Source organism: Rhododendron vialii, chromosome 11a, assembly GCF_030253575.1.
Source record: "Rhododendron vialii isolate Sample 1 chromosome 11a, ASM3025357v1".
NCBI lineage: Eukaryota > Viridiplantae > Streptophyta > Magnoliopsida > Ericales > Ericaceae > Rhododendron > Rhododendron vialii.
Window position 1 is genome coordinate 5,850,439 of NC_080567.1, and position 72,089 is coordinate 5,922,527.

Sequence of the window (72,089 nt, forward strand, 5' to 3'; positions counted from 1 at the left end):
CCAAGTACCCCAATTAAATAAAAAGGCTAGGATTCTCCCCATTAGTTTATAAAAGAGTACAAGTACAAGAAAATCTAGGGTTTAGATATACCCCAAAAGTTTAATGCATAAAAGTACATGGGAATCCAAATCTTGATTATTGAAATGAAACTTTGTACTTGATAGGAAGATTTGGGCTATTACCCAATGGATAATAATTTCCCTAGCGGTTAATAACCAATGGGTAAAAGAAGTACAAGTAGATTTGAAAAGACTACATGTACTTTAACCAGAATATAATAGTGAAAAGGCTTATTGTCCCATAGATAAAGATTACCCTAACCATTATGGACCAATGGGTAAAGGCAAAAGGTTCAAAAGTTTCAAAAGGTCCAAAAGGTTCATCTAGTAACTAGGTGAGTTGGTTGCTCGGTTCCTCCAAGTAGTCGGTTGGAAACTAACTAAATTGGTCACGTAGGGTTTCTAGTCGAGACCAAAATCTAACTACAACGAAATTTACAAGAAAACATATAGCCACTCAAAAGAAAATAAGTAAATTAAATAAAATTCAAATATTTAACGAAATTTTTATTGACCAAAATTCAGGGGCGTTACAATCTATCCCCCTTAAAACAATTTCGTCCCCGAAATTGGCGCGCGACTACAGATTAGACTAGGTTGCTAAACCGATCTCGGAATCATCGGCTATCCCCCTTAAAAATTTGGAGTAGGTCACCATCAATCGAATTAAGCCTCATCACTTGCTTAACGAGATGGGGTTGAAGTTGCTCCTGCCGTCGAACAGCTTGCCTCGTCATACACCTTTGGTAAGGTCTCCACCGACGCCAAATGCAAAACTTCTACCAAATCATCATGCGGACTTGTATCCTACAAGCATTCTTAGTACATCCTTGTTGAACCCTCATGCTTCTCGATATTAAATCTATTTCCAAACGTAGGAAACAATGGGTCCATCCTTTATAATCGTAAGGCATAAGCTCTCCATTGGACATCAGTAAGCAAGCCCGACGATACTCTTCAGTATTCGCAAAGGCATTGAAAGAACCTTTGCAGTCCCGAGAAAATAAGACCTTGCAAGCGTCGACTTCTAGCGGCTGCTTCCAATCCAGTACTGCTTTGACCTCGATTCCATCCTTGGATACGACGTGCCCCAAGAACTTAACCACTTCTAGCCAGAACTTGTCTTGGCATAAAGTTGGCTATCTCAGAGTACTCGTAGTACCATCCGAAAGTGTCCTTCGTGCTTCTCCTGATAAGTCATCGAGCCTTGGCAATGGATACCGGTTCTTGATGGTGACTTGATTTAGCTCCCTATATAGTCGAAGCGTCCCTCCTTCTTTCTTCTTCTCAAACAATGCTGGTGCTTCCCATGGTGACGTACTTGGCCTAGTAAATCCTTTGTACATCAGTTCCTTCGATTGAGTCTTGAGCTCCTTGAGTTCAGCAGGGCCATTTGGTACAACGCCATAGAGATTGGTTCGATTCCCGGTTAAAGTTCTACAGAGAAGTCTATTTCTCCTTAAGGCGATAAGCCAGGAAGTTCTTCAGGGAAAACATCGGCATACTCGTACACGATGTGTGGAAATCCCACTTCCATTCTATTGGCTTCTTCCATCTGATACCAAGTTGTGGATTCTGCCACCTCGATCTTTTCATCACCGAACCCGCTGTCCGTCTATCCCCCTTAAAAGGAATCGAGTCCCTTCTAGGGTATAAGCTGTCATTATCCTTTGATGGCAGTCTATGACCGCTTGACGTGCCGATCGCCGGTCCATCCTTAGGATTACGTCGAAATCCGCCATATTGATCATTCGAAGGTCGCAAGTTAGGCGCAGGTCGGCTACTCCTAATTCGCACTCTCAACGCACTAGACTAATAGCTATACTCTCTTCAACTGGTACGTGGCCAAGGCCACACGATCTCCGTCCTGGTTAACTCCGAAGGTGCTGAGGATCATCTTGACCTCATTCAGCCACGTCTCGACTACATCAGGGTTGGTGTCCTCATGAAAGGTCCGAGGTCGGCGTTTGCAGAATTCGTTCATCGCTCGGGTTCGGGTCATGGATCCATCGTCATGGTTTTGGTTTTGGTGGTTGGCGTTCAAGGCCGTTATGAACGTTTGCATGGTCTGGGCTAGGTCGGGGTTCGCGTTAGAGGGTTCTCCGTGCTCGTATCCTAATCCGCGGTGCGTATTAACAATCTACGAGGAAAAATCGAAAGGGGGTTTTTGTTTACTAAAACAAATTTTCTTTTTGCAAATGGTCTATCTTTCAAAAGTCAAAAGTAGTTTAACAAATAGTATGCAACGACACTCCTTAAAAATAAAACAGGTTTTTCATAGATAAGAACATCATACAACATAAACATAGAATTTACAAACATAAACATAGAGTTCTACTACAAAACAAATAGATTAGAACAAGAATTCCTACTACAAGCTGAGACGGTCCTAATCCTTAACATCCTACATCCCGAAGGACTACAACGGTTACTAGGTTTATTCTATGCACGCCTAAGCAATCTCCTTGGCTTTCACGGATCTTCTAGGGCCTCGTCCTCTTCGAGATCCTCTTCCTCCGTATGGGTTTCCTCTTTGGTCACCTCATTGGCGTCCTCATCACCAATGACTTCTTCCTCCTTAACTCCAACCTCAAAGTTCTCCATCGGGGGTAAAACACCAAAATATTCATAGAAGGCAGACAGGATAGGAAACATCACATGGAACCAAGGGTCCTCCTCTACGGGAATAAGGGTATTCTGCTGCACTCTTTGGAAATCTCTCTTTTCTTTAAGTACGGCGGCAATAAAGGCAGGATCCTCCATCTTTTGGGCTGTCAGGATTTCTATGGTATTTCTGGGTTGGTAGGCTTCGGCTAAAAGATCAACTAGATGTTTCATCTACAAGAAAAAGTTTCAACCTCAATTAGGAACATCCTACGACAGGTAATCACTTAAGAAGATTTGAATCTCTGGTTCACTTTCGATTCTTGATTTAAGTCATCATCCAATTGTTCGGGAATTCCCAGCTCGGCCGTACTGTCAATTTCCGTGCCTTGCTTCAATCCGAAGATTGTTTTGACAGAATTCCACCCAATTTGGGACGGTAAACTTAAGTTCAATTCACGTTTGTGCAACGGTCAGACTATCTCGTGGTTCTACCCATTCTACCCATGGCCGAGGTTTTGAACCTAAAGCTCTGATACCAAGTTGTAACGCCCCGAATTTTGGGTATGTTAAAGAAACATTTTATTGATAAAATCAAATGGAGTCTGGCTCGTTATTACAATAAAACTCCAACAAGAGTTCAACATTTACACAAATGGAGGGGTTCTAGGGTTCCTAACTACAGCTCCACCTGCTCCTCCATCCTAGCCAGCTCCTCAGCTCCAAAAGCCTCCAAGTTGTACTGTTCATCTTGATAATCTATAAGGTCTGACACATTATACCGGCGTCGCCACCAATATAATATGTCAGGGTCACCAAAAAGGCAACACCGTGAGCTACAAAAGCTCAGCAGAACAATCCCATACCCACCAACCTTAACTTACAAACAAGGCTATAATAACATCAATTTCCACATGATACGGATATACACAGTTAACAATCCACATTCGTTAATCATCTATCGTTGGTGTCCAAGATTTTCGGGTTTCTCCTACGTGACTCATCGTAGACCGTGTCAACATTTCAACCTTTCAAAATCATTTGCATTGGCTCCGTACCGCGGATAACCAAGCTACACACCCAACCTTTTCAAAATCATTTGCATTGGCTCCGTACCGCGGATAACCAAGCTACACACCCAACCTCGGTTCCGCCGCGCCGGGTTCCCGAGTATCCTCACAATGGTTCCGCCGCACCGGGTTCCCATTGGCACACAAAACTTGCATTGGCTCCTCTCCGCGGATAACCAAGCCATATTACCAATGAGGCTACCACGTCCGGCCACATTGGCAATCTTCACAATGGGCTACCAAGTCCGGCCACATTGTGGTTTTCACAATCCACGCAATGGGCTACCAAGTCCGGCCACATTTCGAGTTTTCATACACACAACGGGCTACCAAGTCCGGCCACGTTGCGGTTTTCACAATCCACACGATGGGCTACCACGTCTGGCCACATCGCGGGTTTCCATACACACAATGGGCTACCAAGTCCGGCCACATTGCGGTTTCAAAAACACATCTCATCATTATCCACACCCTAGGTGTCATGTTTTTACTTTCTCGATTCTCGTGTCTTGTTTACATGCGAAGACTCCGCGGTAGGACAAAAATAAGCATGAATCATTCTAACAAGATCATCCAATTCTATATTACTTATCACGCTCAATCACCACTTATAGCATAACGCCACATGTACGGACGCCCTTGGAGTGTATCACTTATGCTTTATTCAAAGCACAGCGCCACATGTACGGACGTCTTTGGAGTGAAATCACCTATGCTTAATCACACCACAAGTAATACAAGCAACTCATATATGCATACTCATAACCATCTTAAATATCAAAATACAAATACTTAAAGTAAATAGGTAAAGATACTCTTCATATAATTGAGAATCTACCATTCTTTCTTAGTGGTTCAAAATAACAACGTTTATACTTGAGTAAGTAAATAGGAAGTAAGTAAGGATTTCCTTACCGTTCTTCCAGGCGGTAGTAACGGCTTACGGACGGTAATCGGCGGTCGGACGGAGTAACTTCCTACGGTGGTCTCCGATAGCTTCGAAAGAGAAAGGTTTCTCTCGAAACCTAATCTTGACTAAACTACTTAAGTTTTATGGATCGAAGGGTGGTCGGGTGGCGGTTTAGTGGCGGCCTAGGTTGAGTTTCTTGAAGAACTCAAGAACAAAGGAAGAAGTAACAAGAACAAAGAAAGAACAAAGGATTTCTAGAGAGAAGGAAGAGCAAAGCTTGGAGGTGTGAGTTCAATGCTTGGAATGGGGTCCTATTTATAGGAAAAATCTTGGCTCCCTCTCCTCTCACAAGGCCAGTCCCCCTCTCTCTCACCATATCTCAAATTTTGACACTTGTCAAGCACTTATGGAAGGTCAAAGTCTAACCCTAGGCTTGCATGGCTAAATGGTAGGCTTGCATGGCTAGGATTTGTCCTTGGATGGGATTATGGAAGATTTGTTGGAAAGGAAGGAGACAATGGTACAAGATTTGGGTACTAAACAATCCTAGAAGTACAATGGGAGGTAGATTTTGGCTAGGAAGGATATTCGTGGCCAAGGATTTGAAGTACAAAGAAGATCAAAGATCAAGACATCAAATCTCATCTCTCTCTCTCCCTCTCTCTCCTCTCTCGGCTCACTCTCTCCTCTCCCTCTCTCTCGGCCTCTCTCTCCCTCTCTCTCTCGGCAATCTCTCTCTCTCTCTCTCTCACATGTACACTACACACACACACACACACACACACACACACACACACACACACATATATATATATATATATATCTAAATGCAAGAAAGAATAAGAAAGGTACAAAGTACAAGATTCTCTAAATCCAAAATCCCATTAAAGAAATCCAATTAGGCACATGTCCCATTAAATAAATAAACTAGTGTACTAATGTACTCTAGGAAGATCAACTCCCCAATAAATTAATCCAATTGGGTACAAAAGAATCTTAGGCTTTAAAGGCTATTAAGGCTACCAAGTACTTTTAATAATAAAATAATGTGTACTTTATCACATGGGGAAAAACAAAAGACAAATTTAATGAACCCATATACTTGTTTGAAAGACTAACCCTTTTACCCAATGGACAATAATTTCCCTAACTTTTATTGTCCAATGGAGAAAGGTTAAAAGGAAACTTTTATTTAAAATAATTAAAGAAGTACTTTAAAGCATATGACAAAAGCCCTATATTAAATATAGGTGTGGTACCAAGTACCCCAATTAAATAAAAAGGCTAGGATTCTCCCCATTAGTTTATAAAAGAGTACAAGTACAAAAAAATCTAGGGTTTAGATATACCCCAAAAGTTTAATGCATAAAAGTACATGGGAATCCAAATCTTGATTATTGAAATGAAACTTTGTACTTGGTAGGAAGATTTGGGCTATTACCCAATGGATAATAATTTCCCTAGCGGTTAATAACCAATGGGTAAAAGAAGTACAAGTAGATTTGAAAAGACTACATGTACTTTAACCAGAATATAATAGTGAAAAGGCTTATTGTCCCATAGACAAAGATTACCCTAACCATTATGGACCAATGGGTAAAGGCAAAAGGTTCAAAAGTTTCAAAAGGTCCAAAAGGTTCATCTAGTAACTAGGTGAGTTGGTTGCTCGGTTCCTCCAAGTAGTCGGTTGGAAACTAACTAAATTGGTCACGTAGGGTTTCTAGTCGAGACCAAAATCTAACTACAACGAAATTTACAAGAAAACATATAGCCACTCAAAAGAAAATAAGTAAATTAAATAAAATTCAAATATTTAACGAAATTTTTATTGACCAAAATTCAAGGGCGTTACATGGTTCTTCAGATTGGCTTCCAATCTAGTATGAATGACTCTACTCTCTTTCTTCCTCGTACTTCTCATGGCCTGGTTCTACTTCTGCTATACGTTGATGATATGATCATCGTTGGTTCTAATTCTCCTGTTATTGATGAAGTGAAACGTCATCTCTTCCACGAATTTGAGATGAAAGACTTGGGCCCTCTTCGATATTTTCTTGGTATTGAGGTTGCTTCCTCTTCTCAGGGGTATCTTTTGGGACAGTCCAAGTATGGTACTGATATTATCCACCATGCTTGTCTTACTGATACCAAAACTGTTGATACTCCCCTTGAGCTTCATGCCAAGTTCTCGGCTTCTAATGGTGTTCCCCTTGAAGATCCAATAGAATATCGTGAGTTGGTGGGTTGCTTGGTATATCTTACTGTCACTCGGCCGGATATTGCCTATGTTTTTTTTGGGTAAATTAGCTTGAAATTAATAGAGGTTAACCGAATGTACAGCCTACAAGGGGCATACCTCAGGTGGAAAAGAAAAAGAAAAAAAAGATTGAAAAAAGTGCGATAACCCAAGCACAACCCGAATGGAGAGTAGGGTAGAGTGATTAACATAACAAAAATACCATGTGTGATGAGATCATATCCCCGTTGCACTATCCATCTAAGCGGAAGGATAGTACAACGGGGTATGATATTATAACGCCCCGAATTTTGGGTACGTTAAAAGGACATTTTATTGATAACATCAAATGGAGTCTGGCTCTTATTACAACAAAACTCCTACAAGAGTTCAATATTTACAAAAAATGAAGGGGGTTCTACGGTTCCTAACTACAGCTCCTCAGCTCCTCCATTCTTGCCAGCTCCTCAGCTCCAAAAGCCTCCACGGTGAACTGCTTACCCTGATCATCTACAAAATCTGACACATTATACCAGCGTCGCCACCGATATAATATGTCAGAGTCACCAAAAAGGCAACACCGTGAGCTACAAAGCTCAGCAGAGTAATCCCATACCCGCTAACCCATAACTTAAAACAACAGGAAATAATAACACATCGATTTCCACATGATACATATATACGCAGCTTAACAATGACACATCCACATTCGTTAATCAACTATCGTTGGTGTCCAAGATTTCAGAGTTTCTCTTACGCGACTCATCGTAGACCGTGTCAACATTTTCACTTACAAAACAATCTTTCAAAAATCATTTGTTTAACTCAAACAATATTGCATTGGCTCCGTACCGCGGATAACCAAGCTACACACCCAACCTCGCAATGGTTCCGTTTTTCCCGGATCCCATTGGAACACACACAAAACACACTCCACACAATGGGCTGCCACGTCCGGCCACATTGCGGTTTCCAAAACGTTTCCTTTCAAACCAAAATTTGTTTTTAACACACCCAACCTCGGTTCCGCCGCGCCGGTCTCCCGAGTATCCTCACAATGGTTCCGCCGCGCCGGGTTCCCATTGGCACACAATTGCATTGGCTCCTCTCCGCGGATAACCAAGCCATACCTCACCATGGTTCCGCCGGTCCGGGTTCCCATGGGAACGCACACAACCTCACAATGGTTCCGCTATTCCCGGATTTCCATTGGAACACACACAACCTCACAATGGTTCCGCTATTCCGGATCTCCATTGGAACACACACAACCTCACAATGGTTCTGCTTTTCCCGGATTCCCATTGGAACACACAGAACCTCACAATGGTTCCGCTATTCCGGATCTCCATTGGAACACACACACACCCAACCTCGCAATGGTTCCGCTTTTCCCGGATTCCCATTGAAACACACACACACCTCACACAATGGGCAAGTCCGGCCACATTGCGGATGCCAAAACTTTTCACTCTTTTCAAATATTTCTTTTATACACGCACATACACAACTCACATAATGCCACTCAAAACCCGTCATTATGTTGTTTCAAAATATTTTCTCCTCGAAAAACATTTCCTTTTATTAACCACACCCTAGGTGTCATGTTTTTACTTTCTCGGTTCTTGTGTCTCGTTTACATACAAAGACTCCACGGTAGGACAAACGTAAGCAAGAATCATCCTAACAAGATCATCCAATTCCATACTACTCATCACGCTCAATTACTACTTATAGCATAACGCCACATGTACGGACGCCTTTGGAGTGTATCACTTATGCTTTATTCAAAGCACAACGCCACATGTCGGACGTCTTTGGAGTGAAATCACTTATGCTTTATCACATACCACAAGTAATACAAGCAACTCATATACGCATACTCATAACTATCTTAAAGATTAAAATACGAATACTTCTAATCAAACGATAAGTACGTAAATAAAGATAACCTACTTTATACTTAGGGAAGTGAGTAAAGGTATTCTACCTTACTTCTTGGCGGTAGGTCGGCTACGGAAAGTACGTCGGTGGTCGGGCGGAGTAACTTCCTACGGTGGTCTCCGGTAGCTTCGAAAGAGAAAGGTTTCTCTCGAAACTTCTACTTGACTATTACTACTACTACTTTCGGATCGAGAGGGTGGTCGAGTGGCGGTCTAGTGGCGGCTTAGGTTAAGTTTCTTGAAGAACTCAAGAACAACTCAAGAACAAAGAAAGAACTAACAAGAACAAAGAAAGAACAAGATTTTTTTCTAGAGAGAGAAGTTGCTAGGTGAAGGTGTGTGTTGAATGGCAAACATGGGGTGCTATTTATAGGCAAAATTCTTGGCTCTCTCCCCTCTCACAAGGCCGGCCCTCTCTCTCTCTAAATCCTCCATGGATTTGCTCCATAACTCAATCTTTCACTTGTCAAACTTTGATTGAAAGCTTGATGGGCTAGGATATTAGGCTTGCATGGCTAGGATTTGTACCAAGGATGGGATTATGGAAGATTTGTTGCAAGGAAAGGAGACAAGAGTACAAGATTTTGTGCTAAACAAATATAGAAGTACAATGGAGGTTAATGGAGGGCTAGTTTCTTAGCTAGGAAGGAAGATTCACCAAGGATTTGAAAGATGTAGGAAAGTCAAGTCAAGGTACAACCCATCTTCCTCTCTCCTTCCTCTCTCTCTCTCTCTCTCTCTCTCTCTCTCTCTCTCTCTCCCTAGTACATACACACACACACACACACACACATATATATATATATATATATATAACAAGAAAGAATAAGAAAGTACAAAGTACAAAGATTCACAAAATCAAATACCCAATAAGGAAATACAATTAGGCACATGTTTGAAAATAAATAAATTAGGGTACTTTGTAATCTAGCTAGATCACACCTCCCATTAAACAAATCCAATTGGGTACAAAACCCCATTACAAAATAATAAAAAGGTACTTAGGAAAATATTAGGCTTTAGAGGCTACATAATAAAATATGGGTACTTTCAATATTGGTACATCATCACATGGGGTTTAAGAAAATATTAGTTTTAATGAACCCATGTACTTGTTGAAAGAATAAACCCTTTACCCAATGGATAGTAAAATCCCTAACGGTTAATAACCAAAGGATAATAAGGTAAGAGTACTTTAAATATTAAACTAAGTCTTTGAAAAAGACTACATGTCCTTTTTATTATTACACATGCTTATATATAAATGTACTTACCAAATAAAATAAAGGAAAGGCTTTTGTCCAATGGGTAAAGATTACCCTAACGGTTATTGTCCAATGGTCCAAGGTTACTTGGGTACTTTTATTAGAAAAAATAATCAAAAGTACTTTTCAAAATAATTATAAAAGTCTATTCAAGTACTTTGCTCAAATCTTTCATTAAACCCTTTTAATATAAAGAATTGGGTTTCGATTATCCAATGGATAGTAGTTCTCCTAACTTTTATTGTCCAATGGACAAAGAATAAAACCAAATTAATAAAAAGAAATAAATAAGTAATTTCTAGGGTTGAAAAAGGTTGACTAGTCAAATCAACTTTATTGGAAGGTTCCCTAGTCACATCGGTACTTTATTTGGTCAAAAGACTCTATTATCCAAGGGTCACTAACTTCCCTAACGGTTATTACCCAATGGATAATAGTTTCTTTTGCGGTTAATAACCAAAGGATAAAAGGAGTACAAGTACCTTTTATTTTAAAATATGATTTTTGAAAGACTACATGTACTTTCATAATAAAAAATTTATTATCCAATGGACAAAAAATTACCCTAACCATTATGGACCAATGGGTAAAGGCAAAGGTTCAAAAGTTTCAAAAGGTCCAAAAGGTTCATCTAGTAACTAGGTAAGTCGGTTGCTTGGTTCCTCCAAGTAGTCGGTTGGAAATTAACTAAATTGGTCACGTAGGGTTTCTAATCGAGACCAAAATCTAACTACAACGAATTTTACAAGATAACATATAGCCACTCAAAAGAAAATAAGTAAATTAAATAAAATTCAAATATTTAACGAAATTTTTATTGACCAAAATTCAGGGTCGTTACAATCTATCCCCCTTAAAACAATTTCGTCCCCGAAATTGGCGCGCGACTACAGATTAGACTAAGTCACTAAACCGATCTTGGAATCTTCGTCTATCCCCCTTAAAAGGAATCGAGTCCCTTTTAGGGTATAAGCTGTCACCATCCTTTGATGGCAGTCTATGACTGTTCGACGTGCAGATCGCCAGTCCATCCCTAGGATTACGTCGATATCGGCCATGTCGATCACTCTTGGATTGCAGAGGAATCCTGCTCTCGTTCCTCAGTCCGCAGTGCAAAGATACGCCCTCCAGTGCCTTGCTGGATTCCCATGGGCTGATTCTCCTTGTTTTGCCCATTCTGCTGCTGCGACGGGCCCTCAGAGTTTTGCTTCACAAAACCGGCTTGTCCAACTTGCTGAGCTTTCTGATTTCCAAGGTTCCCATTCCTCCTCTTTTGGGGCTGCGGGCAATTGCGCCTAATATGGCCCATAGCATGACAGTTGTAACACTGAACTACTGCTATGTCTTGACCACCTCTCTGTGATTCATCATGCCTTGGCGTAGCAGCCTTCCAGGGTTGGGTGTTTTAAGACGGGTTAGAGGATTCGGTGGAGTAGGGTCCACGGTTGCCATTGGATGGTTGGGTTCGGATTGGCCCGCCAGTGTTGCCCGTTGCCTTCCTCCATCGAGTTTTGAAGTCAGCCTCCTCACTTTCCAGGCGGAGAGCACACTGGACCACACCATTATAGGTGGTAAAGGCCTGTGCCACTATGGCTCTTCGAGCAGTAGTCAGCCCCCACTCGAATCTTCTTGCCTTACTGCCTTCGGTTGCCACAGCGGTTGGGGCGTAACGGGATAGCTCTTCAAATTTGGCCGCGTACTGGGTCACGGTCATCGTCCCTTGTTTCAGGTTCATAAATTCCTGCTCCTTGGCTAGGCGAAGGGGTGTAAGGAAGTATTTGTCGAGAAACAGAGTCTCGAACTCAGCAAAGGTCATGGTGGCGATGGCATGGGTGGCCTCCATCAACTCCCACTAGTAACGGGCTTCTCCTTTCAGCTGGTAAGTGGCTAAGGCCACACGGTCTCCGTTTCGGGTAATCTCCAAGGTGTCCAGGATCACCTTGGTTTCTTTCAGCCAGGCTTCAGCCACGATGGGGTTAGTGTCTCCATTGAAAGTCGGGGGTCGACGTTTGTAGAATTCGTTCATTGCTCGGGTTCGGTTCATGGGTCCATCGTCGTGGTTTTGGTTTTGGCGGTTGGCGTTCAAAGCAGCTACGAATGCTTGCATGATTTGTGCTAGGTCGGGGTTGGGATTAGGGTTAGAGGAGTCACCGGTCTCATATCCTATTCAGCTGCGCCGGTTCACCATCTACGAGAAATAATCAGAAGGGGAAGGTTTAGTCTACCGAATCGATTTCCTTTTAATAAAAGGCGCTCCCTACTAAGGGTCAAAAGTAGTTTTAACAAATAGTGTGCAACGGTACTCTTTTTAAAAATAAAGCAGGTTTTTCATAGATAAGAACATCATTCAACATAAGCATAAATATAAACATAGAGTTCTACTATAAAACAAATAGATTAGAACAAGATTTCCTACTACAAGCTAAGACGGTCCTAATCCTTATCATCCTATATCCTGAAGGATTACAACGATTACTAGTTTTATTCTATGCACGCCTAAGCAATCTCCTTGGCTTTCACGGATCTTCTAGGGCCTCGTCCTCCTCGAGATCCTCTTCCTCTGTATGGTTTTTCCTCTTCGGTTACCTCATTGGCGTCCTTATCGCCATCGATTTCTTCCTCCTTAACTTCAACCTCAAAGTTCTCCATCGGGGGTAAGACACCGAAATACTCATGGAAAACAGACAGGATCGGAAACATTCTCGAAAACCAGGGGTCCTCCTCCACGGGAATAGGGGTATATTGCTGCACCCTCATGAAATCTCGTTTTTCAGCGAGTACAGCGGCAATAAAGTCGGGATTCTCCCCTAGTTGAGTTGTCATAGTTTCTATGGCGTCCTTGAGTTGGCAAGCTCCAACCAATAGGTTAACTAGGTGGTTCATCTACAAGGAAGGGTTTCAACCTCAATTAGGAATATCCTACGACAGGGTAATCACTTAAGAAGATTTGAATCTATGTTCCACTTTTGATTCTTGATTTAAGTCATCATCCAATTGTTCGGGAATTCCCAGCTCAGCCGTACTGCCAATTTCCGTGCCTTGCTTCAATCCGAAGATTGTTTTGACAGAATTCCACCCAATTTGGGACGGTAAACTTAAACTCAAGTTACGTTTGTGCAACGGTCAAACTTATCTCGTGGTTCTACCCATTCTACCCATGGCCGAGGTTTTGAACCTAAAGCTCTGATACCAAGTTGTAACGCCCCGAATTTTGGGTACGTTAAAAGGACATTTTATTGATAACATCAAATGGAGTCTGGCTCTTATTACAACAAAACTCCTACAAGAGTTCAATATTTACAAAAAATGAAGGGGGTTCTACGGTTCCTAACTACAGCTCCTCAGCTCCTCCATTCTTGCCAGCTCCTCAGCTCCAAAAGCCTCCACGGTGAACTGCTTACCCTGATCATCTACAAAATCTGACACATTATACCAGCGTCGCCACCGATATAATATGTCAGGGCAACCAAAAAGGCAACACCGTGAGCTACAAAGCTCAGCAGAGTAATCCCATACCCGCTAACCCATAACTTAAAACAACAGGAAATAATAACACATCGATTTCCACATGATACATATATACGCAGCTTAACAATGACACATCCACATTCGTTAATCAACTATCGTTGGTGTCCAAGATTTCAGAGTTTCTCCTACGCGACTCATCGTAAACCGTGTCAACATTTTCACTTACAAAACAATCTTTCAAAAATCATTTGTTTAACTCACACAATATTGCATTGGCTCCGTACCGCGGATAACCAAGCTACACACCCAACCTCACAATGGTTCCGTTTTTCCCGGATCCCATTGGAACACACACAAAACACACTCCACACAATGGGCTACCACGTTCGGCCACATTGCGGTTTCCAAAACATTTCCTTTCAAACCAAAATTTGTTTTTAACACACCCAACCTCGGTTCCGCCGCGCCGGTCTCCCGAGTATCCTCACAATGGTTCCGCCGCGCCGGGTTCCCATTGGCACACAATTGCATTGGCTCCTCTCCGCGGATAACCAAGCCATACCTCACCATGGTTCCGCCGGTCCGGGTTCCCATGGGAACGCACACAACCTCACAATGGTTCCGCTATTCCCGGATTCCCATTGGAACACACACAACCTCACAATGGTTCCGCTATTCCGGATCTCCATTGGAACACACACAATCTCACAATGGTTCCGCTTTTCCCGGATTCCCATTGGAACACACACAACCCCACAATGGTTCCGCTTTTCCCGGATTCCCATTGGAACACACACAACCTCACAATGGTTCCGTTATTCCGGATCTCCATTGGAACACACACACACCCAACCTCGCAATGGTTCCGCTTTTCCCGGATTCCCATTGGAACACACACACACCTCACACAATGGGCAAGTCCGGCCACATTGCGGATTCCAAAACTTTTCACTCTTTTCAAATATTTCTTTTATACACGCACATACACAACTCACATAATGCCACTCAAAACCCGTCATTATGTTGTTTCAAAATATTTTCTCCTCGAAAAACATTTCCTTTCATTAACCACACCCTAGGTGTCATGTTTTTACTTTCTCGGTTCTTGTGTCTCGTTTACATACAAAGACTCCACGGTAGGACAAACGTAAGCAAGAATCATCCTAACAAGATCATCCAATTCCATATTACTCATCACGCTCAATTACTACTTATAGCATAACGCCACATGTACGGACGCCTTTGGAGTGTATCACTTATGCTTTATTCAAAGCACAACGCCACATGTACGGACGTCTTTGGAGTGAAATCACTTATGCTTTATCACATACCACAAGTAATACAAGCAACTCATATACGCATACTCATAACTATCTTAAAGATTAAAATACGAATACTTCTAATCAAACGATAAGTACGTAAATAAAGATAACCTACTTTATACTTAGGAAAGTGAGTAGAGGTATTCTACCTTACTTCTTGGCGGTAGGTCGGCTACGGAAAGTACGTCGGTGGTTGGGCGGAGTAACTTCCTACGGTGGTCTCCGGTAGCTTCGAAAGAGAAAGGTTTCTCTCGAAACTTCTACTTGACTATTACTACTACTACTTTCGGATCGAGAGGGTGGTCGAGTGGCGGTCTAGTGGCGGCTTAGGTTGAGTTTCTTGAAGAAATCAAGAACAACTCAAGAACAAAGAAAGAACAAGATTTTTTTCTAGAGAGAGAAGTTGCTAGGTGAAGGTGTGTGTTGAATGGCAAACATGGGGTGCTATTTATAGGCAAAATTCTTGGCTCTCTCCCCTCTCACAAGGCCGACCCTCTCTCTCTCTAAATCCTCCATGGATTTGCTCCATAACTCAATCTTTCACTTGTCAAACTTTGATTGAAAGCTTGATGGGCTAGGATATTAGGCTTGCATGGCTCGGATTTGTACCAAGGATGGGATTATGGAAGATTTGTTGCAAGGAAAGGAGACAAGAGTACAAGATTTTGTGCTAAACAAATATAGAAGTACAATGGAGGTTAATGGAGGGCTAGTTTCTTAGCTAGGAAGGAAGATTCACCAAGGATTTGAAAGATGTAGGAAAGTCAAGTCAAGGTACAACCCATCTTCCTCTCTCCTTCCTCTCTCTCTCTCTCTCTCTCTCTCTCTCTCTCTCTCTCGGGTCTCTCTCCCTCTCTCTCTCTCTCTCTCTCTCTCTCTCTCTCTCTCTCTCCCTAGTACATACACACACACACACACACACACACATATATATATATATATATAACAAGAAAGAATAAGAAAGTACAAAGTACAAAGATTCACAAAATCAAATACCCAATAAGGAAATCCAATTAGGCACATGTTTGAAAATAAATAAACTAGGGTACTTTGTAATCTAGGTAGATCACACCTCCCATGAAACAAATCCAATTGGGTACAAAACCCCAATACAAAATAATAAAAAGGTACTTAGGAAAATCTTAGGCTTTAAATGCTACATAATAAAATATGGGTACTTTCAATATTGGTACATCATCACATGGGGTTTAAGAAAATATTAGTTTTAATGAACCCATGTACTTGTTGAAAGAATAAACCCTTTACCCAATGGATAGTAAAATCCCTAACGGTTAATAACCAAAGGATAATAAGGTAAGAGTACTTTAAATATTAAACTAAGTCTTTGAAAAAGACTACATGTCCTTTTTATTATTACACATGCTTATATATAAATGTACTTACCAAATAAAATAAAGGAAAGGCTTTTGTCCAATGGGTAAAGATTACCCTAACGGTTATTGTCCAATGGTCCAAGGTTACTTGGGTACTTTTATTAGAAAAAATAATCAAAAGTACTTTTCAAAATAATTATAAAAGTCTATTCAAGTACTTTGCTCAAATCTTTCATTAAACCCTTTTAATATAAAGAATTGGGTTTCGATTATCCAATGGATAGTAGTTCTCCTAACTTTTATTGTCCAATGGACAAAGAATAAAACCAAATTAATAAAAAGAAATAAATAAGTAATTTCTAGGGTTGAAAAAGGTTGACTAGTCAAATCAACTTTATTGGAAGGTTCCCTAGTCACATCGGTACTTTATTTGGTCAAAAGACTCTATTATCCAAGGGTCACTAACTTCCCTAACGGTTATTACCCAATGGATAATAGTTTCTTTTGCGGTTAATAACCAAAGGATAAAAGGAGTACAAGTACCTTTTATTTTAAAATATGATTTTTGAAAGACTACATGTACTTTCATAATAAAAAATTTATTATCCAATGGACAAAAAATTACCCTAACCATTATGGACCAATGGGTAAAGGCAAAGGTTCAAAAGTTTCAAAAGGTCCAAAAGGTTCATCTAGTAACTAGGTAAGTCGGTTGCTTGGTTCCTCCAAGTAGTCGGTTGGAAATTAACTAAATTGGTCACGTAGGGTTTCTAATCGAGACCAAAATCTAACTACAACGAATTTTACAAGATAACATATAGCCACTCAAAAGAAAATAAGTAAATTAAATAAAATTCAAATATTTAACGAAATTTTTATTGACCAAAATTCAGGGTCGTTACAGATATGTAGTGATACTATTAGTAATAACATGAAATTGAAATTGAACTACTACTACCTGGCACATCCCGCCAGGCTAGGAAATCAAATAAATAGAAACGGCCAGAGATGACCAAATGATAACCAACACTGAGGACTAGCGGCAACATAGCAATATGACATCAAGGGAAGTTGAACATCTATTACAAAGGAACATGGCATCAAGAGAGGCTCGAACCAGAGATGTTGGCATTCGACAGGGGCCCCCACCCTGCACACCACGCCCATTCCATCCGGCCTAAAACTCCCTCATCCAAGCCTAAGGCTCGCCAGAAAACAACCAACTCTCAGCCCACTACCAATCACCACAGACTCCAGAGATGGGATAAGCAAACCAAGCTACTAATACTCCGACCAACCCAGAGAATAAGCATAATACCCACTTCTTAAAGAACAACTACTACAGAGGGACTAGGAACCGAGAAGAGGCTCGAACTAGAGATGTCGACATTCGACAAGGCTACCCTCCCAAGTACCCTGCACACCACGCCCATTCCATCCAGACTGCTACACCCTCAACCTAATCCCCTAGGCTCGCTAAAATCTAAAAGAGGGACAGAAAGAGGAGCCACAAAATGTAGCCACTCGAACCACAGGTGAACCAAGCTGCCCATTTCAATCAGTGCACTACCACCAATCTAATCAATGACAGCCAATGAAGCTACCCCTTTCAATCAGTGCACGACCACCAATCTAATCAATGACAGCCTCGGAAGCTACCTTTTTCAATCAGAACCCAACCACCGATCTAGATAATGGCAGCTGCGAAGCTACCCCTTTCAATCAGCGCAAGACCCTAATCTAATCAATGATAGCCCCGGTCATAACCATACTACGCATTACCACCGGGCTAATGAAGCAAAGAAACTAGGGATTTAAGGAAGCTCAACAAAGAGCTTAAAGAGTCTAGAAACCAAACTGGATGAATCAAATCGATGAGCAAACTCAATCTTGCACATTCAGGGATCGTCGGCATGGTGGAGAGACATCATTTGTTGGTAATGGATTAGATGAGCGACCGCGTCCCCAGTCTTTGGATCATATTGGTTGAACTTTGGGGCGGTGAAATTCTTTGGAGGCCGAGCATTCTTGATCTCGTATGTGAAAGGTGACAAGACCAATTGTTCCAAAACCAATTCAACCTTCGTTTGCGGAGCCTTCGGGAGTGCCATTGCAGGAGGATCTACTGCTCTAGCGGGACGCCCTTGATAAACCTCCTCTCGGTAGCGACGCTCCCGGTGGCCACGAGAAAGGGATCGCTCTCGTCGGTAGTAAGCATCTCGATCATTTCGCCGAGTGTGCTCTTCTTGCTCTCGATACCTTCGGTCACGTTGACTGTCAACCTCGGTCTTGTGACTCGCCATATAAGCTAGATTGTAAAACGCAAGAGCTCTCTTCCGGGACTTCATATCAGTGACTTTCTTTGGGGCGGGCAAGCTATGGGTGGCAAACCATTTTACAAAAACCCAGGTGGCGACTCTTCTATTTCAATAAATCCCAAAACTTGAAAATGATATTCGAGTTTGAAAATAAACCAGAGACTTTGAGCTCGGAAGCCAAGTTAGGAGAAGGGAAGGCTTTTGTTTGGCACCCTTCTTGTCCGATACGAGGACCGGTCTCTACTAAATACTTGCGGGATTTTAGAAAATGCTTATATTTTAACTTTTTTAAACACATAGCAAGTTGAATGTGCGATGTAGGCCTGTGCTAGAGTGTATAGTATATACAAGAGTGAAATAGAACAAAAAGTTACATGTTATATGTCAAACCCTCGATTTTCAACATAAATAAATAGTCCTTTTCAAAAATAGGATCATCACATTACGTAGATAATACCCAAAAGAGAATTCCCACCCGTTTATCTTGCAAGCCAAGTCCCAAGTTTAGAGAAATTACATCAATGGCTCTCCAGCCCCAAATCACTTAAGTTCAAGTGCAAATAAGTTTAGTGATTACAAATACTTTAGTCAAAAGAGATTTGGAAAGAATAGTTACAAATACATCTTTTGACAAATACATCTTTGTCAAAAGGAAATCACCACAAATTTACTAAGTGACTCTCAGTGTTAGCTTCCGAACATGATTCTTCCATCCAAGCATATAGTCCATGCGAGCTACTTTCCAATGTTTAAACCTGAAATTGATGATAGGTTGAGCTACACTAGCCCAATAGAAAAATTTTCTACCAATTCTATATGCAAATCTGAAGACAAGTGCAATGGCATGAAAGGTATCGAGAATATAGCTCAATTGAAAGAAAGACAACCAACTCACGACCCTTTAAACGATAGCAAGGACGGAACATCCAACGAAGTCAAACCATGTCCACGATAACAAGTAGATAAGATATCTGTTAAACAACAAGCAAATCATCATTCAACACGTTTCCTTTTCAAGTACAACACTGTAACAACCCTGATTTTTAGTAAGTAAAAATTTCGTTAAAAATTTGAATTTTTATTTTTAATTACTTGGATTGCTTTTGAAATCCCTTTTAATTCCTAAAAAATCCGTCATAATTAAAATTTTAGCCTTTTAAAATTATATTTCTTGGCTTGAGATTTTACTTGGCAAGTATAGCTAGATCCTAACCAATTAGTTAGAGGGACCTAACTACCAATTCATCTAGTTACTTTCTCCTAACCCTAGATGAGCCTTTTGAACCTTCTTGAACCTTTCGAACCTTTCAAACCCTAGTGGAACCCTTTGGACCTTTAACCTTTATCCATTGGTCAATAAATGTTAAGGTAATCTTTGTCCATTGGACAATAGGCCATTCATTAGAATATTTGATTAGTACAAAGATATAGTAATATATTGGAGTATATTCACATGTGCAAAGGACATATTTACATTGTTTATTAGATATCTTTTCCCCCATTATCCATTGGTTATTAATAACCGCTAGGGAAACGATTGCCCATTGGATAATAACTACTAGGGGAATTGTTATCCATCGGATAATAGCACTAATCTTCCAACAAGGTACAAGGTTTTTATTAAATAATCAAGTTTTGGATTTCCCTTGTGATTTTGTGCATTAAAATATTGGGTAAATCTAAATCCTAGATTCTAAGTACTTCTAGTAATATTATAGTACTAGTACGTTTTGATTATTTTAATAGGAGAATCCTAGCCTTTTAATTCTTTAATGGGATATTGGATTTGGAAATCTAGTACTTTGTACCCTTAGCCATACTTATATACATATATGTATGTACTTTATATATTGCCCTAAGATTTCCTAGGTACACTAGGTTATTATTTTAATGGGAGACATGTGCTAAATTGGATTAGTTTAATAGGGAATTTTAATCTTATAATTTTTTTATTGGATTTGAAAATCTTCATAGATTGCATAGTACATACTAATATATATATTTGTGTACTTTAACTTATTTATATATATATGTACACATGTGTTTAATTGTCACGCCTCGTCCCGGAATGACACCCGAAGTGGGCCTGAACCGACACGACCACGTGGCATTCCACACCAAAGAATAAAATCTAAACGATAAACCATGCACATAACAGAGTAAAACCCCAGCGGAAGACTTAACTTTAACATAAACAACGTGTCAACAATTTTACGAACTTACATAATACGTAAGTTGCTGCCTCTTATCCCAACATAAGTAATTAAAACATTTACAGAGTTTCCCACATAATTAAAAAAACTTGAAATCATAAAGTACTTGACAATCTTAGTCACAAAATGAGTTTAACAAAAATTAGAGTTTGACCCATTACAACCAACTCGACCCAAAAACACCAACACTCGATACTAATCCAAGTGTCCCCAAAATGCCGACCGGTAGTGGACCAACTCTACGACCACCTGTGACCTGGCAATCCAAAAAGGAAAACCAGAGTGTGTGAGATATAGAATACATTCAATTAAATACCACAGAGCCCGAAGGAATATCTCACTTGAATGTAAACCACACAAAACCCAACATAAGTACTCAATCGTATAACCACATGTGTAAACACCAACATACAGTGGCACGTCTGCCACATCCCATGTACCCAAGGTATTGTGTCCCGCACACCACATTCCCATTCACCGTTAATTAGACGGCATGGCCCACGATATGGTGTGACTCACTCCACAATCCTTTAGCGAGTACAATCAACACCCAACAAACACATATCATTAACTAAATCCCAATTAGCATGATATACAATCACCACCATGTAATACTTTATTGAACATAACCATATCAAACACACTCACCTTTGTGTCGACCGAAGTATGCCAAACTAAGGTTTCGGCACCTCCCGAATGACCGGCTCTTTACCTAGCCACAAGTTAACTCATATTAGTTACTAATTCAACAAACACTTGGCACAATGTTATAAAGCTAATAAGAAGCTAAATAATGTCTAACGGATACAAATATGTCCAAGTCCATACCTAAAAGTATCCCACGATAAGTGTGAAACTCAAACACTTTCCAATTCTCCAAAAAAAACAACATATTCCACAACCAATCTGTCTTAGAATGATCATAACATTTAATAGGTTTAGAACTAGTTCATGAGACCACCACCGTTAGAAATTACACTTCCGGTACAAGAATTTTGATATAAAGTTTGCCCAACATAGTGTCCGAACGACAAAGTTATGCTTGTCCGAAGTTACTCACACAACTGTCCAAAATTACAGATTTTGCACGTCCACCAACTTCAAACCAAAAACTGATTTAACCTATAACAAAACAAGCCACAAACCCTACATATTCAGAAAGGCATACAAGTCTAGTTTCCAAATAAAAAATCGGTGCGCAAACTCGATACCCGAACTAAAAGATATGACTGTTTTTCCCAAGACATGTCGGAACCACAAAGACAAAATCCAGCAGGATCACACCAACTTGTAAATTCCGCCAAACCTAGAATATGCCTCTAATAAACCCCAAATTTGGTACACACCATTATCACTCATCAAAGTTCAACCCTGATTTTTCCTTGATTTTTCAAAACAAAGGAATCTAGTTAAAATCACCCCCCGAACTCAGAAATTCTGAGCAGAGCAACACAATTTCTAGCAAAACAGTTTGTGTTCGAAAATTCATAAAAAATCGGATACTTAATACGTTTTAGTAATTCCAATGCCAAAAGATCACCAATTTATCAATCTTTCAAACCCAAAAGGACCCATAATCAAGAGAATCGTTTAACCATAAAAAAATTGATGAAAACCGCAGCTCTGTAAGCTGTCTGTTCAAAAACAGGAATCCTACCACAGCTTGGTTTACGATTTTTATTTTTTTTCCATATTTCTCAAAAAATTCTAAAAATTTAACACAATACAATAGACATACTATTGAACCCTTAGTAAAAATTCCAGAAATTAACAAGTTTTCTAAATACCTTGAATAATTTCGTGAAGAACAGACTAGGGTTTTTCTCCTCTTTCTCTTCTCCGCTTTTTCTTCTCCTCTTTCCAACCGTCTCTCTCTCTCTCTCTCTCTCTCTCTCTCTCTCTCTCTCTCTCTCTCTCTCCCTCTCTCTCTATATACGTACACGTTCACGTACGAGATAAGAATGGGAAGAAATATCTCCCCAGGATACTCGTAAACCTACAAAAAGATTATCGTGTGCAAGCGAGACCTATTTTTAACTTATGTTCTAATCGCAAATCACCTATAAGACCCTTGCAAGTTCTATTGTTTACAGTTTTTAACCCCCAAAATATATAATTCAATTAAAAGTAATTGAAATACCGAAATTTCCGAGGCGGGTATTACAACTCTCCCCCCCATAGAAAATTTTGTCCCGAAATTGAATTACCTGACTAAAACAAATGCGGATACTTTTGTTTCATCGACTCCTCACCCTCCCATGTAGCCTCCTCAACCTTATGATTCCGCCACAATACTTTCATGTAGGGTATCACCTTAGAACGTAAAACCTGCTCCTTCCGATCAAGAATCTCAACCAGTGTCTCCTCGTAAGACAAATCCTCAGAAAGTTCCAACGGTTCCGATTCCAGAATAAGTGACGGATCTCCCACGAACTTCCGTAGCATAGAGACATGAAACACGTCATGTAACCGAGCCAACTCCATCGGTAATGCAAAACGATAAGCCGTAGCCCCTACTCTCTCCACAATCTCGTAACACTACAACAAATATGACCTTTTATAGCATTATCTAATAGCATTTTTTTTAGGAATGCTATGAAAAGGAACCAATTACAGTGTTCTGTGATGAGAAGCGGAGGAAAATCTTGCCCCTAAAATACTATAGCGTTCATAGAAGTATACAATAGCGTTCTTACTTTATTTGGCGCCCTAAATTGCACCCCCTTCTGAAAATTTCATTTTTCCTCCTAAATCAGAGGCGCAAATATGGTTCATCTACTTCTTCGGCGTTGAAACCCTAGAAATTGGATTTCGATCAAAAACCCCGCTTATAATTTTGCAGTTTCTTTTTCCCTTTTCCCTCTCAAAAGTAGCCATGATATTTCACAACCGCCAAGCTCTCTCTGGTCTTTCTCTTTCACCTACTGTTGACGACCAATACGCAATGCCAGCTCTTGTTGCTTCTGCACGCCAGCCGCTCCTGCTGTCACCGATCATGGCTGTTTTTCACGTTCTCTCTGCCGATCTTCGTTGGTCACTATCCCGTGACTGGAACATTCTTCGGTTAAGGTTTGATTTTGAATTTTTTTCGATTCTCTTTCTTAATCCTAAATCCCATGTGTAAATTGCATAAATATCATGGCCTAGAAAATTGGGAATGTCGATTGAGTCATATAGGTTGATGTTGATGTCGTTATGCACGAGGGAAAGTGGAATCTTACTTAGGTTCTCTTGACACTGGCAACAACACACAAAGCTTTCTGTCTTTTCTTTGTCGTCTATCCATCTACAATTGACATCAATGGGCAAAGATTTCTAGAGTACTCTTAAAATCAACCACTCACTTCTCTATGCCTTACAATTGTTCAATGAAATGTGTAAATGAACTATTTTTGACATTCAAACATAAAGAAAAGAGAGCTACTATGAGTTTTTAGTTTGCTTAATCAGCGTGTACCTTTTGTTTCATATTATTGGTTCTTCTAACATTGTCTTATCTCTGTGAAATAAAGTTCTGATGACAAAGGGACACAACTTATGAAACCATTGTCAGAAAATAACTCCGTAAATTATTTACTTGGTAAATTTCTCCGATGTGGTCAAATACTGTGAATATTTGTTTTCTAGGGCTAGAAGGTGTTTGACAAAAAGCCTCACATATCCTGACTACAAAAACTTGATTGGTTATCTTCCTAGTAGTAGCTTTGATGTTTCAAAAGATTTAGGAAGATAGTATTTGATTGTCCCATCTGGAATGATCAATTAGAGTTCAATTGCTCCTAAAGAACTGAGCATACCTATAAAAATGGTTGTAGCATAGGGGACAGAGAAAAGCATAAATATAGCTTTCAAAAAGAGGATTAACCGCACAGAAAAATGCCCTTGTGATCATATAAATCTGCCGGACACAATGGCTTTTGATTAGGTTCTGATTTTCTTCCCTCTTCTTTTTCCCCTACATGTATTTTCTTGCATAGAGTTGAAATTGGTTGATGTTGGAGAAATTGGGTGGTTTGTACATTTTTTTTTTTTTTGGCAAACCCCTCCCTTGGCCCAGTTTTTACATATTTGAATTCAAGTGTTATATCCTTCCTCTCCCATTCATTTTTCTTTTGATTAGGAGGTCCTCATAGACATCATTTTCCTCTTTAATGAGTTTACTTGGCAAAAATAACTCAAAAAAGAAGCGCCGAAAATAAGGCTATCTTGCTTATGTCTCTTTCTTCTTTTTTTTCAAGCTATGTTTTCTTGTCACAAAGGCTACGTAGCTTGTGCTGAAAGTCCTTTTGAATGTTGTATACCTGGTTACGTTATTATTAAATAGCTAATTTGTTCTACACTTTCTTCTCCATATCACTACTCCTGAATACAAGTAAATAACCGCAAGATGTGTAGATTCAGGTTGATTTGGCCTTTGTTCAGAAGATATGACCTTGATTTTGAGGTGAAATTTTATAGAACTTCTTAGACTATTTGTTACTCCATAACTAGTAATTGCTGACTATTAACTATTTCTTGTAGTGTTGTTCAGTTACAACCCTCGAAGTTGCTAGGATTGGTCAAGTGTTGTGGCTGCAATTGCAATAATTGGTGCGAGGTCAGTAACTTTGCTTAGTCTTTTGGTATGCATATGGGAGTAACAATCTTATGCTACTTTGTGATTACTTAAGGCCATTAGAAGAAACCTGTATATCTCTTCTAGGCATAACCTCAAATCAATGGGAACCCGATAGTGTCAATGCTTCTCTCTTCTTGACATAACCTCACTCGACCGTGTTGAAGCTTCTCTCTTCCATGAATAACATTACTCCACTGGTCTGAATCGTCTCAGTGTCGATCAAAATCTTCTTTACTCGATTGATCCAAAAATTCCTCATTGTCGATCTGTTTATCAAGAGAAAGAGAACAAAACAAGTTGATAGACTAATTTATAGTAGCACATCAGATGTAGACATGTATAAAAACCAACTACAAGAGAATTGGCTCAAAGAAACTGCTTGAATCTGGCATCTTATTCATGTGTCTGCAAAGGTCCGGATCATGCCCCCCAATTTTAAGCTACTGTCAATTTCAATGGAGAGACTTTTGAGAGCCCTACATTCTGCTCTACGTTGAGGCTGGCAGAACATGCTGCTGCAAAGATAGCTGTAAACACACTTGCAAAGAGAGGGCCCTTCTAAGGTGCTGGCTTCAAAAGTTTTGGTATGCGATTAGCCGAGGTGGTTTCGACACATTTTGAATTATCTCAAAATAAATTGGATTAGCCTAACGGGCTTAATGCAAGGATGAACTTTGTCATGTTATTGCTGGGAAAAGATGTTTTAATAGCCTTAAGATGGAATGTTGTTCTAACCTTGGGGTTTTCAATCTTTGTTCATCAAGTATTTCTACACTTTGGCTTTCAGACCTTCACCGTCTTTCTAAGATAGTTCTATTATGCCCTGCATGGTGTGTTTATGATTTTGCTTTTGATATGCCTACACTCCTATTATGTAGTGCACTAGATTAATTAATCCCATCCATTGTTCTGATTTGTAGGTTTTCAACTGTCTCAAATTGAAGGAGATTTCTTTGGATTTTTCTTGTCAAGAAAATGATAGCACTTATCTTACTGCCATGGTGGATGGTCTGGGTAGGAGCTGCCCACGGCTACAAAATACACACATTGCATCAGCTCGACTTTCTCATGATGATGTGCTTGCTCTTACCGCTTCAAATTTGAGGTTTGTTAAATGCTTTTATTATGCAATTGATGCTTGTTTTTATTCTTTGATGGGCGCTGCCTATAAGTGCAAGAGCACCAAGTGTTTTACTTGGTTGAGAGTTGTGTTATTTCTTCAACGTTCAAAGGGTTGTGAATGCTTTCTCTTATGCTTGGATCAGAGATCCCTGATGCATCTGTTGCTGCAAATTGCTTCAACCTGTTAGATCTAAGTCTTATTTTAGTTCCAATTACATTCAAGTCTAGAGACAAAAAATGGAAATCGAAAACCTGGCTGGTATTGTTAAGTCTGTGAGGTTCCACTATTTTATAGCATCTTCAAGACTTGAGCACTATATGAAATATTGACACATCCATAAATGGAAGGTGGGGAACGTATACAACATATGCAGGACTTAAGAAAAAGGCTGATTTTGTTAGGAATATTGCTTGTTGCTTAGGTTTCTCTTCAAGGTTGTGATTCCAGTACCACATTGCGTTTCAGGTCTACAATCAGTGACAGTGGCATTGGCATTATCTAAAATGTGTTCTCAAAAACTCTATCAAAGCTACTCCTTGATCTATGTCCCAACATCACTTGAAGTACTATTGACAGTGGCATTGGTAATTTGGTATGATTTGAAATAACTAGATGATTATTATTTAAACTCAAGTTTCTTTGGTTATTGTTGCTTGAGCCAAACTTTACTCTAGTGACATTGCTTTTGAACAAGACATCTTCTATGAATATACCACTTCTATCACTCCTAGGGGGTCTACTACTGTTGGAAAATTGAAATGAAAATCATCTTTCATTTTTTTTGTGATCTACAAACTAATTTATTCTTTTATGTGAAATATAGGTGCACCATGGCTCCTAGAAAAGAGGTATCATTTGGCTTAATAGTCTTCCTAGGATGGCTAACCATTGAATAAATGTCCATCTAGGAATTTCTTCTGCCCTTGTTTGCTAAGTCTATAATTCTTTTTAGCCGTTCACTAAAAATGATAGAACTACATGTTTTTTCAGCTAAGATTCCAGCTTGATGAAGAATTGCTGAGAGAAAGTGTTTTGCAGAAAATGGATGAACTTTGAAGAGCCTCAAAGTCTAGATTAGTCAAAAAAAGAAGAAGTAAAAGACCCTTCAAATGAGGGAAAAAGGCTAAAGCTGCATGTAGCCTAATACCGTCAAGTCACGGTGCAACTGTGGCTATTGATCCTGTTGTAGAACTTTTTGACTTGCAAGTCTGGTCAGATGTCTCCTTAAATAAGCTTTTCTTTGCGGTGATGGAAGAGGCGTCTGACACAATGGCTGAAATGCAATTCATTAAGCTTTTGTTAGCCAAATCTCCAAAGCTGCAAGCATGAGAATCAAGCTGAAGTCAATGGACATTGCTGAAGAATCGAGGATTCTGAAAAAGTTGATAGGATATCGACGTGCATCAGTTCGTGGAGTAATCACTTTTCCAAAATAAAGGTATATGAACATCAAGTTCATCAGCTTACTTACCTCCTGGAGTTACTTTTGTTTTGGCTGTCTTTTATGGACTCTCATTTTTAGCTGGATGTTCCTTTGTCTTGGTGTTCTAGTGTTCAATTCATATTAATATTTGGTTGGCTATTTGTAATTTCAATTTATATTGATGTTGTCTTCCGCTCTATGTAGGTTTGTGGCTTGAAAGAGAAATTGATGGTTCGTGACTTTTTGTCGGAGATGTAGATACGATCTTACCAGTGCTTGTTGGAACTTCGAAGCCTACCATTCCTATGATACTTGTTCTCGTACTGATATTCTTGTATATAAGTTTAGCATAGTACTTTGATGCTAGATCAACTTTTGTTATTTCGGAGATGTAATGCTTTGAACATATTGCTAAGGAATGAGTAATAAATTGTTTCCTTCAGTTTCTATGAGTAAATTTGTATGAGCTTGCTATGAAATGCCATTCAAATCTTTGAGAGTGTTAATTATGAAATTAATGCTATTAATTTGAGTTTAGAGAGCTACAAAAACAGCTTCAAGATATACTTGATTCACAAAAGCCAACCATAGCGTTCCAAACATGCTATTGAAGGCAAATTAAATACAGCAAGCTTAAAATGCTATGAAAGGTAGCTTAAAGACAGCATGCCAAAAACGCTATGAAAGGTCTCCTATAGATAGCGGTCTAAGAACGCTATTGAAAGCATAGACTTTTAATTGCATCGGCTAATAAGGCGTTCTCCGGAACGCTATGTATATCATACTATAGCGTTTTTGGCATGCTAAGAAAGGCCTTATTTGTTGTAGTGTAAGGACCTATGTATCTCGGTGCCAATTTTCCTTTCTTTTGGAAGCGAATAACCCCTTTCCAAGGTGAAACATGAATAAACACAAAGTCGCCTAATGCAAACTCTAACTCACGTCTCCGTTTATCTGCATAACTCTTTTGACGGCTTTGTGCAATTTTCAAACGTTCTCTAATCAATCTAACACCATTTGCCGTTTGTTGTATTAACTCCGGACCCAATGGTTGCTCCTCAGCGGTTTGTTGCTCTAACTCTCGTTCCAACATACTCCTTTCACCCACATCCTCCCAACAAATCGGAGTCCTGCATCGTCTACCATACAAGGCCTCATATGATGGCATGCCAATACTGCTTTGGTGACTGTTATTATAAGCGAATTCCGCCAACGACAAGTTCTCTTCCCAACGGCCACCAAAATCCAGAATACTCGTTCTCAGCATATCCTCTAGAATCTGTATAGTTCGTTCCGATTGACCATCAGTTTGTGGATGAAAATGCAGTACTAAATTTCAAAGAAGTCCCCATAGCACGCTGCAAACTAAACCAAAATCTAGAAGTAAATTTAGGATCCCTGTCACTAACAATAGACATAGGTGCCCCATGCAATCTGACAATCTCGTCAACATATAATTTAGCATACTTATCAGTGGTGTACGTAGTCTTTACCGGCAAAAAGTGAGCTGACTTTGTTAATCGATCAACGATAACCCAAATGGAATCATACCCTCCTTTTGAACGCGGCAAACCTGTCACAAAATCCATCGTCACATGATCCCATTTCCACTCCGGTATAGGAAGATTTTGCAACAAACCTGCCGGTCTCTGATGTTCTGCCTTCAGTCGTTGACAAGTTTCACAGCCAGCCACATACTCCGCAATTTCCCTTTTCATACCACTCCACCAGAAATATTCTCTCAAATCACGATACAACTTAGTGCTTCCAGGATGCATAGCATATGCAGAACAATGAGCTTCATCTAAAATTTCCTTCTTTAAAACCATATCATTTGGCAAACACATTCTCTTTCCAAACAAAATCATACCATCATCCCGAACACTGAACTCAGGCATTTTTCCCTTCTCTACACGCTGCCTGAACTCTTGCAAATCAGGATCCTGCCACTGCCCATCTCTGATCCGATCTATAAACAAAGGTTGAACACTGAAACGAGCTAACAAAGGTCCACCACTTTTCAGTAAAAACTCCACCCCCATGTGTTTCAACTCATTAAAAATTGAAACTCTCGAACATCGTATACATGCCAATCTTCCTGCTGTCTTTCAACTCAAAGCATCAGTGACCACATTTGCCTTACCTGGATGATAGTGTATAGAACAATCGTAGTCCTTTATCAACTCCATCCATCGTCGTTGCCTCAAATTTAACTCCTTCTGCGTGAACAAGTATTTTAAACTCTGATGATCACTATAAATCTCACACGATACTCCATACAAATAATGCCTCCATATTTTGAGAGCGAAAACCACGGCCGCTAACTCCAAATCATGCGTTGGATAATTCTGTTCATGAACTTTCAACTGTCTCGACGCATAAGCTATAACCTTACCTCGCTGCATCAAAACACAACCCAATCCTTGCAATGAAGCATCAGTGTAGACCACCAAATCCTCTGTACCAATTGGAATTGTCAAAACTGGTGCCGATACTAATCGTTTCTTCAACTCAAGAAAACTGTTCTCACACTCATCAGACCATAAAAATTTTACATCTTTCCTAGTCAACTTTGTCATTGGCAAAGCAATAGCAGAAAAACCATGAATAAACTTCCGATAGTAACCCGCCAAGCCAAGAAAACTTCGAATCTCTGAAACATTTTTGGGACTCTCCCAATTAACCACCGCTTCTATCTTCTTAGGATCCACACAAACTCCATCAGAAGAAATCACGTGCCCCAAGAATTCCACACTATCCAACCAGAGCGTACACTTGCTAAGCTTCCCAAATAAATGATTGTCACGTAAGACCTGTAACATGATACGTAGATGATCCTCATGTTCCTCCTTAGTGCGAGAATATATCAGTATATCATCGATAAACACGATAACGAAAGTATCCAAGAATGGCCGAAATACCCGATTCATCAGATCCATGAAAACCGCTGGAGCATTGGTCAAACCGAACGGCATAACCAAAAACTCATAATGACCATACCTGGTACGAAAAGCTGTCTTTGTTACATCACTGTCCCTTACCTTAATCTGATGATAGCCCGATCTCAAATCAATTTTGGAGAATACCGTAGCCCCGTGCAATTGATCAAACAAATCATCTATCCTCGGCAATGGATATTGGTTTCGAACTGTCACCTTGTTCAACTGTCGATAATCGATACACATACGCATGGAACCATCCTTCTTCTTGACAAATAAGACCGGTGCACCCCACGGCGATATACTAGGCTGAATGAAACCCCGATCTAACAATTCTTTCAACTGCACTTTCAATTCAAGCAACTCTGCCGGCGCCATACGATACGGAGTAATAGATATCGGATTAGTACCCGGCAATAATTCAATAGTGAACTCAACCTCACAGTCTGGCACGTACCCAGCAACTCATCCGGAAATACATCCTCAAACTCATTAACAATTGGTATCTCCTCTATTGCAGGTGCTTTCTTTTCGGTGTCAACCACATAAGCAATATACCCCTTACAACCATTACTCATCAAAGATTTGGCCTTAAATGCTGAAATAATACTAGTAGAACTCACTACTGAATCACCACAAAATTTTACCTTATCGCTATTTGGCAATTGAAATATAACTTCCTTACTAAAACAATCCATGACGGCATGATACCCCGATAAGAAATCCATACCCAAAATCACTTCAAAGTCAGTCATATCTAATGGTAACAAATCTACCAATAACCTCTTTCCCCCAACCACCAATCCACAACTCGCGTAACACACATTAACAACTACTACTTCACCCACCGGTGTAGAAATAGCTAAAGCAATATTTAAAAGTTCAGCAGGCTAATCTAAATGTTTAATGAAAGCATTAGATACAAAAGAATGTGTAGACCCAGGGTCTAGCAACACACGTGCATAAGTACTAGAAACAACCAAAGTACCTGTCACTACCCCTTGCGAAGCTTGTGCCCCGTGACGTGTGATTGCAAACACTCTACCTAGTGCTGTAGAACTACCAGCTCCCCCACCTCTACCTCCTTGCACACTACCCATAGAAGATGCCACTGGTGCTTGTGCCCGGGGACATTGCGCTGCCATGTGCGCTGCCTCACCACAAGTAAAGCACCTGAAACCCTTTGTTGTATTCAGACAATCCCTCATCAAATGATCCATTGATCCACAGTTAAAACATCGACGAGTCATTGTTGTAGCACCACTTACTGTCTGTCTACTAGGTCCCTGTTCTGCCTTCCCCTTCCACCACCCCGTGGAACCCCCTTGTGATTTCTCGAAATCTTGAGTTCTGGTAACCTGAGATTTTTGACCCCCACCCTTGCTAGTACCTCCTCCAGACTTACCAAATGCCACTCCTTCTATCTTGCTTTTCTTGTTTGACTCCCGGCTATCATTATAGTCCTGAATATCCTTCCCTACCTCCTAGCCATTTCCACCAACCGAGCATATTCCTCTTGTTCATAGGTAGTCAACCTCGTAGCTACCTTCGATGAAAGCCCTTTTCGAAATTGCTGACATCTTTTCTCTTCCATATTCACCAAGTCTGGAGCATATTTCGACAATTTTGCAAACCTAGCTTCATACTCTGGAACAGTCATACCATTCTGCCTTAATTCAATAAATGCCGCTTCCTGGTCCAACTTCCAACTCTTCGGAAATAGTGATCATTGAACCCTTTAACAAAGCGCTCCCACGTCACCACTCGCGGTACCGCCGGTATAACTCTTGGCAGAGGGGCAGTCCACTGCCTCTCAAACGACTCCCACCAATCCCGAGCACTACCTTTCAAGCTAAAAGTTGCTAATGTCACCTTTTGTGCGTCGGTCACTCCCATAGCCTTCAACACCCGCTCCACAGATTTAAGCCATTCCTTAGCATCACTGGGGTCAATTGCCCCCTCAAACTCCACAGTGAATAGCTTTTTGAACCTTTCAAGTAAACCAGTGCCCGTTCCACGAGTCATTGCCTCAGTAGTCTGCCATTGCATAAGAGCTGCTTCTTGTTCTGCAAGCAAGGCTACAGCCGCAAGAAGTTTATCAGCATCCCCCACAATCGGCTGCTGTAAAGGAACTTCAGGTTGCTCAACCTCATCATCACCAGACGCAGCGTCCCCAGCATGAACTGTATGCTCCGAAGCCATTTCTCAAATATCTGTTCCAATAACTTTAACAACCAATAGCAAACACAATTTTAGAGATATAACTCACCTATTAGTCAATGCTACCCCTATACAACAAACACAAAACTCCTATGGTCCACTACCAAAACCCCCAATCGATTATCAACACAGAGACTAGAAAGTACTAGCTCTGATACCAAGTTATCACGCCTCGTCCCGGAATGACACCCGAAGTGGGCCTGAACCGACACGACCACGTGGCATTCCACACCAAAGAATAAAATCTAAACGATAAACCATGCACATAACAGAGTAAAACCCCAGCGGAAGACTTAACTTTAACATAAACAACGTGTCAACAATTTTACGAACTTACATAATACGTAAGTTGCTGCCTCTTATCCCAACATAAGTAATTAAAACATTTACAGAGTTTCCCACATAATTAAAAAAACTTGAAATCATAAAGTACTTGACAATCTTAGTCACAAAATGAGTTTAACAAAAATTAGAGTTTGACCCATTACAACCAACTCGACCCAAAAACACCAACACTCGATACTAATCCAAGTGTCCCCAAAATGCCGACCGGTAGTGGACCAACTCTACGACCACCTGTGACCTGGCAATCCAAAAAGGAAAACCAGAGTGTGTGAGATATAGAATACATTCAATAAAATACCACAGAGCACTACAACACGAATAGCCTATTGCAAGGAAAATATTTTCGTTGCTAAATCATAAATTTCCTCGCTGAATGTATTAGCGAGGAATATTTTTGTCGCCAAGTTTCCTCGCTAAAACGTTGTCGCAGAAGCTTACAGCGAGGAAAATAATTTCCTCGCAAATTGTTGACAATTTGCGAGGAAAAAATTCCTCGCCAAAAATGGTTTGCGAGGAAAAAAGTCCTCGCCAAAAACACAAAATTCCTCGCCCAAACCGTAGACAGGACATGAATGAAAGTAATAGGCGAGGAAAAAATTCCTCGCCAAAAATGATCTATGAGGAAAAAAAGTCCTCGCCAAAAAGCAAAATTCCTCGCACGAACACTAGACATGACATGAATGAAAATAATAGGCTCAACAATTTGCGAGGAAAAAATTCCTCGCCAAAAATGGTTTGCGAGGAAAAAAGTCCTCGCCAAAAACACAAAATTCCTCGCCCAAACCGTAGACAGGACATGAATGAAAGTAATAGGCGAGGAAAAAATTCCTCGCCAAAAATGATCTATGAGGAAAAAAAGTCCTCGCCAAAAAGCAAAATTCCTCGCACGAACACTAGACATGACATGAATGAAAATAATAGGCGAGGAATAAATTTGTCACTAGCAAAGTAATTTCCTAGCAGAAAATGGCCTGTTGTAGGCTTTCAGAGACAAATTTTTTCCTCGCTAATGTTACATATACGCAACAAAAAAAAACAGCCTATTGCAAGCAATGAATACTTCTCCTTAGTCCTTGCAAACATTTTTTATACATTCCCTGCTCATGTTTAGATTCTATCACCACCTCATACAACCATGGACAATCATAACCATAAATAACAAAAATCTGTTAGCTTTCAAGAAAACAAATTGTCATTACTGTGAAACATTAGCCAAATCCTTTCAACTACAAAGTTTAGCCCTAGGAAACAAAATATCAAGTTTACCACTACTATCGGGAAACAAAATATCAAGTTTAGCCCCAGGAAACAAAATATCAAGTTTACCACTACTTATGCTTTAGAATTTTCAAAAAGCATCATGGATCTTTCCAAAATACTACCACCTCGGGGCCAACTTTTGCAACGTATCCTTCTTTGAATTCCATCTCCCACAACCACGAACTCCAAAAAGAACATCGATCTTACATGCTGCCAAGAAAAAAAATAGCAAACATATCAAAGAAAGTAAGAAACCATCAAATATGCAGTTAAATATTTATATACACCTTTGCACAATATGAATAGCACAAAAGATTCATAATCCACCATTGCATAATCCTAAATAACACCACGAGTAGAGAAACATAGTGAAGAAACTGGCAAGACTCAACCACTGCTCTGCAGTTGCATTCCAAGAATGAGCAAAAAGTGCATAAAAAATACTAAATTGATAGTTATCGAACCACCTTTGTAATATAATCACACATGGGGCAAAAAACAGAGTACACTAACTCACACATGGGGCAAAAAACAGAGTACTCAAATTGCAATTATTTTCCAAGTCATAAACCAAGGTCAAACTCTGGTTCAAAACTGTCAAAAACCAAGTCATTATAGCAGTTAAAAGCAGTCACAAATACAGTTGAAAACCAGTCACAAAACACAATCGAAAACTTGCTTCAAAACCAGCCACAAACATAGTTCAAACCTTCTTCAAAACCAGTCAAAAACAAGGAAAATCTGGGCACAAAGAGGTCTGAAACTGGGCACAAACAGGTGACATTAAACTGCACAAAATGCACTCCATGCCTTGAGCTCTTCAATCGATCATCTACTATGGATCTGAAAGGAAGAGAGGTCGTCCTGTGTTGTTATGAGAGAGAGAGAGAGAGAGAGAGAGAGAGAGAGAATAGGGTTTTATCCGATTTCAGGAGTATTGGAGGTGAAATCCCATTTGTGCCCTTAAACAACTCACGTGTCTGTCATGTGCTGGGTTTACCGTCCAAAATCTTGGATGGCGTTAGGTTTTGGACCAAATAGGGTGGTATATGGATAGTTCGAGGACGAAGTAGGTTTTGGACCAATCTGGAAAAGCAGAAACTATAAAAGTAGAATCTATAACAGCAAACTATAATAGCCAACATACCAATCTGAAAAGAGTTTGAAAAGGATTAATGAATTCTACTGACCAATCAATCATTAGATGATGTTTCAGCACTCCCAACATGTCCAGTGTACCCTTTTTCAATGAGAAACTCCATCATGCTAGCATTTATCTTCTGCTGCTGCCTATTTGCCTCTAAAAGCTTCTCGATGGTCTCATTTTGTGCCTCTATTTTCATCTCGAGGCATGACACGTATTCATGGGTCGTGGCAGAGGAGGAAGGCCGCAAGCCAAGTGCTTTTTCAGCGCAGTTTCAGATGTGGTCCTAATAGATGGTGAAGGCCTCAAGCCAAGTCCTTTCACATAACCTGGTCTCTGTTTCAGCACCGTGACGGACATCTGCTCCCCTGTTAATGGGGTAGCACCTTCCTGATTAAGTGTAGCATCTACTCGGACCATTTCCTCCTGCCATTTTTTATGAATTGAAACAACATAAGTAAATTGAATCGTTGATTTTCTATCCACACAAATTACTTGATATACGTACATAGTTAGTCTGGCATTTTGGAGCAATCCACTCGCCCGTGCCCTCATTATAGTGAGTGGATTTATAGAACTCCGGCAATTTAGGCAGTTGACCCCCATTTTTTAGAGCCTGAGATGTTATTTCATATTCAAGAGGTTAATTTAGCATGCCAATGAGCTTATCAAACGTAAAGAGAGAAACAAAAAAATGCACATGTTCATGTACTCTAACTGCTAGAGACTTCGTCCCGCATTTGTGCTTTGTCTTGTTACTGCGTCTATTTTCTATATTTTTCTCTGATCGAAGCTACAAGCACCAACAACCAACAAAAATAAGAAAACTCAGTACTTGAAACATAGAAATGAGCCCATGCTTAAATGGTAGGAACCTAATGACGACATGAACGTACACGTAAAGGAAAACTAGTACAAACCAAGCTACAACAAGGCAAACCAACCAAAGCTAAGATGACAGTTTTCTTAAAGATCAAACTACAAAATATTGTGGCATGTTATCCAAGTCTAAGTGCATAGTCACTCCATGGTCAACTCTCAAGGCCTAATACTTGATTCAAGTTTTAGAGTGTTCTTTAACTATCATGAGTGCCCAAACATTGAAACAAGTACAATATAGAATGGTAAAAGTTTTTCCCAGCTTCCCATTCCCCCTATATCATTCGCATTGTTTTTCCTCGTCCACCTGATGATTCCGGCTTCTACTTCCTCATCTAGGAACTATGATTCGAGGCCTGACATCTTCCATAAGCTATCAAGGAAAAAGAAAGCTCTCTCCGTAGAGCAACCAGATCATATTTTTTAATGAGCAAAGCTGCAGAAATTATAATGAAGAAAGACAGGAAAACAAAAGGGAAAAACGTCTATAATCCAAATTATTACATGGGAAGCCACAACCACATTAGCATCTATATACGGGTAATATACAAAAATCCCGCTCAGATCACTTCAGCAATGCAAATGTTGAAGTAAATGAAATAAAGAACTTAGTCAAACCCTACCGAACATCATCTGATCTTGTCTTTACATTCTAACCAATCCGATTACTACGGTAAAGTGAATTGTCCGTGGTCCAAACTGCTAGAAACTCGGTGAGTGCATCATACAAAACCACTTGTATGAAATCCTACCTGTAGCTTTCCTCAGCATATGGACAAAGTTTATGAGATCATTCATTCTCGAGAAGAACTAAAACTAATAAGCCACAGGCCTATACAAAACCAAATTATACATGAATATGCCATAAGCCAATACGACTTGGACAGCATCAAAAGAACACAAACTAGGCCTTTCAAACTGGACAGCAACACTTGGATTTTACAATATTTTCCAAAGCCACTCAAGAACACAAGGCTGAATAAGGCAGCTTGATTGCTGCCTGAGGTAACAGACAAGAACAGCAGCAACTAGCTGTATAATAAGGCAGCACAACAGCATCCTAACTGGTCAGTAGCAACAAAACAACAGCAGAACAATGGACAATTGAATGTGTTGCTACAGTTAAGTTTAACAAAGCCTATGACAGGGTAGAATGGGACTTTTTAGAAGTTGTGATGTTGAAGATGGGTTTCGACAAAAAATGGGTACAATGGACAATTGAATGTGTTGCTACAGTTAAGTTTGAGGTGCAGGCCAATGGCGAATCGAGAACCAAAGTCTCTCCAGAAAGGGATCTTCGGCAAGGAGATCCTCTCTCTCCTTATTTGTTCCTTTTGGTCAAAGATGTGTTGTCAAAGCTTTTTATTTTTTATTTTGGGTAAAATAGCTTGAAATAGAAAAAGAGGCTAAGCAAATGTACAGCCTACAAGGGCATACCCCAGGAGGAATAAAAAAAGAAAAACAAAGATTGAGAAAAATGAGCTAAGCCAAGTGGCTACATTGATCTAAGCCAAGGGCTAAAAGGAAAATGAACCAATTGAGCCAAAGAGGCAAGCAGCCATCTAACCCAAGTAATACCAACTACACTATAAAGCTAGGCCGATTTAAATCCACGTGTTTCCATTCCATCTTAGAGATGGGACGGAAACACATGCCAAAAGAAGGAATACACAGAAAGGACAGCCATAAAGCTACAACAGCAGATGAGGGAACACAGTCATAACAGTTAGCTACATTCAGTACGGGCAGCAACCATTTGAAGTAGCTACACCAAGCAAAACAACAGCAGTAGAGGATGACAAGCAACCACAGTACAGCAGCTGTCTGCTGCCAGCAGCAGCAGCAAACATCATCAAACAGAATCAGCAGCAAGCAGAATCAGCAGTCCTTATAGAAACTATGAAAATGACCTTAGCTGTCAAAAGAGAACCTACAGTTAACACCCAAGGAAGGACATCTATTACATAAATTCATGGAGGTTTGCCATGCAGTCAACAGTTTTGTTCTGTTTTGTAAGGTTTCTCTTGCACTTGTTTTGGGTGGACTTCTTGTCCTCAGAAACTCTTACACTTGTCTTCCTCCTCTTTGAAATACTCCGTATTCTTTTGTTGTTGCTGATAATAAACAAAATGAACACAACAGCAAAACAAACTATAACGAACCAAATAAGAGTTAAAGGCTCGGTGCAATGAACTTTGGCTGATGTGAACATTGCCCTAGTTTTGCATCACAACATCAAGTGGATCTAAATATGATTCGTAGGCCCAGCATTGCAAGCTTTAACATGAAAGTAAACAAGCAGGACATTCGTGGTTTGACTTGTCAAAGTTGAGATATATTTGATGTCCCAAGTAACTTTCTGATTCAGAATTCAAGAACTTTAATATGACAATACTTATCTACTAACACATCATGCATGAGGATATTGTTGAACTACCATTTCTTTCTCTCTTTTTCCGTACAACTAAAAGTTAGCCTTTAGTCCTCTGCTTCTCCGATAAAAGACATGTTGAGTTGCAAATATTTTTTAAGAAGCAATACTTGTCAGGTTTGCGTAGTTTTTTCTTAACTCTTTTCTTTTTACGCCCCTTTCTTTTTATATTATCAGTATTTTCATTTACAAATCACGCATATCTAACTTATAGTTAATAACTATGAAAAGAAGGAGGGTGACAAAGAGTGGGAGTTGTATTCCCTTGGTTAGCTTTTCTTCAACAAATATAAAGAGGTCACTTTTTGGTTACAGATCAAAAGCCTACCAATGCATACAAAGGTTCCAATTCGAGCGACAGCCAAAACAGCCAGGAAGGGTGCAGAACGTGGTAGGGGCATTGATGAGTCCAAAAGTCATAACCAAATCACCCCCTCTTCTTTTTTTCTTTGGCTAAAGACGAATACAATACGAAACAGGAGTGAAAAGTTGAAAGGCAATAAACTAAACATGTAATATATTATAACTTATGGTGGACAATAAGGGCCGATTTTCTAACATAATATTACTACTGGTACTTGTTTATACTCTAGTGGTCCCTCCTTTGAAGATTCCTTAGCCGCAGAGTTGTGAGAATGACACAAACAAAACAATAGCACAAACATATCGAATAAAATACTCATTCCTAGAAGTGTTTGATTTTATAGTTCCGTGACAGTGTGTTCTGACCCCTAGTAGTTGAGTTCGAAGCGAAGCGAAGTAATTGGCCCCATTTTTTTTGGGATTTGGGTTTTAAACTAAAAAAAATGGTTTCTTCACTACCCAATTCGGCCTAAACTTCTTTGCAGCTAGTTCCAACTCCCTCGAGAACAATAACACAGAACTGTCGGCACCCTTTTTTGGGGATTTAGGTTTTAAAGTAAAAATATTGTTTCTTCAGTACCCAAATCAGCCAAATCTTCTTCTTTGAAACTAGTTCCACCTCCGATCTATCAAGAACAACGAAGACCAATTTTAAAAAAGAAAAAAACCCACTACCCATCGTTGACTTCGGAATCATCGTCCAACAAAACGATTTCTACAGAAGAAAAAACTCACCTTGGCACAGGATAAGAGAGGGAGAACAACGAAGACCATGCAATTTTTAAAAAAGAAAAAAACCCACTATCCATATCGTCGATTTCGGAATCATCCCAAAATGATTTCTATCTACAAAAGAAAAAACCCACCTTCGCATAGGATAAGAGAGGGAGTGGATTATACCTGTATTTCTGAGATTGTCCGGCTAGTGGAGCTCAGAACGTCGACTTCAGAATCATCGTCGACTTCGGAGAGAGAAGAACAGAGATGTGCGAACTGCGAAGAGGGGAAGAGAGGAATTGTGAGTCTGGAATTTCATTCCCTGAACTTAACCCCTCCCAAACGACGTCGTTTAGGACTCTTTTAATTTTAGGGGCAATTTTTCCCCTTGTACGGAAATTCCGAGTCCCGCTAACCCATCAGCATTTTTCCCCCGACTGGCGCCAAAAAGTTGGGGAAAAATCAGCGATGAAAAATTTTCCTCGCCTTAGATTTCCTTTTGCAAGGAAAATGTAAATTCCTCGCTATAAACGATTTTTGGGCGACAAAAACTGTTTTCCTCGCCTATTATTACCTTGTCAAATGGATTCTGCGAGGAAATTTGGTTTTCCTCGCAAATTGTCACTCTTTAGCGACAAAATAAAATTTCCTCACTAATTTTCCTCGCAAAAGGTCGTTCGTGTTGTAGTGGAGCCCGAAGGAATATCTCACTTGAATGTAAACCACACAAAACTCAACATAAGTACTCAATCGTATAACCACATGTGTAAACACCAACATACAGTGGCACGTCTGCCACATCCCATGTACCCAAGGTATTGTGTCCCGCACACCACATTTCCATTCACCGTTAATTAGACGGCATAACCCACGATATGGTGTGACTCACTCCACAATCCTTTAGCGAGTACAATCAACACCCAACAAACACATATCATTAACTAAATCCCAATTAGCATGATATACAATCACCACCATGTAATACTTTATTGAACATAACCATATCAAACACACTCACCTTTGTGTCGACCGAAGTATGCCAAACTAAGATTTCGGTACCTCCCGAATGACCGGCTCTTTACCTAGCCACAAGTTAACTCATATTAGTTACTAATTCAACAAACACTTGGCACAATGTTATAAAGCTAATAAGAAGCTAAATAATGTCTAACGGATACAAATATGTCCAAGTCCATACCTAAAAGTATCCCACGATAAGTGTGAAACTCAAACACTTTCCAATTCTCCAAAAAAAACAACATATTCCACAACCAATCTGTCTTAGAATGATCATAACATTTAATAGGTTTAGAACTAGTTCATGAGACCACCACCGTTAGAAATTACACTTCCGGTACAAGAATTTTGGTATAAAGTTTGCCCAACATAGTGTCCGAACGACAAAGTTATGCTTGTCCGAAGTTACTCACACAACTGTCCAAAATTACAGATTTTGCACGTCCACCAACTTCAAACCAAAAACTGATTTAACCTATAACAAAACAAGCCACAAACCCTACATATTCAGAAAGGCATACAAGTCTAGTTTCCAAATAAAAAATCGGTGCGCAAACTCGATACCCAAACTAAAAGATATGACTGTTTTTCCCAAGACATGTCGGAACCACAAAGACAAAATCCAGCAGGATCACACCAAATTGTAAATTCTGCCAAACCTAGAATATGCCTCTAATAAACCCCAAATTTGGTACACACCATTATCACTCATCAAAGTTCAACCCTGATTTTTCCTTGATTTTTCAAAACAAAGGAACCTAGTCAAAATCACCCCCGAACTCAGAAATTCTGAGCAGAGCAACACAATTTCTAGCAGAACAGTTTGTGTTCGAAAATTCATAAAAAATCGAATACTTAATACTTTTTAGTAACTCCAACGCCAAAACATCTCCAATTTATCAATCTTTCAAACCCAAAAGGACCCATAATCAAGAGAATCGTTTAACCATAAAAAAAATTGATGAAAACCGCAGCTCTGTAAGCTGTCTGTTCAAAAACAGGAATCCTACCACAGCTTGGTTTACGATTTTTATTTTTTTTCCATATTTCTAAAAAAATTCTAAAACTTTAACACAATACAATAGACATACTATTGAACCCTTAGTAAAAATTCCAGAAATTAACAAGTTTTCTAAATACCTTGAATAATTTCGTGAAGAACAGACTAGGGTTTTTCTCCTCTTTATCTTCTCCGCTTTTTCTTCTCCTCTTTCCAACCGTCTCTCTCTCTCTCTCTCTCTCTCTCTCCCTCTCTCTCTCTATATACGTACACATTCACGTACGAGAGAAGAATGGGGAGAAATATCTCCCCAGGATACTCGTAAACCTACAAAAAGATTATCGTGTGCAAGCAAGACCTATTTTTAACTTATGTTCTAATCGCAAATCACCTATAAGACCCTCGCAAGTTCTATTGTTTATAGTTTTTAACCCCCAAAATATATAATTCAAGTAAAAGTAATTGAAATACCGAAATTTCCGAGGCGGGTATTACATTAATTGTATTGTTTATTAGGAAAATCTTAGTTTTAAAATCCCATAGTACTCTAAGTACATTATTGTATATATATATTTGTACATAGATGAATATATATATATATATATATATATATATATATATGTACTTGTACTAGGAGAGAGAGAGAGAGAGAGAGGGGGGGGAGAGGCCGAGAGAGAGAGAAGAGGAGAGAGAGAGAGAGTTGGCCGAGTGAGAGAGAGAGAGAGGGAGAGAGAGAGAGGAAGGAAGAGAGAGAAAGATTTGGTTGTACCTTGACATTGATCTTCCATGATCTTTTCCATATGTATGGTTATTTCCTTTCCTAGCAAATCTGTCTCCCATTGTCCTTTTATGTTTGTTTAAACACCAAATCTTGTACAACCCCTCTTTTCCTCCACCAAATCTTCCAAAATAAAATCCAAAGTACCAAAATCTAGCCATGCAAGCCTAGAACTAGGCCTTGATCTTTCAAAGGAAGCTTGACAAGTTGAATAAAAAAAGAGAAAATTCAAGATATAGAGAGAGAGAGAGGGGCCTGCCATGGGAAGAGAGAGAGGGAGAAATTTGGCTATAAATAGGACCCTTGTCCAAGCATTCAACTCACACCTTCACCTAGCAACTTCTCTTTCTAGAAAAACTTGTATTCTTCCTTTGTTCTTGCTTAGTTCTTCTTGTTCTTGAAGTTCTTTTTGTGTTCTTCAAGAAACTCGTCCTAAGCCGCCACTAAACCACCACCCGACCACCCTCTCGATCCAAAAGTAGTAGTAGTAGTAGTCAAGATCTAGTTTCAAGAGAAACCTTTCTCTTTCGAAGCTACCATAAGCATTCCGTAGGAAGTTACTCTGCCCGATCACCGATGTACTTTCCGTAGCCGCCCTACCGTCATGAAGTAAGGTAGAGTCCCTCGTCCATTAAACCCAAGTATAGTGTAGATCCATAGGTTGAGAAATATGATGTCCCTACTTTTTAGTTCAAAGTATAACTTGAAGTATTTTTTAAAGAAGATAAGGTTATCTATTGTTTATTATGTTTAGAATGCATGATGGTTAACAAACTCATTTTGCTAATGGTGGTATGAACATGTTGAATAAATTGACTTTTACTACAATAAACATATGTTGTTTTGAATTTCCCCATAAAGGAAGAAAGAACGGTTTTCGAAAGATAAGACTTTATCGTTGATAGAAGTATTCGTATTTTGATCTTTAGGATGGTTATGAGCATGATTACTAATATAGAATTGGATGATCTTGCTAGTTGTGTTTCAAGATTTTAATGAATGATTTAAGTTTACTATTGTGAAAAAGTCCTACCGCTGAGTCTATGCATGAGAACGAGACATGGAAAATAGGAAAGTAGAAACATGACGCCTAGGGTTTGTTAATGACAAGGTGTGTTTTGAAAAGGAGAAAAAGTTTTGAAACCCCAATGTCGCCGGACTTGCCCATCGTGGGAATGTGTGTGTGCGTTCCAATGGAGATCCGGAAAAGCGAAACTATTGTGAGGTTGTGTGTGTTCCAATGGGAATCCGGGAAAAGCGGAACCATTGTGAGGTTGTGTGTGTTCATTGTGAGGTTGTGTGTGTTCCAATGGAGATCCGAAAAGGCGGAACCATTGTGAGGTTGTGTGTGTTCCAATGGGAATCCAGGAAAAGCGGAACCATTGTGAGGTTGTGTGTGTTCCAATGGGAATCCGGGAAAGTGGAACCATTGTGAGGTTGTGTGTGTTCCAATGGGAATCCGAAAAAGCGAAACCATTGTGAGGTTGTGTGTGTTCCAATGGGAATCCGGAAAAGCGGAACCATTGTGAGGTTGTGTGTGTTCCAATGGGAATTCGGGAAAAGCGGAACCATTGTGAGGTTGTGTGCTTGACCGACCGGGTGTTAATAAATAAAGACTAAAAACGCGTCCCAAGCGTAGGACTCTCGACCAATGTAGCACAATAATTCCGGAAGTACCGGAGTCGAACCACAGAGACGGACGGACGGTGTTGACTCAATTGTGATGAACTTTAGTTTAATCTGGCTCTTAGGTAGCCACCCTTTGTTTGATCGATTGATTTACTACCTAAATCACTGAATTGATTTAATTAACTATAAATTTAAAGGAGAGTACAGCCGTGGGAACCCAGCGTCTGCAACTAGCCTAACCAATATTTACTCGGGACACAATTATTCAATTCACTGATCTCAGAATAAGAAAAAAGGGGTTCCTAATAAATGCCCACCACTTGTCACCAGCTCTCATGCGCATTTAAAATCTGATGATGCTTGGGTTTTGTTTATTAGAAAGGGATTTTCTTTCATATCCCAAAACTGTTGGAAAAACGAATTAATTCGTACCCGAGGTAAAACATTGATTAAACTAGTCACAGGACGCCTTCGTCCCGTGGCTGCACCCTGGGGAACTACTCACGCATGCTTGAAATAACAAAAAATAAAACCCTAGATCGAAACATGATCATCTATTGCAGAAGAGACGGAAAAAAAATAAAAGAAAGATCCACGTAGAATAGATAATAACGAACAACTTTAATTAACGAAGAAATTCGACAAACGTTACCAGAATCCAAGCGATTGAAAGAAATAGTGCAGAAAACTTAAGAACTGAGAGAAAACAAAACAACGTTAGTGAAAAGGCTGCTACGTAAAAGTCTGGAATGAAAAATCTACCCTAAAACTAACTTAAAACGAGGTATTTATATTAATCCCCGTTAAAAACAATAAAAATCCTAAAATTAATCGGAATTGGAACCGGCTTAACCCAAAACGTCAACGTTTTAGGCCCTTTTTAAGCCCCTCGGTAGCGCTATACAACAAATGGTATAGCGCTCGCGAACTTGTTTGAGGCGTTGACTCCGTTGACCTAGCTTTGGCCGTTGTTCTCTCTTAACCTTTAGGTAGCGCTACACCAAAAAGGGTGTAGCGCTAGCCAACTCTCTGATCACTTTGTGCAACACGCTATGCCACTTTTGAGCGCTGAACTCATTTCCCTGTAGAGCTCACGGAGATTCTGATCACTTCCTCTCGAGTTCTACTTCAACACTTAGTCTCCAAAGCCTTCCTAGCGCTCTAACTCCATCATGGTCTTTCCGAATACTTCTCATTAGCGCCAAAACATCTCAATTTCCTGCAAATCAAGCTCAAACACAAAATCCAACCATGTGCACGTATTAAATGGAAAATGAGAATTAATAGCACGTCTAACGCGCTAATTTCTCTTACTTAGGCGCTTAAATTCATGAATTCCGCGCGCCTATCATTGTGTGTGTTCCAATGGGAATCCGGGAAAAGCGGAACCATTGTGAGGTTGTGTGTGTTCCAATGGGAATCCGGGAAAGCGGAACCACTGTGAGGTTGTGTGTGTTCCAATGGGAATCTGGGAAAAGTGGAACCATTGTGAGGTTGTGTGTGTTCCAATGAGATTCCGGATCAACGGAACCATTGTGAGGTTGTGTGCGTTCCCATGGGAACCCGGAGCAGCGGAACCATGGTGAGGAATGGCTTGGTTATCCGCGGAGAGGAGCCAATGCAATTGTGTGCCAATGGGAACCCGGGACTGCAGAACCATTGTGAGGATACTCGGGAGACCAGAACGGCGGAACTGAGGTTGGGTGTGTAAAAAACGATTTTGGAAATGATGATTTGGAAAATAAGAAATGGAAAATGGTGACACGGTCCATGACGAGTCGCGTAGGAGAAACTCAGAAAACCATGGACACAAACGATAGTTGATTAGCGAATGTGGATGTGTCATTGTGAACTGTTTTGTTAATTATGTGTGTATTATGTGGAAATCGTTAGTATTATGATCTACTGTTTGTAAGTTATGGGTTAGTGGGTATGATGGTGACGCCGGTATAATGTGTCAGACCTTGTAGATGATCCTGACATATTATATTGGTGGCGACGCCGGTATAATGTGTCAAACCTTGTAGATGATCAAGATGAACAGTACACCTTGGAGGCTTTTGGAGCTGAGGAGCTGACTAGGATGGAGGAGCAGGTGGAGCTGTAGTTAGGAACCCTAGAACCCTCTTCATTTGTGTAATTATTGAACTCTTGTGGGTGTTTTGTTGTAATAATGAGCCAAACTCGATTTGGTTTTATCAATAAAATGTTTATTTAACGTACCCAAAATTGGGGGCGTTACACTAGCCCAATAGAAAAATCTTCTACCAATTTTATATGCAAATCTGAAGACAAGTGCAATGGCATGAAAGGTATCAAGAATATAGCTCAATTGAAAGAAAGACAACCAACTCACGACCCTTTAAACGATAGCAAGGACGGAACATCCTACGAAGTCAAACCATGTCCACGATAACAAGTAGATAAGATATCTGTTAAACAACAAGCAAATCATCATTCAACACGTTTCCTTTTCAAGTACAACACAATCTCAAGTAGTCATTGAGTTCGTGAAACCACAAGTAGTTCCGACCTCCACGATACGACACTCTATCACTAGTCTCCTTCAACTGTATTTCCACCCCTTGCGCTATAGTATAAACACCCCTAGGGTTACTGTATTTCCACCCTTGCATTACAGTGAATCCTAACAACTTGGGTCACCGTATTACCACCCCTTGCATTACAAGACCCACTTGAGTCTTTGTATTACCACCCCTTGCGTTACGGAACTCCCTACCTCAATTACCAGCCCTTACACTCTCTTAATTAAGCAACACGCATTCTAGGACTCTCCCTTATTAACATTCTTATACGTATCACCATACGAAATACCATTAACATTGCAAACATGCCACAATCATTCCCACATACAATCAATCACATACGATGCAATTCGACAAAATTCTAACCAAGTAAGTTACTAATCTTTCTTTATTAAAGGGAGACCAATGGAACGAGGATAACTCTGATTAACCAAAGGAATTCAATTTGGCATGCTTGAAGTAGGTTAGGAGGTGTCCAAAAGTGATTAGAAGTGACTAGAGATCAAAACAATCAAGATAACGTGAAGTGGCAAAAAGCTGTCTAGAGACACGGGGGATTGATCCCTCATTATTGGGGATCGATCCCTCAAGGGTGAAAATCTAGATTGCAAAGGGATCGATCCCTCCTTGAAAGAGGATCAATCCCCAAATAGTTCGGGGCGATTTCTGCAGATTTTTGACGATTTCAAAGGTGCAAAGAACAACGAACCAAGCTCGATTTCTACACCCAATCCACATATTAACACATAAAAGAGGCGAAGAAGTCCCTACATCAAGCCAAAAGTCGAAACCCAAGAGATTTGCACGAGCCCTAGCTCCAAACTCTTTTAAATCAACCGAAATCTCCTCCCCGAGCTTTCACCCAACACGATTCGAGCCCGAGGTTGCGTTCTACAGGTGAAAAGAAGATAGATCCTTGAGGTTCTTGAGGTATTTGGTGAAGTTTTCAAGTGGAAGAGCGAGAGAGAGAGAGAGAGAGAGAGAGAGAGAGAGAGAGAGAGAATGGCGTGATGGAGAGAGAAATAAGAAGATGGTATTATCTCCTACATACACACACACACACACACACACCATATATATACTAGCACATATTCAAATCACACACACACTCCTTCTAGTTTCCATTCCATCGCTTTAAACCCCAATTCATTTAATGACCACACTATTCAATTTTTCCCAATTTCGGCATAAATATAACATTTTGATAATTAAAAATTATACAGGTCTCTACATTCTATCCTCCTTAAAGAAATTTCACCTCGAAATTTACAACTGAAGCCAACTAAGCTCATGCATCAAGTAAACATGCTCATGCCACAACACATATTGCCAAACAACAAATTAACAATCATAAAGTCAAAATTTTAGACTCACATTGATTCAGTTCGAAAATAATTGCGAATACTTCTCTCTCTAAACTGGTCCTTCTTTTCCCCAAGTCGATTCTTCCCTACCTTGATTTCTCTAAAGAACTCGTAATAACGGGATTGTCATATCCCTCAAAAATTGTTCACGTGAATCTAGGATACGTGTCGGTTTCTCCTCAGGATATGCGTCAACCTCTAATCCTCCTTATCAAATTACGATGTTCGCAGAAACCTTAAGTTCGAACATTTATACAATAGGTCTAATTCTCATATAATTTGTAGGGGGATGAAAACAATTGATGCTTCGGATCACCTTGGATTGCTACGGCTTATTCGTGCCTTTTCACCGGAACCCTAATTCGTCGTTGGTACCCTAATCTGCAAAACAGACAAGGGATGAGTGCACCTTTGCCTCTCGTGGCAAAGGCCCTCCGATGCCAAAGTTAGTATCACGTACTATAGAAACCCTAATTATCAGTAGGAATGAGATTAGATCGTAATAAACTGCGTACCTTTTGCCTCTAGGTTTACCTTATATTTATAGATTTGCATATGCTTGCTGCCCAAGCATCCCTATTGCCCTAGCATCCCTATTGCCCTAAGATTCCCATCTCGTATAGGAAATCCAGGATATCAAGGATTCTCGTTTTCCTTATCAATTCATTACCTTAGTCTTTTTAGGACTCTTTTCCATAACTGGCCGAACATCCCATTCCCATTGGGTATCTTTCCCGTATCCTATATTCTCGGGATCTCTTCCCTTAGCGGAATACCATTCATTCTGGATTCTTCCAGAATGTTCCCTGAACTCTAACACTTAATTGGAGTTCTTTCCTTGTTCGGCCATCTCGTTGCCGAACAGAATGCCTGGACCAATGACTTCTCATGTCACTGGTCCATATCGCCGAACACAGTCTTGCACGGCGACTGTCCTGTCTTTATTCAAAACATGGTCCCACGTACCATTTGTTCGGATATCAATTGCATTGCTTTCAACCCGTGATCCCTCGTATCACGTGCTTGGTTATTACTTCATCTGTTTGGGATTACCTCCCTACAATTGCTCCCCAGCTTTACTTATTTGCCACTGTTCGGGGGCAATGGGTGAAGCTTATAGACAAATGTTTTAGACCGAACTCCTACGATCCCGTGCAATCATAATTTTAATATTCATTGATGCTGTGGCGCCTTTGTCTTTGTACCATCTCGAGGCTATGACTCCACGTGGCGCGTCTCGTATGCTTTACATTTAATGTGAACTGACATTTTATCTAAACGACGTTAATATGTCGTCATATCAATCCCAGTCTCCCGTTACTTTTTAAGTAACGGCGTGAGACGAGACGTTTCGTCTCCGTCTCTTTCACTTAACTCCCAAAGAGGATACGTTTTGGATTTTTCACCAAAACTTAAACCCTCTCTTTCTCTCTCTAAAACCAGGCAAAAACATCCCGCCTCACATCCGCCATCCCCGTCGTCTGCAAATTCGATTGCGTCCCAGGGAATCTTCACAGTATCTTTGTAAGATCCTCGTTCTTACTTCATTTTTAGTCCATTCTGAGATCTCAGAACCGCTGGTTTCTAGGGTTAGTTCATACCCTTTTCTGATTTCATAGCTTTCTTTCGATTACCTCTATGGCGGATGATAATGATAACCTTCCTAAACCCAGTTAGTTTAGGAAACTTTGTGAAACTCCTACTGCGATGGCAGCATTTAGGGCAGAGTATAACGTCCCAGACAATGTGGGCCTCGAACTTGCCCCATTGGGAGCAGATAGGGACGGTGGCTCATGGAATGGAATGGGGGAATTTAGAGGCCAGCCCTGTTTTCTAGGTTCGGACTTCAATTAGTCCTGACAAAAATATTTCTTCTTTCTTTCGGTCCTTTTTTTTTACTTTCCATGTAATTTTACTATTTTGCCCATTTTTCTTAACTTTCTGTGTATATGTCCACTTTTAGTAAATTTATATTTTTTGAATCAATTTCTGATCCATATTATTTCAGACAAAAATACCCTTGGCTATGTGGGTTATGAGAACTGCCAATTCTCATAATCAGTTCTATGAGAACTGCTCAATTCTCATAGAAAACTGGCTATGTGACCCATATTATTTCGGACAAAAATACCCTTGGCTATGTGGGCTATGAGAATTGTCAATTCTATGAGAATCGCTCAGTTTTCATAGAAAACTAGCTATGTAACCCATATTATTTTGGACAAAAATACCCTTTGGCTATGTGGGCTATGAGAATTGTCAATTCTCATAGTCAGTTCTATGAGAACCACTCAATTTTCATAGAAAATTGGCTATGTGAACTAATTTATGAGAGCTGGCTATGTGAACTGTCAATTCTCATAGTCAATTCTATGATAACTATCAGTTTTCATAGTCAGTTCTATGAGAATTGGCTATGAGAAGTGACTGTTCTCATAGAGTACTAGCTTTGTGAACTGGTTATGGGAATTGAACTACGTGAACTTGCTATGTGAACTAAAAAATACACAGTTCACATAATCTTACCACACACTAAACTACACAGTTCTCATAAAAAAAATATAGTTCTCATAGAAAATACACGGTTCTAATAGATAGTTCTTATGAACAATACACAGTTCTCATAAAAAATATGCTGTTCTCATAGAAAAATACACAGTTCTCATTGACAGTTTTCACATAAAATACACAATTCTTATAGAAAAATACACAGTTCTCATAGAAAATACACAATTCTCATAGACAGTTTTCACATTAAATACACAATTCTCATAGAAAAATACACAGTTCTCATAAAAAATACACAGTTCTCATATAAAAAAACACAATTCTCATAAATAAATAAAAAACACATAATTCACTAAAAAGGAACCTTGCTTGCAATCCTCTTTTTCCTAATTGAGTGTGGAAATTGATGACTGAACCGACATAGACTTTTGTAGTCCTCTGTTTCTGCTTCTTTTCTCCACAAAAGAGAGAAAATAGAGTTTTAAGAGAGAAATTCCTTTTTACAAGAGAATCTGATGAAACTTCCTTGTACAAAGAGAGAAAATAATCGTCAGATGCTACAACGTGAATTTTCTGAGAATTTTGAGATTTCCATTCGACCTTTGCGCCCAAGTAATCTATTATCACAAACCTGAACCAGATAATCGCACAAATAAGAGAGCTTAGAGATGAAGGAGGAGAATCTGGAAGTTGCAATCGACATCCAAAATCTTCATGTCGCCACCGACGTCGGTTGTCATCAAGTTCAATTTCGTCGTCATCGACTTCGATTGCAACATCTGGAGCTATGTGAAAATCTGGATCTCAATGGGAGACAACCAGATTTTAATGGGAGACGACCACAATGAAGAAAGGTCGCGGAGATACCGACTGCGGCAAGAAATGGCGACAAGAACGCCAATTCTCGTCGGACAGGAGACGGCGAAGGCGGCGGTGGTCGGCGCTGCTCCATCGGTGGTTCGTGGTAGCTGTGTCGGTGTCGACACCGTCCTTGTCCATCAGATCGTCGTCCTCCGGCTTGAAGTCCACTGCTTCCACATCTCTGTTCGTCTCTCTCTCTCTCTCTCTCTCTACAAGGTGGGTTGAAAAGGAGCAGAATAGAGAGAATGTGAGGGTGAGGGGTACAAAAGTCAGTATGCAATTGATCCGAGCCTTCCAGCTTCGGTAAAATATTTCAGGGTTGGGATCAAACTAAACCTAAAAAATGGGACCGGCCTCTAATTTTCTAAATAAAATGTGTATCCCTATTGTGGCCATTGTCGAGGGTGGGGTTCGATTTCCACTTCACCCACTTCTCCACCAGATCCTTAATTGGTATCGTCTCAACCCCATGCAAGTTTCTACAAACGTATTTAGGCTTGTAATGGGAGTAATAGCTCTGAATAGAATTCTAGGGACTCAGTTAGGAATTTGGGACATTCAGTGGTGGTATAGCCTAGTGCTAAACCCCGATTACAACACATATTACTTCAAGGTCAGAAGAGCAGAAAAGCGTCTCGTGCTGAATCTGCCTAATTCTGCTCGCGACCACGAGATTGACTTCCTCTACGTTACCGGAGCATTCGAGCCAATAGGGAAAGATGGCCAAGTGGTGGGCCTTCATTGCCCCCATATTTGGGGCTACCCACGTATGCTCTCGCTTTTGACTTGCAATTCTTTGTTTACCGCTTTCTCGTAGCTCTTCTATGTTTTTAATTTTCTCTTTGAATTTCGATCTTGTAGCTGACAACGCTAACAGGCATCCTAGATGAGAACCGAGTTACGTCCGAACAGAGGACATCAATAGGATTTTAAAGTATACAGGCGAACCTGGTACCCGAACAGCTGGTCGGGGTCGTAATGCTGACGTATTGCTGGGATACGACCCTTCATACAGAGGTGTTATCGACAGAAGGCTAGCCCATCCAAGTACCAGTACTGCTTCTACCTCCACTGCTCCCCAACCATGAAGTTCAAGATTACAGGCTGGTGTTACCCTTGCCGGACAGCCAGGTGAAGTTACTATCCCTGAAGGCGTTCCTCAGACACGCGTGGTGCTCAGAAGGTCTGAACGAAGGCAAGTCATCTCCGAAAAACAACCCATTTCCCTCTGTGTTACCAGCCAATCGTCTTCCTCCGGCTACTTTCGATCTCCCCCAACCCCAGGTACGATGACTCGCCAACCTGTTGACCTTAGCACCCTTCTCACTGTCTCCACGCGGGGACGTGGTGGTGCCAGTAGGGTGGCATCAACTGGCGCCCCCCCCCCCACCCCACGATCTCGTCGCAATAGGGGGGATCAACACGATCATCTTCATCTCCTCGAGAACACAATAGTTCCCTTGAGGCTATTGATGCTCATCGGGACAAACATCCCAGGAGCGAAGAAGCCGAAGACTCTAGTGCCCAGGCTGTAATATCACCTCCGGAAAATCCCTCTCCGAGCATCCAGGTAGCTCAAGAAATCTGGGCCCCTTTACTTATGAGGGGCGAGCGTCCTGTTAACGTTGGAGACAGTGCTAGCTCTTCGGAGATGGCACTGGCGCTTGCTCAAAGTTTATTACTACCGGTTGACATGCAGAAAGAGTCCTCCGCTCCCTCTGATCGGCTTGTGTCCACTGGACTCGTCAGTGGAATCAAGGTAACGTGTTTTTGGTGTTTTTCTTCATAACTTTATATGTCATCCTGTCTCATTTAATTCCAAACTTTATTCTGGTTTTCCTTTAGTTTATCCAAAAGATGGTCACTTTGGGCCAGAAATACCAAGAAGCTGAGGCCGAAAGGATCAAATTGTTGAACGACAGTACCCGACTACTTCGGACAGTTTCCCGGTTAGAAAGGGAGAGAAACAAAGCCAAGTCTGATTTTAATGGAGCTAAGGGCAAACTCGAAATTGCCGAAGAGAGCCTCAATCAGGCTTTGTCAGAAATTGACAGCACTAAGAAAGCTTCCTATGAAGAGGGCTATTGTAGACACCCCGATCTGACTTCCCGATCGTTTTACTTTGTTCTTCGGTTTCTTGATTCCCCAATGATGAATCAGGTCGAAAACAGTCTCGAGAACTTGGGATGGCTTGAGTTTGGTGTACGCGGAACCCGTCCTTAGCCCTAAAACCCTTGAATCATAACCTGGACCTTGGGTTTGACAGTCGCGCGACACACTGGTATCCTCGCGCGATGGTCCTTTTGCCAGGTGGTGGTCAAAGTCAAAGCTTTGACTATTGACCCTCGCGGGGTTGGCTGGACCCTCGCGCGATGGTCCCACTGTCTCGCGCGATGGTCAACACCTATCATTTTCACCCGGATTGCGTGGTGGTCAGGGGGCTACAGGCCTATGTGACCCCGTTTTCGTCGGCTGAACAGCGTTCTGGGGGGCTCCCCTTGCACCACCTCACCCCCCATTCTCCCATCACCTTTGCCACCCCACTTCTCCACCAAGCAATTGTGAACAGCCTTGTTGGCTGGTTACATGGTCTTGCCTAGCCACCAACCAACCCATTTTTCTATAAACCCCCCCCCCCCCCCCCCCCATGCTTCATTCCAAAGGGTTACCATTTTCTCTCCAAGAAAGAAGAAGCAAAACTCAAGCACAAACATCTCATACCACACTCTCTCCCACATAATCACCTCCCAAGCCTCACCACCTCATTCAAGCCATCTCCAAGACACTCAAGCAAAGGTATAATACCTTTCTGCTCACTGTTCGAACCCCTGAGGGGGGCTGGCAGGGCCAAGGCTGGTAATCAATACCAGTTCTGGCCCTAAAGCTAGCAAGGTTTCAAGAGCCGTCACCAAGCACTCCCTCGCGCGATGGTCCCATACACTCGCGCGACAGTTCTGTCTGCGTGAGATTGGACCACGTGGGGAAGGGATGCTGGTCTTTAAGTGTCTTGTTGTGTTCATAGTTGCTTTCAAGTCTTTTTAAAAAAGTATTAGTTCACTGTTTTGCATGTTAAAAATCATCGTTTGGCTTAGTTTATAACTCCTCTTGGTTTGGAATGCTCTTGGGATGCTCTTGAACTTGTCTCAGAGCCCTAGGTGTGCAACGCAATTCCTGGAAGTCCAGTCTGAACAATTGCGCGCCTGTATCACTCTGTCGCGCGATGGTTCGGTGTTTTCCAAGGACTGCCCTTGTATGAGCAGCTTGGCCTTGGCCTCTGTTTAGACACCCCCACTGTTTAGGGGTCGTGTTTCCATAATATTTTCATCCGTCTGTTGTAATATTGTTTACTTTCAAGTACTTATAAACTGCTTGGTTTGCACCTGGGTGAGCACTGGTCCTTCCAGAGCCCAGAAGGGGGTGAAATTCAAACCATTGGTGAAGCATCAATACTCGCGCTAGTGTATGGTAGTGTCGCGCGATGGTTTGCTTGCATGTAGATGGATTCACGCATGCAAGCTGGCCGTTTGTTCGTGCCAAAATCATACACAGCACTGCCTTGATGTATGATCGATGTTTTGAACTTTATTCCATTTATTACTTGTCATCTCACCAATCCATGCCACACCTATCGCATCCTGCAAATTGTTACAGTTTTAATCCCCGATTAACAGTTCCCCCGCCCTAATTGGCTTAAAATTGATTAATCAAACAGAATCGCAAACAAACATTTTCGCAAATGCCTAAGTAGAGACCGATCTCCGGATTGGGCGAGAGGGGTGCCATAAAACCCTTCCCCTCTCGTAACCTGGCTCCCGAACCCAGATATGGTTATGACGGACTGGTTCCTTAACTTTTTCAAATCAATCAGCGCGGCAAGTGCTTCGAAATACGGTTCCTTGGGTGTCGGACCTTCAAAACCCGAGTGGCGACTCTGTATTTTGCGAGCGCTTGCTTCCCCGCTCGCGCTCCCTCGACCCGGGTCCCTCGCGTCTCGGAATCCGAAAATTCCGAAGGGCACGCTGCCCACAGTGGCGACTCTGCTGGGGAGAGAACCAATATTGGTCTATGTTTAGATTTTAATACACTTGCAGAACGATCCCACAAAAGTTTGTCAAAACGGTGAGCTTCGCGCTGCCGAAGGTTGGAATGGTGATTTAACGGGACCTCGTGTCCGGCCAATCCAATCTGGGACTTTTCCGATCGTTCTCTCGTGTAGTTTTTTTCTAAGCATTGACTAAATAAAGTGAGCCAAATTTGGAAAGGCATTTGCGAAATCGTGATTCTGTTCCATTAAATCAATTTTTAGCATTCTCATTTGCATCGGTGTGGGATAAGCCTCGTTGGATCGTTTTGGCAATCCGGCACGGTTTACCGGAGCCCGGGGACCCCGAATGACCAACAACCTCCGACGATGATAGGTCATTCTGCCGTTCGACTGTTGCTCTGCGATTACGCGGGCAACGGGAGGTATATCTTTGGCCTTAGTCCGAGGAACCCGTTACAAGCCAAAACCAGCATTTGCATGTACAAAGCATTAGAACTCTCCAAAAATAGAACAGGTACCTGCAGGGTAAGATCTACTTGCATCTAACCCCCATATATTGTCTACGTGTTACTGCTTTCCCTATCGCATGCACTGTACATACATACCATTTTGCGTAGGGGCATGTTTAGGGCGGCTTCTAGGTTGTCTCTCTTTCGAGTCTGTCTTATGTTTATTAGGACACTGCTAGGCCCGATGAAGAGTCATGCATCTTTGCGGTGCGTGTTGTCAGATTTTCAAAAGTCCTAGGATCAGTAAGACTTTGGGAAATCAAAACTCTCTAAGTCCTTGTCTATAGCCCAATTGAATTTTCAAACAGAAAACAAGGAACGACGGAAAGAATGCCGTGATGCTTATACCACCCTGGTTATCGTGCGCAGCACGTACACCGCTCAGGCTATAGCACTGTGTCGCCTACGCCGCCCCGGTTAAGGTATCACGTCATCCACCCCGAGTTATTCTGAGTTCAAAGTTGAAACTTCAAGAACGGAAAAGTCAAAGACTTAGGCTATTTTTGACATCTCTTAGTATTATCCGATTCAAACGAGGATACACTCTCGAAAAGAAATCCGAGGATTTTGGCAGGGTCCGAACATCATGAGACAGACTCGTCTATAGTCTTAGAGTCTAGGGGCGACACTGACGACGATGGTTGTGTTATCACTTTAAGTCTTTTGTTTAGAGTAAGGTTGCTGCAGGGCCCTTATCGAACCTTTTCTTACAGCAAAGCAAAGCAGGATTCTGAACCATTGCGCCGCCAAGGAAAGTATCGAGGCAGAGAGCCAAACCCACTTGGGAACGTCTGCATCAGAATTCGGTTCAAAGGCTAGTCAGGTTGCCAGTCCAGTCAGTCACAACGGAAGACTCTCCGTGTTCCCTGTTGGCCGCTTTACAGTCAGGATCACCGTCAGTCATCCAGGAAATTGAATCTCCGGCGTCACCAACCTCCCCGTCCTCGTCAAGTTCATCCGGAACCTCCATTATGGCAGATCATCCGCAACCACTGAGTCTCGAAACCATACTCATGAACATCCAGAACAGCATCGCCACCATGTAGCAAAGGGGTGCTCAGACTAATGCGAATCTCACTAGGCTCAATGACCTTATCAACACTCGTCTTCCGCCAGCTGCAGAAGTGGGAGGCGAGGTCGATGAGGACGACCATGCGGAGCCAATCTTTGTTGAAGACCCTAACCATGCAGGGCGGATCATAATTCAGCCCAATCCAAGAAAGGCTCACCCGGAGGCAGCGAATCTGAATCTCGCTGTGGCAAGACCCATTCTGGACCCTAACATGACTGCTCTCATGGCAAAGATCGTCAAGCTAGAGGAATCTGTGTCCAAATCCGAAAAGATCAGCGCTGGGGGAATTGACCTAGATCACCTCTGCTTGTATCCCAATGCTAAGCTCCCCGACAAGTTTAAGATGCCTGACCTCGCCAAGTTTGATGGGAGTGGTGACCCGAAGACTCATCTCTATGGCTACCATGCTGCCATGAAACTCTTGGCTGTTGAACCCGAGGCCATGTCCCAGCTCTTCCCCCAGACTCTCTCGGGACCCGCTTTTCATTGGTTTCTATCGCTTGACATCGCTAAAAGGAGGACGTGGGAAGACATCGGTGCTGCGTTTATTTCGTAGTATAGTTATAACTCCCAGCTCAAGATGACAACCCGAGAGCTTGAGTCCACGAAAATGGAAGCTAAGGAATCCTTCGCGGATTTTGTCAAAAGATGGAGGACGAAGGCTGCTCAGATGACCGATCGCCTGAGTGAGAGAGATCAGCTCCGAATCATCTCCCGCAATCTCCAGCCCGATTATGCTAGGCATTTGGTTCTTGTCCAAGCTTCCTCGAACTTTGATACTTTCTTCGAATCTGGGTTGGCCATCGAGGATGCGCTACAAAGTGGCATTCTGTCAAGGGGGAGTCCTCTAACCCTTCGAAACCAAAACCTCGGGTCTACTCAGGGAACACCAATGCATTGTTTGGCAGTGGGGGATCTTCCAACACAGCAACCAGCGGCACTAACGCCTCCTCTTCCAATGCAACCAATCGCATCGCTGAGATCAACCAGGTGCAAGCCCCTCAAAATAACCGACCCCGCAGTCAGCCCCGCAGTTTCTCCGCGTTTGAAGCTCCGCTGTCATCTGTCATGGAGAAGTTAATCCAGTCAGGGCATCTGAAACCCCTTGACCCAACTCCTCTGCCTAAGAACCCTTCACCTAACTTCAAAGCCAACCTTTATTGTGCCTACCACCAAGGGGCTGGACATCTTACGGACTCCTGTTTCCGTCTCCGACATGCGATCCAGGATCTCATAGATGAAGGGACTCTCCACGCTCCACCTCCACCAACCCAAAAACCAAACATCCTTTCCAACTCCCTGCCAAAGCACAATGCTGCTCCCCGTATCAACCAAATATCCATCAGCTCCACTTATATCAACCCTAGCTCCACTATATTCAACCCCACCGACCATATAACCTCAACAAACCAACCCAAGCCGGTCGTGCCCATGCCTTCTCAGCCCGAAGCCTAGATCTTCTACATCCATCTTGAAGAAGGACAGTCGTCCAATCCCAATGTGCCTCTCGCACGCCTGCAAAATGGAGCGTTTGTGTTCAACGCCTCCATCAGCGACCTGTTTCACCAGTCCATCCCTTCCGTGCAGCTCAACTCTGCTTCTTCCTTGGACAGCCCGTATTTTGATGTGATGGATCCGAACTCCTCTCCGAATTTGATAAGCCGATTTAGGTCTGCTGCCCCTCTTCTACCAGAACAGCAGGTTGATATGCAAGCGGTAGGGTGGGCTATTGCCGATAATGATGACTATGCAGCCCCCATAATCAATGAATGGATAGAGCTAGAATTAGACGGCTTCCCCCAGAACCCTGAATATGTCCCATTTAACCATGCCTGGTATGGCGCCTGGATGGCTAATTATGAGGCAGACATGCTTGACCCTTTGGATGGATTCTCCTTGAACATGCTATTTCAACAGCCTGAACCCGTTCTGCCTGAGGAGGAGTACTATTGGGATCCCGAGCCCGCATGGCAGTTTCCATTAGAGTTTGACCTCAATCCTCTTCAAGGGTACGCTCTGCCCACTCATGAGATTCAATTCATAGAAGAGGATCTCGTTCAGGAGGAAACTCGCGTCTTGGGGGAATGCTTTCTCCCTTCTACTCTTGACAGGCTGGTTGACTCTGTAACTAACACTGAGTACGACCCTACATTTTACATCGTTAGCGAGGAACTCTCGCGCCCCACACCGCCTTGTCTGACCGAGGAAGATCGCAGCATTATGGTTACAGACCTTGTTCCGCCGGCTGACCTCTGGGACGTTGATGATGTGGTTAATATCCAAGTTGGGTCCGAGGTTTGGACTGTCAACCGCTCTCTTGCCGATGGGGGACTCTGGGACGTCCCATTTGTTGCTAACACGGAGCCCATTGGGGAGGCTGTAGCTGATAAGGATCCAGATTTCTGGGAGTCGCTGCTGTTGGACGATTTGGCTGAAGACCTCGATCTAGGCATGGAAGCACCTATAGCCCCACCGCCTTCTGACAAAGGAATACGCAAATTGGGGGAAGTCCCTGCTGATCTTTGGGATGACAGTCAAGCCCTTCAAGTGATACCCTCTCTAGAGAACGTTCTCAACGTTACGAGGAGTGGACGAATTTTTCAGCCTACCAATCTGCAGGCCGGGAGCTCGTCCAATTCTTCTAACAAAAGGAACGAACCTTCTGCATTCTCAAGGTCTGCACCGTTTGAGGTACCTCCTAGCTCCCCGAATGATGACATGATTCAGAGGCAGCTGGAGCGAATCCCTGCCGCTATATCACTCTGGGGACTAATCTGTTCCTCCCGCGAGCATCGTCAAAAGTTCTGCCACACTCTCTCTCGCCTTGAGATTCAACCGGATGTCACGCCTGAAGCAATGATATCTATAATTCTCCCGCCTACTTATAAGCACACCGTGGTCTTCACTGACAAGGATCTACCGATCGAAGGGGTTGATCACAATCGCCCTTTGTACATCACTATTAAGTGTAAGGGACTCTGGATTCCAACTGTTCTGATCGACCATGGATCGGCAATCAATGTTTGCCCTTTGAGAGTGGCTTACCACTTGGGACTAGCCAAGAAAGACTTTGCACCTTCCAATCTGGCTGTTAAGGCATACGACAGCACTCGTCGCGTGGTCGAAGGCACACTTCTACTCAAGCTCGACGCTGAGGGTTTTGAGATGGACGTCGAGTTCCATGTGGTTGATATCCCTGCCACCTTTAATCTCCTGCTAGGAAGGCCATGGCTTCACCGATCTGACATCATGGCTGTACTGTCTACTCTTCACCAAAAGGTTATGTTGGGACTCCCTACCGGAACTTTGACTATCTGCGGGGACTCGGGCATTCTCCCGTTTAAAGAAGATGGCACACCTGTTTTGGGGATTGCGCATGGCGACGAAGATGTTGATCTCGGGGGTTTCTCCTTTGATACTTCTGGTTCGGTTTTGGCCATCAATGTGGATGGGGACTTCATCATAAGCTCTGTTGCTTTAGATATCATGAGGAGGATGTCCTATTTACCTGGTCTTGGTCTTGGGATTCACCAGCAAGGGATCCCGGAGTTCCCTGCCTTTCCTTCTTGCGAGGGCCGCTTTGGTCTGGGGTATTCCTCCTCTACCAAGGATTGCCAAAAGAAGGAAATGCACGGGAAAACCTCGATCTCTCTATGGTGAACCCGACAGCTACTTTGTGCGCGAAGTGGGGAATGACGTCTACACCGGGCAACCTGACCCTTTTGTCGATTCAGTCACTGGGGAGTTGCTGCCTGGATTTGAGGTTTTCGCTGATGACACTTGGTCCTCTAGTGATGAAGAACCAGCAAGGGCGGAATTCAAAAGGAAGCTTAGCCAGCCTAAGCTGAAGACTGATTGGCTAACGTCTTTTGATCAAGGGAGCTTGGAGCAGCTGTTTTATGAGTTCTCCCAAGTGGGTTTGGCCAAGGAAGCTGAAGAAGCCGAGGTGTTCATGCTCGATTCCGACGACCTCAAGGATCCCCTCTCCGTCATCACAGAAGCAAAGGGTAGCCTTAAAAATTGCATTTTCAAACCACGCCTTACTTGCATTGATGATGTATCAGAGTCTGACACTGAGTCTGTTGAGTCGTCTGAGTCTAAGTCTAGCTCTGAGTCGGAGTTTGTGCCTCTCGGCCCTCCACGTCACGGCTTTTACTTTGAGTTTGATTCCCTTGTACTTGGCGACCCTGCAGGGTCTTATGAAATGAAGGAATCCTCTTCTGACTACTTGAATGATCTTTATATAAACTGTGTCGACCCCGACGATGAAGGGATAGATTTCGATGGGGACATTCCCAAAGAAATCCGTGCCCTCATCGAAAGGGAAGATGAAAGGCATGCTCAGCCGTTAAAAGAAGAAATAGTTTTAATAAACTTGAAAGACGAGAATGATCCCTGAATGGTTCAGGTGGGCTCTACTTTATCCCCAGAGGAGCATCATGATTTCAAAGAACTGCTCTCAGAATTCAGTGACGTTTTTGCATGGTCTCATCAAGACATGCCCGGCATCGACCCAGAAATAGTTGAGCATCGAATCCCCTTACTACCAAATGCCAAGCCCGTGAAGCAGAAATTGAGGCGAATGAGGCCGGATTGGGTGCAGAGGATCAAGGAAGAGGTCACTAAGCAGATCGACGCCGGTTTTCTTATGGTTTCTCAATACCCCACGTGGGTTGCCAACATTGTTCCAGTTCCTAAGAAGAATGGACAAATTCGAGTGTGCGTGGATTTCAGGGATTTGAACAAGGCAAGCCCCAAGGATGATTTTCCCCTGCCACGTATCGATGTACTGGTCGACAATACAGCGGGCCACGCCTTGCTTTCGTTCATGGATGGTTTCTTCGGATATAACTAGATTCTTATGGCGCCGGAAGACCGTGAGAAGACGACTTTCATCACTGAATGGGGGACTTATTGTTACTTGGTCATGCCGTTTGGTTTGAAGAATGCTGGCCCTACCTACCAGAGAGCCGCTATGACCATTCTGCACGACATGATGCACAAAGAGGTTGAGGTCTACGTGGACGACATGATTGCTAAATCAAAAACTCGGGAGGGGCACGTTCCTGTACTGAGAAAGTTTTTCGAGAGGCTCCGAAAGTTCCTCATGCGTCAAAATCCACAGAAATGCACCTTCGGGGTCACAGCGGGCAAAATGCTCGGGTTCATGATCACTTCACGTGGGATAGAGGTCGATCCATCAAAGATCAAAGCGGTGCTTGAAATGAAGCCACCGGAGACTGAAAAGGGAGTGCGAAGCTTTTTGGGGAAGGTTCAGTTCATCAGCAGATTCATCGCCAAGTTAACCTTAACTTGCGAGCCGATGTTTCGTCTACTCAAGAAGGACACCCCGTTTGTATGGTCGGACAGATGTCAGGCGGCCTTCATGTCCATTCGGAGCTATCTGCAAAACCCACCTGTCTTGATGCCACCGGTGCCCGGAAAGCCCTTGATCCTATACTTATCCGTGAGTTCTACATCCATGGGATGCCTGCTAGCTCAAGAGGGGGATCAGGGAGTTGAGAAGGCCGTGTACTACTTAAGTAAGAAGATGGTTGGGTCTGAAGAACGCTACATCGCCTTGGAAAAAACGTGCTGGGCTTTGGTTTGGGCCTCTAAGAAGTTGAGACACTACATGCTGGCTTATCCAATGAAGTTGATTTCTCGAATGGATCCACTCAAGTATTTGTTTGAGAAACCAGCTCTCACTGGTAAGTTAGCACGTTGGTTGCTCCTCTTGGCAGAATTCGATCTCGAATACGTCACGAGAAAGTCGGTAAAGGGACGAGCAATTGCTGAATTTTTGGCTGACCACCCTGTGGATGGACCGGAAGATACAGATTTTGTGTTCCCAGATGAGGAAGTGCTAACAGTTGTCGAACACATTTGGACTCTTTACTTCGATGGGGCGGCCAATCAGAAAGGATTTGGGATCGGGGTCTTGCTAGTCGCCCCCGATGGTTCTCATATTCCGCTTGCATTCAAACTCAACTTCGATGTTACAAACAATCAAGCTGAATATGAGGCCTGTATCGTGGGTATGGAGGCTGCCCTCACGCTTGACGTTGAACGGCTCGAAGTCATCGGGGACTCCAATCTCGTTGTATCTCAAGCCAATGGGGACTGGAAGGTGCGTGAAGAGGGGTTGAAACCTTATCATCGGGATTTGGAGGGGCTAATTCCTCGCTTTAACAAAGTGACTTTCACCCACATCACTCATTTGAAGAACCGGTTTGCCGATGCACTCGCGACCTTGGCTTCCATGGTCGAACTACCCTTCGGGGTCAAACTCCGCCCAGTCTTAATCGAACAGCGGGACCGCCCCGCTTATCAATACGTCAACGCCATCGATGATGTTGATGATGGCCTACCCTGGTACCATGACATATGGAACTTCGTCGAGAATGGCACGTATCCGGCCAAGGCCTCTAAAAAGGATCAGACTGCATTACGGAGGATAGCTGCCCAGTACATCATTTGTGGGGGAAAGTTATATAGGAGGTCTCATTGCGGAATGCATAAGCTCTGTGTCAACGGGACCGAGGCCGTCAGAATCATGGAAGAAATCCACGAGGGGGTCTGCGGCCCTCACATGAGCGGCGTCATGCTGGCTAGGAAAATCTTGCGCCAAGGCTATTTCTGGTCTACTATGGAATCTCAGTGTGTGGATTATGTGCGGCGATGTCACAAATGCCAAATTCATGCTAATCTAATGCATGTTCCACCCTCTAACCTATTTGGCATGGCTTCGCCTTGGCCTTTCTCTGTATGGGGCATCGACGTCATCGGCATGGTTAGACCGTCTGCATCAAATGGTCATAGGTTTATCCTCGTGGTGATAGATTATTTTACCAAATGGGTGGAGGCCGAATCTTATAAAACCCTAACGGCGGTTCAAGTCACTCACTTCATCAGGAAAAACATCATCTACCGATATGGGGTTCCGTAAGCGTTCGTATCAGACAATGGGAGTCATTTCAAAGGCAGGGTCCTGGAGCTCTTCGAAGAATTCAAGATCCAAGTCCATCACTCAACGGTCTATCGTCCCCAAACAAATGGAGCGGTTGAAGCGGCCAACAAGAATGTCGAGACAATCATTAAAAAGTCTGCAGAGTCCGCCAGGGACTGGCACGAGCAACTGCCTTTAGCTCTTTGGGGATATCGAACGTCGATCTGAACATCAACAGGGGCAACCCCCTATTCTTTGGTCTACGGAATGGAAGCAGTTCTCTCTATAGAGCTTGAGGTACCATCTTTGAGGATCATGGTGGAATCGGAACTATCGGAATCTGAATGGCTCAGTGGGAGATTTGTTGAACTCATGCTTTTTGATGAGAGGAGGCTCCGGGCTTTATATCATGTTCAGGGGTATCAGCGGAGGATCGCCCGGGCATTCAACAAAAAAGTGAAGTCTAGAGACTTGGTCGAAGGAGACATAGTCACAAAAGAGATTCGGGCGCCAGTCTTTAACCCCCACGGCAAATTTCGACCCAAGCGTTCTGGACCTTACATCATCAAGACCATCCTTTCTGGGGGAGCGGCTCAACTCATCGATCTCGACAGCAACGAATTCAGTTCTCTAGTTAACCTGGATCAACTCAAACGATACTATCCTTGAGAGAAGCTCGTTGGGCCGAAAACCACAAGGGTGGGCGGTTCCAAGCAAAAATTAGAGCAAGCCTGCTAGACCGAAAACCTGAGAAGGCGGTTTAGGCAAAAATAAATAGGCATCAATCAAAGCTCGCTAGGTTGAAAACCCGAAGTGGCGGCACTAGGCAAAATTTAGAGCGTAAAAGGAGAGCTAAAATACTCGAGTGAACCCTAGCCTGAACTACGTGCTGACCTGATTCCCTGAAAAGGGATACGTAGGCAATCTCTCTGTGAGATTCGGTCACAATCCATCAACTTGATCCACGGTTTCCCGTTACCAGAAGTTGACTTGATACTTGGGTGACACGGCGGTTCAACACCTGGATCAAAAGGGGAAAACTCTCGAACTTTCATTTTTATTCAAATTATAACTTCTATTACACAGGCTGAGCAGTCTTAAAAAGATTAAAGCATGAAAACAGAATAAAGTGCTCGAGGCCTTAACAGGCTCACGGTTTATTCTAGATCATCAGGGTTCGTCAGAAGTCAGTTGTTGTTTTGCCTACTTGCGATTTCCCTTCTTAACCATGTTTGATATCGGTGCGAAAGTTCCGTACTGAAGTCTGGGTCAGCTCCTCCGAGTTGCCGCAGACCCCAGTTGTGCTCATATCCTCTCAGATTCCGGGCAGTGAAAGCGGGGACTTGGAAATCTTAAGTCCCAGCTCGGTGGAGTCCTTGGCTCATTCCTAGCTGATGAAGGATGCGTCCGGGGATGTAGAACGTGAAAGCGGTCAGCCCAGCTATCACTACTCTCTCGAAACCTGCAGAACTCAGGGCCATGTCTGGAATGTTTAAGGCTTCATGCCGCCATGTGATCTCGTTCGACAGCATTTCTCTCATAAATGCGCACCATTGATGCACAGACATTTCCGGATAGATTATACCCCGCTGATGCATTCGGCCGGGTAGATAAGGCCAATTTGCTTCCGGTGCTGTAAGCAATCCCAATTTGTCGGATAGCCAGAGCTGCATGAGTGGAAAAACAATTGAGAAGTTACATAAAGCTTGAGAGAAAAGACAAGTGAGGAGCTTCGATATAGCCTTAGCTGAGAGATGAGGTAAAAACAGAACGTGCGAAAGCCGGAAAAAGGTGAGCTAAGTGAGAACTAGGCTAACCTGCAATAGTAGTGGACTACCGCCGAACACGTCTGTTTGGCCGGAAGAAACCAAATCCAAACCTATGAGTGTCTCTGCCAGAACCAGTGGTACCACATTTCTTCGGGCACCCATTTGAGCGGCGACGCTCACCAGCATGGGGTTGACTTGCCCATTTGGAGATACTAGTAAATAAGCGGCCAGCACGCCGATTGCCAGAGCAAATCGATGTCGAGCCTGTACGGCTATATTCTCTACGTCCCCTTCTGGCCCATACCACTCCATTAGGCGCATGATGTTGATCTGCCCTCCGGTTAGCAAACTTTCGGCCGCTCCCCGGGTGATACCAAGACTTGACTGTAAGAGCTTTAGCATGCTTTTCCTATAAGGCGGCACGACAATCACGCTCGAGGCGACTCCTTGGAGGTATGCTTGGAATTCCTCCACGGTTGGGCACAGCTCGTTAACCACAAATCTGAACACGTGAACCTCTGGGTCCCAGAATTGTAGGGCTGCCCTCAGAAACTCAGGACGGACCCTCACATTGCGGAGGAAACGAAATGCGGCCAGCCCGTGAAATCGGAATGACAGCCAATCACCAGCAACAAAGGCCGTGAGCCATGGGCTAATCAAGGCCGGAAGATTATTTGCCATTTTGCTTCTCGTGGGATTCTCAAACTGTGGGAGGAATGCTTTCCGTTTTACAGAGTATTGGTCTCTTTATAGACAGAATGCATAGGGTGTCGTCCTTTCCCAGTGTAAATATCCATACAACGTGGCGTTCTCTTCTCCAAAGTGAAGGCATCTCCGCACTGCCCCCTGAAGTACGCTGAGCAGTTAAAGGGTGATGACAAGGCTTGGTCATCCTAAAAATCTGAAATGGTCAAATAAAGGTGGCCTGGCACGGCCCAACCATCGCGCGATGATCTCATTCCATCGCGCGAGTGAGCAATGTGCACTCCATCGCGCGATATACTCACTCCCTCGCGCGATGGTTCAGTCTGCATTTTGACAGTTTGCACCAGCTACTGTCCAATTTTGGTCGCTTCCCGTTCTAAGGGTACTTTTGTAGCTTTTATGGTTCCGGCAAGTCATTATGAGCATATGCAACCGTATCCAAGCATCGGATTCGAGATATTGCGTTTAACGAGGTTTTTGAACCCTCGGTGGCTCGTTTCAAGGCCAAATGAGCATTTCAGGAGTTCGAAACTCGGTCCGAAGGTTTGTGTCCTTTTCTTTCAGGGCCGTACAAGTCATGGTGACCTAGTATGACTGTACGGAGGTGTCGGTTTCAGTCCGGGACATAATAGAGTCATGTTTTTCCATCTCGTGTCCGTTTTGTGTCCTTTGTAAGGTTTTTCGGGCAATTTTGTGTTTCGGGAGGTATTTCTCAAATCTGTCAACTCTCGTAGGTCATTCTGTATATTCATGACCTCACGGAAGCATCTCTTTTATCCAAGTTGGGGTATTTTAGGTTTTGGCTTGTGAATGTCCAATATTGCATTCCTTCGTATCCTCGTATCCTGACCGTATCCTGGGGTACATTTTTGTTTTTCTCTGAGTTAATTCCCTCTGTGCGTATGTGTGCATTTGTGAGCAGTCTCGGTACATTATCAATGCAAGCATGGTATTAGTGACAAGCGTTTATTTATTCTAAGCTCATTACGAGAGTGAAATAAACCGAAAATGCAAATTTTGTAGCTAATCCATAATATATCCATGGCAAAGTAAGGAAGACTACTGTGCGTGCGGCGCTTCGGCCACTCAAAGTCATCATGTCAACGTGGGCACGCTCGCCCATCAAATCAAAAAGGCACACAGGCCCCAAAAACGTGTATCAGGTATCAACGAAGGCACTCCAGCCTTCAATCTATCTATGCGGGCGCGCAGGCCCTAAAGCAAAAGTCGAAGATGTGGAAAGAGAAATGAGGCTTCTTAGTAGCCCTCAGCCCTCTCCGAACCAATCACCATCTCTGTCGTCGTCGTCATCGTCGTCTCTCTCTCTAGGATCCTGTCTAAAACCAGGATCGTTCGCTGAGTCATCAGAACCGCTGCTGTCAGGCGCCTCCTCGTCTTCTTCTTCTTCTTCTCCCTCCTCTTCCTCTTCCTCCTCATAATCCTCAGGCAGGATCAGCCGCTTCTTGCCGACCGGCTCGTCTTGCGAGGGCCTTTGGCGCATCTTCAATTGATACCTCTCCTCGGCGCACGCCACGGCCTCTCGCGCCGCCTCCTTGCTCACAGCAGGTGGCTGTACGCCCCGTGTCTGTGGTCTAGTAGTAGGTGGAGGAGCAGGAATCTTAGTTGCTAGCTTCTTTTGTGGAGGCTCTCTCGCGCTTTTTCTCCTAGGAGCCGCCCGTCCCTGTGTCTGCATTGTAAATTTTTGCACATTTAGTATATATTCTATGTGTTGTATGTTTGCAGGCAGGTACAACCAATTTCAAAGTTAACGGCAATTAAAGTATACTATGTATCGAGCAAAGCATGCATATGTCAAGTATCGAACGCAGGAATGTATCTCTTAAGGATGTACCTGAGATCTCTGAGCTGCCGGTGGTGGGTAGCGCAAGTCCAAAGGCAGGCCACTTGCCGCCCGCCTTATCACGTTCTCCAGTGCAAGCATACGCCGAACGGCCTCGTTCACCCACTCATTGGGCACCTGCAAGAATAATTTGAATATGAGCAATGGAGCAATGTTTCAAGATTTTATGGAAGTACAATAATGAAAGACACAATGTCTTACCGGCACGGTGACGGGCGCTGGCTCAACTCTGGCAGGAACTAGGTGTAGCTCGGCCGGGTTGCCCTGAGAGTCCACCACTGCTATATGCCATGTCAACTCTGGTGGCCCACCTCTCACAGGTCCACTCGGACCACGCCTCGCACGACTCTCACTGCTACTCTGCCTCGCAGTGATGGCTCTCCTCTCCCAAGAACCACTCCAGGGCCGCCTCGTCCTCCTGAATGCCCGAGTCAAATGGGATGGGGTCGCCTCCAACCCTCAAACCAGTAATCGCCGCAAAGTCAGTAGGCGTCACTGTCATCTCCCCGAGCGGTAGGTGGAAGGTGTTGGTGGTATCCCTCCACCTCTCCGCAAGTGCAACCAAGACCGCATGGTCATTCCTGGCCGGAGTAAGGGTCTGTATGAACTCCCCGAAGCCTGCCTCGTCCACCAACTGCCTCACCCCCTCAGGCAAACCCTGGTACAACGCCAAGGAGCTGCAGGCGCCCCCAAAACCTCGGATGTCTCTCTGTCTCGCTCTCTTCTGCATTAGACACGGAAACAAGCAACAGGGGATATATCAGCATGTGAAGCTTTCATTCTCAAGTTCTAGGTAATCAATACAACTTGGCAGTAGATGGTTGGTTCAAGTTATTATGTCTCATGCATGGCATTCAACGTGAAACTATAGTGTCACTATTCGAATCTACTTCAAAGGATTATCCTACGTTTTTTCGGTATGTAAGCACATGCATTGTATTGAATTTGCAATCACGAAAGGAAATGAAGGAATTTCAAAAATTTACCTCAGCCCAGCTGCTCGAAATGTGGGTTTCGGGGTCTCTCAGAACAAACTCGGGGTCGTACTCCGCCTGCCAGGGCCGGTACGCCGCAAGACCCGATGGTACAAACAAATGAAGAACCGGTGGCCTGTACCCCTCAACTGAAAATGGAGCACGAGTCAAACCCTCTGCCTCCGACACCGCTGTCACCCTGGGCCCACGTCCCCTTGCTCCAACTCGCTCCTCAGCCTCCGCATCCCTCAGAACCTCCTCCTCAGCGGTTCTCGCCCTTTCGGCCCTCGCCGCAACTTCTGAAGCAGCTGTCACCCGCTCTCGCTCCTCTCGAGCCTCTAAAACAGTGGCCCCAATCATGGGATCCTCCTCGAGAAGCCGGGCTAGTCTCTCGTCACTCAAGAACTCCGCAAGGTCCTGTCTCGTGATCGGTCTGTGGCCCGATGACGTGGCTCCCAGCCGAAATAGTACCTCCTCCTCAGGAACCCCGGTGGTCTCCTCCTCCTCGGCCACTACGCCCTTGCCCTTCGCCGGGTCCCTCGGCGGGGTCTCGCTCGGCCCAGCGCCATCACCACCGGCGCCACTGCTGCCGGTATCTCTACCAAAACCACCACCAATCACCACCGAGCCTTCTACTGCCATGCTCGGATCCAACGGCTGAACAACAAGACCCACGGCCCCGACCTCCTCCGTCGCGCGACGGTCTGACTGCGTCGCGTGATGATCGCCTTTGCTACCAGTTTCCTGCATGCGGCCCTGTTCGCCATCGCCGCCGCCCGTTACCTCTGCACTGGCATCTACAGTTGCCCCCGCTGGCGGCCGATCCTCTGTTTCGACCACCATTGGTCTTCCTTCGTCCTCCGGACGACCAACTACTTCTCCACTACCCGGATTAGTGCTGTGGTTCGCCATGGATGATGGTATACGTGGTGTTTTACTTGCTTTTGGAACGAAATCGAGGGTTTGGAGAGGAAAACTTGAGAGAGAATAGAGTTAGGGGGAGTTCGAAACTGCTGTGAGCGGTTTCGGAACGTCCCCGTCGATTAAAAGGAAGAAGGACGCCATGGGCCGGGTCTGGGCTGGTTGCAAACCCAGACCCTGACGAAAAAACATCACGCGATGGTCTGACATCCTCGCGCGACAGTCGACTGGGCCGATCGCTAAGCTTAGCCTCTGGTTCAGGCCCGATCATGTGTATCGCTTTGATGATGGCCCAGGAGTCTTGCTCAAGCCTTGCAATTGTTTTCTTTTAGGATCCCCTCGAGATGTCCTTTACTTCAATCAGCGACGATCTATCCGTCCGATTATCAATCAGCGACGATCTATCCGTCCAATTTCAAATCAACGACGATCCATCCGTCCAATTATCAAACAGCGACGATCCATCCGTCCGATTATCAATCAGCGACGATCCATCCGTCCGATTATCAATCAACGACGATCCATCCGTCCGATTATCAAATCAGCGACGATCCATCCGTCCCAATTTTAAATCAGCGACGATCTATCCGTCCAATTTCAAATCAACGACGATCCATCCGTCCAATTATCAAACAGCGACGATCCATCCGTCCGGTTATCAATCAGCGACGATCCATCCGTCCCAATTTCAAATCAGCGACGATCCATCCGTCCGATTATCAATCAGCGACGATCTATCCGTCCAATTTCAAATCAACGACGATCCATCCGTCCGATTATTAAATCAGCGACGATTTATCTGTCCAAATTCGGATTAGCAATCAATCTGCTCACCGATCCGTTGGTGCACGGTATTTGTATGTACTTGCTTGCACTTTTCATTTAAATCGGCTTTTGGGTGGATTGGATGGGTGTCTAGAAATCTTTGACGTTACCCGTACCAGCCAATGGTGCTCCGCGTGCCGTCAAAGAGGGACTACTGTAGACACCCCGATCTGACTTCCCGATCGTTTTACTTTGTTCTTCGGTTTCTTGATTCCCCAATGATGAATCAGGTCGAAAACAGTCTCGAGAACTTGGGATGGCTTGAGTTTGGTGTACGCGGAACCCGTCCTTAGCCCTAAAACCCTTGAATCAAAACCTGGACCTTGGGTTTGACAGTCGCGCGACACACTGGTATCCTCGCGCGATGGTCCTTTTGCCAGGTGGTGGTCAAAGTCAAAGCTTTGACTATTGACCCTCGCGGGGTTGGCTGGACCCTCGCGCGATGGTCCCACTGTCTTGTGCGATGGTCAACACCTGTCATTTTCACCCGGATTGCGTGGTGGTCAGGGGGCTACAGGCCTATGTGACCTCGTTTTCGTCAGCTGAACAGC

The 72,089-nt window shown here is 42.6% G+C and overlaps 2 long non-coding RNA genes across 2 annotated transcripts; both read right to left on the reverse strand.

Annotated features, from left to right (window-relative positions):
• Positions 1-33,458: 33,458 nt before the first annotated feature.
• On the reverse strand, positions 33,459-42,495 carry LOC131308220 (uncharacterized). Its single transcript, XR_009194385.1, has 3 exons — positions 42,363-42,495; positions 41,224-41,287; positions 33,459-33,649 (listed from the first exon to the last, which is right to left on the reverse strand). It is a non-coding gene; the product is annotated as an uncharacterized LOC131308220 (long non-coding RNA).
• On the reverse strand, positions 34,474-36,731 carry LOC131308219 (uncharacterized). The gene is made up of 4 exons (XR_009194384.1): positions 36,516-36,731; positions 36,324-36,431; positions 35,862-36,241; positions 34,474-34,881 (listed from the first exon to the last, which is right to left on the reverse strand). It is a non-coding gene; the product is annotated as an uncharacterized LOC131308219 (long non-coding RNA).
• Positions 42,496-72,089: the final 29,594 nt, after the last annotated feature.